This window comes from Sceloporus occidentalis, unplaced genomic scaffold (genome assembly GCF_023333645.1).
Source record: "Sceloporus occidentalis isolate IW3139 unplaced genomic scaffold, rSceOcc1.0.p SCAF_365, whole genome shotgun sequence".
In the NCBI taxonomy this organism is placed as follows: domain Eukaryota; kingdom Metazoa; phylum Chordata; class Lepidosauria; order Squamata; family Phrynosomatidae; genus Sceloporus; species Sceloporus occidentalis.
In genome coordinates this window covers 170,812-242,900 of record NW_028317345.1, presented here as the reverse complement: position 1 = coordinate 242,900, position 72,089 = coordinate 170,812, and the positions used below count along the sequence as shown (strand labels likewise).

At 45.8% G+C, this 72,089-nt stretch overlaps 3 protein-coding genes across 3 annotated transcripts; 1 reads left to right on the top strand and 2 right to left on the bottom strand.

Moving 5' to 3' along the window:
* Window positions 1-6,198: 6,198 nt before the first annotated feature.
* Window positions 6,199-13,258, top strand: LOC149273594 (legumain-like). Its single transcript, XM_089506134.1, has 13 exons — window positions 6,199-6,336; window positions 8,493-8,590; window positions 8,975-9,056; window positions 9,149-9,234; window positions 9,355-9,430; window positions 9,818-9,880; window positions 10,327-10,393; window positions 11,119-11,237; window positions 11,437-11,526; window positions 12,085-12,288; window positions 12,391-12,561; window positions 12,938-13,005; window positions 13,216-13,258. The coding sequence occupies exons 1-13, from the start codon at window positions 6,199-6,201 to the stop codon at window positions 13,256-13,258; spliced, it is 1,305 nt and encodes a 434-aa protein (XP_089362260.1).
* Window positions 13,259-17,638: 4,380 nt separating this feature from the next.
* On the bottom strand, window positions 17,639-27,129 carry LOC149273593 (ras and Rab interactor 3-like). The gene is made up of 10 exons (XM_089506133.1): window positions 26,893-27,129; window positions 26,032-26,143; window positions 24,636-24,708; window positions 23,536-23,627; window positions 23,184-23,443; window positions 21,833-22,898; window positions 20,979-21,287; window positions 19,614-19,745; window positions 18,151-18,314; window positions 17,639-17,938 (listed from the first exon to the last, which is right to left on the bottom strand). The coding sequence occupies exons 1-10, from the start codon at window positions 27,127-27,129 to the stop codon at window positions 17,639-17,641; spliced, it is 2,745 nt and encodes a 914-aa protein (XP_089362259.1).
* An 8,602-nt stretch (window positions 27,130-35,731) lies between these two features.
* On the bottom strand, window positions 35,732-65,179 carry LOC149273592 (sodium/potassium/calcium exchanger 4-like). Its single transcript, XM_089506132.1, has 16 exons — window positions 65,086-65,179; window positions 53,404-53,480; window positions 51,825-51,899; window positions 45,757-45,841; window positions 45,375-45,478; window positions 45,206-45,280; window positions 44,838-44,863; window positions 44,188-44,241; window positions 42,559-42,701; window positions 40,189-40,361; window positions 37,387-37,537; window positions 37,022-37,188; window positions 36,735-36,849; window positions 36,475-36,587; window positions 36,114-36,179; window positions 35,732-35,884 (listed from the first exon to the last, which is right to left on the bottom strand). The coding sequence occupies exons 1-16, from the start codon at window positions 65,129-65,131 to the stop codon at window positions 35,732-35,734; spliced, it is 1,623 nt and encodes a 540-aa protein (XP_089362258.1). The 5' UTR covers window positions 65,132-65,179.
* Between the last annotated feature and the right edge of the window lie 6,910 nt (window positions 65,180-72,089).

Sequence of the window (72,089 nt, the reverse complement as noted above, 5' to 3'; positions counted from 1 at the left end):
ATATACACGTGTACAGTGTCTTTCATGATAAAAATAGACTTTGATGATACTAATAATAATAATAGAAATAATCATAATAATCTCAATATAAATAACATGGTTGATGATATCAATAATAGTAAAAACATAATACTACTAGTAATAATAGTCACAATATAAATAAGTTTGATTATATAAATAATAGTAAATACAATAATAGTAATAATAATCACAATATAAATAATAAGGTTGATATTAATAATAGCAAAAACAATAATAATTCTAACAAATATTAAACAATAACAAAAGCAAGAAAACTAATAATAATGAAGATAATAACAGTAATAACACTAATGACAGTGGCAGTGTGCCAGTCGTGTGATTGACAGCTCAGGGAGTCCAGGGATGCGGAGAGGGGGAAGGGGGGCCTAGACCAACATACCCAGTATTGACAGACGGTAACCAGTGTTGCTACAGGGACCGGGTGTAAGGAGCTTCGGTTACGGTCTCTCCTCGGTTTCCAACTCCATCCCCCACCGGAGACGTGGACCCGGAACTGCTGGCAATGACAGGACCCCAAACAGGCTGTCCGCGACACTGCCTGACAGGAGCGCACTGCTACCATGGGAACCGAGCAGGCGCAGGCCAAACGACCATAGAAAGGAGAATGACAGGAAGGAGCAGACTAGCCCTTCTAGCCAAAGACTCCAACAACAGAAAACAGAGGCCTGCGTGCTGCAGAGTAACCATGGAAACGCAAGTCATGTGGCTGTCGTAGTCTGGTTCTACAGAGCAAGTGCTGTTAGGTGCAGATTCTATGGGAGGGCAGAGTGAGAACAGGACCCCCCCCCCCCGGGTACAGACATTATTTTGTGTTAAGTTTAAAAATCAAATAATAAACTGGGATCCTTTAAAATAAAAAAAATCATAATCAGATGCCACAGAAATTGTATATTCAGCCAACGTTTCGACTCAACGTAGACTCTTCATCAATACAATATAGAAAAAGCTTGAGCCACTAAGACAAGGGGCCAATTTTAGGCCAGGGTCAGTTTTTGCAACTCTCCACTGAGAAGTTTTGGGATAAGCAGAAAAATTAGGGGAGCGTCAGGTAGTTTAATTTCGGAAAATGCCCAATGGACGGTGAACATGTATCGGCCTACCCTTGTGTCCACTACTACTTAGCGGCGACCAAACTCAGGGATAAAAATGATTGGATGGACATTGAGTTTGGGTAGAAGGACTATGAAGGTTCCCACATAGCTAACAGGGGTAATAAGACCCTCACTGCTGGGATGGGGGGCTGCAACCGACTGGGAGCTAGAATCGGACAAGCAGGTTTGTCAAAGACACCCTGAAAACCAGGACTGAAAAATAGGCAAAACCAATATTCTATCTCATGCACAAAATGCTGACACTATTATTGTAGGACCACAATATTACCACGAAGGTCAATTAAACTATTATTTATTGTAACAACACAATCTACAAAATAAATATCAAACCAATTAATTTCCAATCCACTCAGCAACCAAAAATAAAACCCAAAATAATAATAATCAGGGCGGTAACACAAATATCACTATCTCTTTGTATCAGTGTTACTAATACCTCAATTTAAATAATTTAATAATGTCTAAAGAGTGAAATTTTTAATAGATGCAAATAATGTCAAACTTCAGTTACAGGTAAAAATACCTTTTTCATCATTGTCATTATCACGGGTTATAAGCTGCATTCTCACAAGCTGTCATATACAATAACGTCATATACAATAATGCCATATACTATAATGTCATATACAATAACGTCATATACTATAATGCCATATACAATAACGTCATATACAATAATGCCATATACAATAACGCCATATACAATAACGTCATATACAATAATGTCATATACTATTTCCCAGAAGAAAGGAATTCTATATTGAAGTAGACAAAATTCACCTCTATTCAGAATAATAAAACCATTATATTTACCACTACTTGTTGCTGTGGTCCAACTGGTCCTTGTAGATATAAATGTAGATATCAATCCAGGTTCAGTGGAAAAATGAAGTGGAAAGAATTATAACTTTCTTAAAGTTATATATGTGTTAGATACGTTCTAAGAAATAACTTTAAGACAATTACATGTATATCTGGAATTTGTCCTTGATCACACATATCTCTAGAAGTAAAAGATTTTTCAAATAATAGTCATAAAAGGTGTTTGTTTTTTTTCAAATTTTCACCATGTTTTATTTATTGTTTTTATAGTAAATAAGATGATATGATCAAAATAATGGTATCTGAAGAAAGCCTTAAAAAAAACAATATATAACGTGTGTGGGCACACTAAACGGGTGAGGGGAAAATTGCAGCTGAACACAAGCACCGCAAAAGTGTTAAAACAACCTCGGTCCCAAAGGGCACAAAAAGAAAAAATAAGCCCGGTCCTTAAGGGGTTATTTTATATTTGTTTTTTGTTATTATTATTATAATATTGTATATTATTAGACTGTAAGCTGGTTTGAGCCGGGCCCTCCTCACCTCTTGTTTCTGTAAGTCAAATTGTTATGTTATAAACTACTTGTTATGTCCTGTCTACCCATTGTACAGGGCTACGGAATATGGTGGTGCTATATAAAGCAATACATGATAATAAAAGTATTATTATATTTGTTTCTCTTTTAGAACAGAGAGGCCACTTTCTCCTCAAATACTCCATTGTGAGTCATGGTCACGAGACAAGAGCAATGTGATCCAGGGATAGGGCTGGTTGAGCAGGGGATTGGCTGAGAGAGCTGTCACTCATATCCTGTCCCGGCTGCATGCCTGTGTCTGGTATTGGCTGTCTGAGCTGCCTGTCACTCCGGGCTCCTCCCCTTATGTGTTTTGCTACATACCGGCCGCAGTCTGGGCAGAGTCCACGCAGATCAGATCACAGACAGGAAACCACAGCCGGCATCTGACAGGTCAGGTAATAAAGGGATCTGATTACTGGGGATCTGGTAATAAAGGGATCTGATTACTAGGGATCGGGCTAGAAACAAATCTTATAACAGGATCGGGATATGAAGAGATCTGATAGCTGAGGTTTGGTAATACAGGGATCTGATAACAGTTTATGTATATATGTATAATTGGGTATCTGATGATACCGAGATCTGATGATTACTGGAGATCTGATGATACAGAGATCTGATAAGTCAAAGTCCAGTAATATAAGGATATATATATCTATAATTGCTTATCTGATGATACCAAGATCTGAGGATCTGGTGATACAGAGATCTGGAAAGTGGAAATCCAGTAATATAAGGATGTATTGACTTGGGATCAGGTAATACAGGGATCTGACAACTGGGGACCTGGTAGTACAGGGATCTGATTAACTGGGGATCTGGTGATAACGATATATGAGAAATGGAGAGCTGGTGATACAGAGATCTGCCATCCTTGGGAACTGGTTTCGCAGAGATCTGTTGTGCATCGGAAGGTCTTGGGATCCTCTAGCGTAGGTAAGAGAACCGCAAGTCCAGGGATCAGCTGTACAGGGACCCTTTCAAGACCCATTAACATTGAACTAGCTTGGAGGTCCACGAGATAATATAATCAAGATAAAGGGGCAGGGGGGCTGCATGACACTCTGTAATCACAGCACTCCTCGAGGGTGTTGATCTGTCACAGAGATTCTACAGCCTGATTTCTCTTAGAAGATCTCTGGTGATCTTGGATCTAGTGGATCGTCTGGTTGGGCAGTCCCTGTGGTAGTTTTTGATTGGCCAGTCCAATGGATAAAGCTTCTCATCTTCTTGTCCCAGTACATTTTAGTCGTTTCCCTCTCTGCCCCCCCACCGGGTTCTTCCTGTTCTTCATACCCGTCCCTGTGGATCGCTCTGGATCCCTGTGGATCCTGGTCCTGATCTCGCTGCTAAACCGAGTGCGGCTGTTTGCCGTGAAGAGTATTGTAGAGCCCCAACTGTTTGCTTCTTTCAGGGATACATTCAACTTTACTTACTTTATTTCGCAACATTGTTATTATAACCCAACAAAGTGAATCTTCCGGATCTGCCACATAAAATCTATACGGACCACCTGACCTGCCCGTATTCCAGCTGCCGTCATACCTCAAACCTTAATCAGTCGTTGGTCTCGTCTTAGATTCAGGAGCCGTATGTCTGTCCCATGCGTGTTTAATCCCCTCACTGTATTACCCTCTACCACTTCTGCTGGGAAGCTCTTCCATTTATCTACCACCCTCAAAGTAAAACCTTCTTATAATACATCTAAGCCCCTGACCCTTTAGTTTAAGGATCTGGCCCCTTGTCCTGAGATCCTTCCCTTTTATACTTTGTTTAAACCCTTCACTTATTTTAAAGGGAAAAGGTTACAGGATCCCAGCAGAGATATTCATTGTGACCCATCCGGGATCTCTCTTCCCGTAGTGACGATTCAGCGTGACCGAGGCGGGTCAGAGGGAGGATCTTCTTACATCTTGTTTATTGCTTCTTGGCTCTGGGTGTTTTTTTTTTTTCTGGATACTGACTAAGTCATGTGATCTGACAGTCATCTATAGGGTTAATGGCTGCAGATTAACACCTGCACTGCTGGATAGCCTGCCCGCTCCAGCTGACTATGGCCTAGCGGGCTACTGCTGACCGGGCTTTAATGAATGTGCTGAGTCCCGTGAGAATGGGCCGGAGGGGCCACACTAGGCTGGCAGCAGTTTATTGATCCGGATATCGCTGTGGACTGAAACCGTAATCAGACGTTGGTCTTGTCTTAGATTCAGGAGCCGTATGTTTATCCCATGCATGTTTAATACCCTCGCTATATTACCCTCTACCACTTCTGCCGGGAGGCTGTTCTACTTATCCACCACGCTCTCAATAAAGCAAAACGTCCTTACATAACATCTGCTTTTAATTCCTTTTATTAACCTTCTAAATGCCTGTCAGTTAAACTCAGGAGACACCCATCTGTCTACTAAACGGGACTGTCTCTTTGCGAGAGAGATAGAGAGAGAGAGAGAGCCTTCTCTTGAAACTATTCGTAATGAATAAAGCTGAACAAAGACGACATTTGTTTTGCAAACGTACATTTTGGAGCATCTCGTCCCGGAGATCCTGCGGCTTTCCCGTAAAACACGTTTATTGCATCATCAATCCAAAATCTCACATTAAAGGTTTCCTTAGAAATCACAGAGCTGTTTTTTGAAACTTTCAGGCGTTTTCAGTTCCATTTCATAACAACTACAAGAAAACTACAATGACCTGAAATCCTAATATTATCACCTAATATTTACATCATAAACAGACGTCATTCTTCCTTTCTCTGTTACGTTTATTTAATGCGGGTCACTTGCTCCTCGCATTTGATCTCTACTTTGACTCCCTAACCCTTATTGTAATTTCTTTAATACCCCCAAAAAACTTGCACCGTGGGGTGGATTTACTAAGAGGGGGAAGCTTCGGTGTTTATAACCTCTCAGTACAGCGGCGTTTTCCCCCTTTTTAGTAAATAGCATGTGGGATTATACAGACTTCTCCCGTGAACTTGTACATGTTATCAGTCCGTGCCAGAGGGTCATGTGACACATTGTTAAATATTTGCCTGTACTCCCCGGCATGCTAATGAGTGGCGGATTTCTGCTGATCGGTTTCCTGGTGTCGACACGTTTTGCTGCGACTTGTAATTATAGACTAGCGATCTATCCATTTCTTTAACCCTTGTGTGCCAGGTGCCCCCCCTAATACCTGCATGTTTTAAGCACCAATAACATTTTCCCATTGAAGGTGTCGCCATCATAATCTTTATTTGTACCCTCACTTAGCATTATTATTATTACATTATATATTAAAATAAAAAAAACATTATTTGAATATATAATTAATAATAATAAAGTATTATTATTATTATTATTATTATATGATATATTCAAATAAAGTATTATTATTATTTATGATATATATATATATATCTTGTAATAAAACAAATATAATGGTATTATTATTAACGGCAATCATTTTATTTGTAATATTATTTTTATTAATGAAAATATTATATATTATTTATTAATAAATTAAGTTTATTATTATAATGTGCAAACTACTGCTTTATCCTCTGTTATATCAGTAAAAGTAGCTTTGTGATTTGGTGACGGGTACGGAATTTTAAATGTACACTAAGTGTTTTTTTCTCCGCAGGTTTCTTGGGTTGGAGGAGAATGCTTCTGCCGGTGACCGCGGTGCTCGGGGTCCTTCTGGTCGCCAGCGCTTTGCCCATCGATGACCCAGAAGACAGCGGGAAGCACTGGGTGTTACTTGTCGCCGGATCCAGAGGATGGTATAACTACAGACATCAGGTATTAACCCATATGCTGCCGCTCTAGGTCCGGCCAGCAAGACCCCCAGCACTGCAGAACTTTTCATCCACAACTCTCAGCCAGCCCGAGGACCCCCTAAGATAGATTTAGCCTTATAATCAGGTTCTAATGTCCAACGGCACCTTCCGTGATGTTATATCTGCCGAGAGGCATCTAATATCAGCGGGGCAGGTCTTAGTTAAGGAGGGGAATTCAGAATTACAAGCTGGGGCAGAATCAGAGAAGAAACATATGCAAATATCCACTTCCAGGAAACGGAACGTGGTGATGCGTACAGAACGTGGTGCTATATCAAACAATAAATAGGAATAATAATAATAGTTTCTCTTTGAACTTCCTGCAACCTATGATGTCCTCGGCGTTCCTGTCTCCCTGAAATCCCATCGGTATCCGTGGTTACGTAAATACCCGGAGACTGCATAAAAGTCAATTAAAAAAAAACAAAAAAAAAACGAAACACCAAAAATATCTCAAATATATTTAATCTCAATATGTAGTGGAGGTGGAATCAGGGGATTGATCCTAATAATAATAATAGTAATTAGTAATCCTTATTTAAATATTAATAATTATTATTCATACTAATAATACATATTTAAATAATTACTATTATTCATAGTAATAATAAATATTCAAATTATTATTCATAGTGATGCATATTTAAATAATAATATAAATTATAATAATATCTTTGATCCCAATAATTAGACAACAAAATGAGGAAGGCACCCACGCACACAAAAAAAAGTGCAAAACAAGTTATTTAAACGATAACACGCGATGCCAACGTTTCGATCTTAGTGAGGTCTTCATCAGGACAAAACGTTTGGCTTACTGGAACGGCTGCGGTCTGCTTGCGTAAGTGTGAACGTGAGCGGACGGGACCCCCGAAACCCCGGGGGGTGCGGCAGACAACGCTTTGTGTAGTCTTCAGAAACACAACCAGTGAGGAGTTAAGCAATCGGTGGCACGGCGGCCCAAACAAACATTGCAGGAGCCGGTGAGGGCACTTAAAGGTGCGCATGAAGTGCTAATGGGCCAATGTATTTAAAAGTCAAGGGTATCGCTGTTTGATGAGCCCTGCGGAGTGACCTTTACATTACATCAACACTTGATTTTTTCCAATTAAAAAGCATCTCCATGGCTCTTACTATGAAATCCCTTAAACACACAAAGGGTTTTTGCCCCAGTCACGGGGTGAAGGGGCAGATCTGGAGCCGATTCCTTCCTATATAGTATGAAAGACTCCCAGTTGGTGTTATGGTTAATATCCCTACTTGAATACAGGTGACTCAATTAAGCATATAACACATTTGATGAGTCAATATCTGTTCATTTGGAAAGTGTTTGCTGCCGGCAGATCGGCCCCATCCGGCCCCCGTCTGGTCGCCGTTTCTCCTGCTGCAAAGAATCAAACCTTAATCAGTCGTCTCCTCGTCTTAGATTCAGGTTATTAATCGATCCGGCCACTAAACCCACCCCCCCCGGGTGCCTAAAAGGCGATGCCACCCCAGCCTTTCCAGGGAAGAGTACATTGGTGTTCATCTTGAATATCGCGATGAAGCGTCATCGTCAGTCATGTGTTCGAGTGGAAAACGCTGATTTTTGGTGTTTTCTCTTTTTCTCACGTCAGGAAGTATATATTTTCTGCAGGCGTCGGCGGAATAAACCTCCTGACTGTCACATTTTATAGTGATTTTTGTTTGTTTGATAAGCAGCCGTGTGACGGTGACTGCCGGGGGTTGCCGGTGACTGAGCCGGGGGTGTAAGGAAGTGATACCGGTCCAAGAATAGGAAGTCGACCAGTGACATGCGACCAGCAACGCAATTCAACTTTCTACGGAGTCATCAACTCAGCGTCTGGGATTAGCTGGAATGGGGGGAAGTTTTACTTTACTGAGGGGGGGAACGGCCTCCCAGCAGAAGTGGTAGAGGGTAATACAGTGAGGGGGTTAAACATGCATGGGACAGACATACGGCTCCTGAATCTAAGACGAGACCAACGACTGATTAAGGTTTGAGTCTTTAGGTATCTGGAGCCTGGGTGTTCCCAGGTATGGTGTTCAGGTAGCGGGTCCGCGCGTGGATCTCCGCGTTGCATAGTTTAGTGAATCCGTCCCGTTCTCTCTCCGCAGGCCGATGTGTGTCACGCCTACCAGATCGTCAAGAGGAACGGCATTCCGGATGAACAGATCGTCGTTATGATGTATGATGACATCGCGAACGACACCGAGTAAGTATGACACGGCAAAGGAAAAGTCTCTGGCACAAGGAAGCGTGATGTTCCTAAGCAACGAATCCCGCGTCCGATTCCTGCAAATTCTCTGAAATTCTCCTTAAATTTGTCTTAGCAAATATAGAATTTTTATTTTACATTTTTGAGAATTTATATATATATGTATTTTTTAACAGGTACAGATTAGTTTCAAGATTTTCTAAGCATTTTTCGGTTGAATTTATTTATTTGCATTTAATGTAACTTAGATTCAGGAGCTGTATGCCTATCCCATGCATGTTTAACTCCCCTCACTGTATTAGCCTCTACCACCTCTGCTGGGAGCCTATTCCACTTATCTACCACCCTCTTATTGTTGGATCCTCCTGTAATATATTCTAGAAATCCAACCAAAGGAGTTATCATAAACCGCCCCAACGGGACTAACGTGTATGAAGGCGTCCTGAAGGACTACACCGGGGAGGTAGGTCGCACAGTAACTCTCCACCCCACAGCGGGTGGCAGTTTATGGAGCGCGCTTGGCCATTCTGTATTCATTGTTTCCTCGGCTCTTAGGACGTGACCCCCGAAAACTTCCTCGCTGTTCTAAAAGGAGACGCCGAAGCGGTGAAAGGAAAAGGATCGGGAAAAGTCATTAATAGGTGGGTCCCCCCCCCGAGAGGTTTTTAATTTTCTTCCCCAAAAGAGTATTATGGAGTCGCCGATGTGGCAGAGAATATTCTAGACTCCTGGGATTTGGCAACCTGCTCTGTCTCTTACAGCGGCCCCGATGACCACGTGTTCGTGTACTTCACAGACCACGGAGCCGAGGGATTGCTGGCCTTCCCCGATGACGATGTAAGTGGATTTCTAAACCCCCCCCAGGATTGAGGGTTAAACTCCAGAAATTCTATCACCCAAAGGATGAAAAAAATAACCACCACCTGCAGAAAAACAGAAGCAAAACTCTAGCGGTTTTGGCCGCGACCCTAAACGATATTTTTTTCCCTTGTTTATTAACTCCTTTTTTTTTTGTTCTCTGATTCACAAAAACGAAAGGAAAGCAGCTAGAAGATAAAACGGGGGGGTTTGGGGAGTCTTTTACCACCTTCTAGCGATTAAAGATGGCGGGTGTGAGACGCAGCTTCTGGCCCGTGCTGTTACTGCATCGTCGTCAAATAATTTAACGATCGTTATTATTGGTCGCCAAAGATTTTAAGTTTCTCCTTTCCGGTTTATTTCCAGCTTTACGCCAAAAATCTGTCTGAAACCATTCAGTATATGTACGAGAATAAAAAGTACAGAAAGGTAAGAAGTCTTTACGGGGGACCTCAGCGCCTACAAACGGGCCTTTGAAAGCTTCTCACACTCTCGCTCACACTCTCTCCCCGCACGCTGTCTGATCTGGCATGCAGGAGGTGACATCACATCTACACGGGGCTAAGATGGCTCTGGCAAGCTGTTTGGGGGCTAAGATGGTTGTGGCAAGCTGTTTGGGGGCTAAGATGGTTGTGGCAAGCTGTTTGGGGCTAAGATGGTTGTGGCAAGCTGTTTGGGGGATAAGATGGCCCTGGCAAGCTGTTTGGGGCTAAGATGGCACAGACAAGCTGTTTGGGGACAATGTTGGCTGCCCTAACATCTGCCGTAATATGCAGTGAGATAAGGTTTAAGTAGCGGGTCATAGAACGATGACATCATACGGGTTCCAGAGTTGTTTTGGGCGAAATAACAAATCTTTCTTATTCCCTTGGCAGATGGTGTTTTACATCGAGGCCTGTGAATCCGGTTCTATGATGGAGCACCTTCCCAACAGCATTGACGGTGAGCGAGGGGCAGAACATGGGGTATTATCCGAGGCACGGCTCACATCTTGCCCCGGCTACTTAAAGTCATCTCAGACAAACTGCAAAAAAAATCCTTAAGTCTTCCTCTCGGCGACATGCGCGAGCGGAATACAACTGCACTGATCCCAGCGGGGCAAGGGGGCTTCCTAAATTAACTACCCGTGCTGGGGGTAACATGCTTCCAGACTGCAGCAAATGGGGCCGTCCCCAGACACATCTGCCCAGCATTGCTTCCCGCTCTGCTGGAATATGTTAACTGTGCAGAATAATGACCTCAGAGTGTCATTGTATGATGTCATCAGATTTAGCTTTAAAGAATGCAACCTATCCCCGGGACCTTAACAAGCCTGGGAAACAGCTGTTGGGAGACTATAATTCCAATGACTCAGAGCAATGGGTGTTATAGTGCAGCCGTGGCTAATGATTTATATAATCGTAACGTATGTAACTTTTACCGACCGGAGATTGCAGAACAGAAACCCCTGCGCGGGTCTCATGTGACAGTCTACTCATTACTGCGATGAGAAAGCGCCCGTCACATGAATGTCACAACCGCGAGCGCAGAGCGCACCATGGGCTCCCGTGCCGCTCCGGTCGCTTTAACATCACAGAATATTCTTCCGGAAATTAAGGGGGGGGGGGGAAGGCAATTTTAATATTTTAGGGTAAAAGTGAGGGTGACGCATTTCTTTTTTTGTTCAGTTTACGCGACCACAGCGGCCAATCCCCACGAGTCGTCGTACGCCTGTTACTACGACAAGGAGCGGGACACGTACCTGGGGGACCTGTACAGCGTCAGCTGGATGGAAGACTCCGACGTGGTGAGTTGGACAGGGCCGTATCGGGGGCAGTAAGGGACTTTATCACCAGGCGTCCCTAGGGGTGCACCCATTAGGGCCCGACGCTCTCTTGGTGTCCTCCCCCTTCCTGCTCAATAATACTTTACCGATATTATAATATATATTGCGGCTCGGGGTTAACTTTTTGGATGTTTCATCTTTTTTTTCGCGCTGTTTACAGGAGGATCTGACCAAAGAAACTCTTCACAAGCAGTTTAAGCTGGTGAAGAAACACACAAACTCCAGCCACGTCATGCAGTACGGAAACAAGGTTCGTCCCGCAGACCCTCGCCCCGACGCCGTTCCGAACCTCGCTGCGCTTTGCAGATATTAGATCTGGCGCAGCATAGACGATAAATTAATGTTTTTTTAAAAATTTAATTTAAAAAAAGACAAAAAATCTGGTCATTCTTAAAACATCTCCGGCCAACGGGTCGGTCTGAGTGATCGTAGCACGTTTTTTTAGAAGCTCAGACAAACCTCATCCCTTTACATGTCACAGTGAGTTCTTACATTGATTTGCACCCCGGGGCATTACATGTGCCGAGTTACCCAGGGGACTCCGCTGACCCGTACACTGGTTCTCATCGTGCAGGAATTACCACCGCTGGGGGCACAAGACACGGCTGCTCTGTCCAGAGGATAAACATTAACATCCATTATTTTTTAAGGACTAATAACCAATTGGATCCCTCTGAATGTTATTGGTTATTCCCTCTGCCAATCGATTCTGAGTTCAGCTTCCGGTTACCGGATCCCTTGGAGTCGGGATCCTAGGGATCTACCTGTTGTGTTATTTGGGTCGTTATTCTGTTTCCCCCCCCCCCAGACTCTCTCCATGATGAAGGTGAAGCAGTTCCAGGGAAGCAAAAAAAACGTTTCCCCCCCGATGAAGATGGAGCCCCCCGTGGGAAATCTCGACCTGACCCCGAGCCCCGAGGTGCCCATGGCCATCCTGAAGAGAAAACTCATGGCCGCCAACAACGTTCTGGAGGCCAGGAAAATCGTGTCGGAGATCAGATCTCTCCAAGAGGTAAGTTCATGGGGCAGACGTTACTTCTCTGGGTGCGTTTGGGGTCTTTTTATTGCCCCCCCCCCGGGTAATGTAAATCGTTCTTTTATTTTCTTCATTCAGGCCAAGGAATTGATCCAAGAATCTATGAAGAAGATCGTGAACCTGGTAACGGACGCCAACGAGCTGAGCGAGGATCTCCTGAACGATCAGGTCCCACTCAAGGACCACGACTGCTACATCGGTGCCGCCGAACACTTCAAACACCGGTGCTTTAACTGGCACTCCCCGCTGGTATGACATATCGCCCGTCTCTCCTGCTGTAAAGACTCAAACCTTAATCAGTTATTAATAACAATATAATAATAATCATCATTGATACCCAGAACCTTAATTAGTCGTAGGTCGTCTTAGATTCAGGAGCCGTATGTCTATCCCATGCATGTTTAATACCCTCACTGTATTACCCTCTACCACTTCTGCTGGGAAGCTGTTCCACTTACCCACCACTCTCTCAGTAAAGTAAAAAAACTCGAGATTGTTTGATTTAGGGTTGTTTTCCGATATTTGCCAGCACAGTCACTGGTGGGATATACACGGCGATGCCGGTTTGCTTGCTGCCGCTGTTATATGTTGATAATTGAAACGACGTTTGACTCTCTCCCTGCAGTATGAATACGCCATGAGGCAGCTCTATGTTTTGGCCAATCTGTGTGAAGCTGGATACCCGTTGGAAAGGTAACCGATCATCCGATCCGCTGCGGTGGGATTTAGGAAGGCCGCCCATTATTCTGGTTTTTTCCCTTTTTTAATAGGAAAACATTTACAACATATCTGCCCCCCCCCCCCTCCCAGGTTACCTTTTGGGTTTTTTTACATTGTTTATAATATTGACGGCCCCATAATGGCCCCAACGGTCTCCTCATTACTTTTTTTTTTGACTTGCAGAATCCAAGGGTCCATGGATAAGGTCTGCCGGGGCTGGTACTGATAGGGAGACCGTCCTCCCGGACCACCGATCGAGTTCAGACCCTCACTGGCTGCTGCTAAAATCATCACAGACATAACCCTTCAAGTACACGGCCTGCAAGGGGTTAACAACAACTAGTCCTAAATTAATTTTAAGTTCTTTTACAGGGGCTGGGACCACTGAACCGGCGTAAACCAAAGTGGGGGGGGGCTATTGGGAATACACTATAGTCAGCTGGTGATTGCAGGAGGTAATAAAGACCCCCATCTGCCTCCTGTCCTCTGACCATTCAACTACCCACATTACTGACATTTAACCCTTTAAGTCCAGTGTTGGTCAGCCATGAAGTGGCCACCTCTATGGCACTCAAAGAGTTAACGCCTTATTTCTCTACGGGGCACTTACATTTTGATTATTTTTGTTTATAGTTTTTAGACAGAATGAGCTTCTTTCTTATTTTGTTTTATTAGCTTTATTATTAGTTTATTAGCTACTCTTTTTTTTTCCTTTAGAGATTTTGGAAGCTGCGATCGGAACTTTATTTTTTTTTCTATTCATGAGTTTTTCCCGTTTTTAAATTATTACAGTGATTTTTAAACCTGAGATGATTGGTTAACGGCCGTCGCCTCCGGGCATTAAATTGTTTAGTTATGAAATTTTCCGTTTAACCCTTTGTGTGTGCACACGGGCAGGCGTCAGCCCGGTAATGAGCTAAGATCAATGCCTCTCGTAGGCTGAATGTATTAACCCCTTTTGGATCTGGAATGTCCAAGGGGTTTATAATAAACTAAATGTTTTAAAAGTTGCCCAAAATGGTTTTCTCTGCTTATTTGGGATGGAATTTACCAAATCCTGTGCTGCAGCTTCTTGTTGAAAAGCACGGTAATTAAAAATGTTCGTGAACAAAAATGGATTTTTTTTTGTAAAAGGTATAAAGTCGTGCATGCCTCAGAAGTCTCTTCTTTAGATGACCAACAGCCCTTGCAAAAAAACTGTGTGTGTATACGTATGTGTGTATATATATATATATATATATATGTATATATATATATATATAAACATAGAAAGTGACGGCAGATAAGAACCAGTAGGCCCATCCAGTCTCCTCAACCTCCGAGTACTTTCCTTTAGTACCTGCCCTTATCCTATATCTAGCTTGGCCTTATGCCTATCCCATGCTTGCTTAAATGACCTTACTGTATTAACATCTACCACTTCTGCTGGAAGGCTATTCCGTGCGTTCACTACCTTTTCCGTAAAGTAATATTTTCTGATGTTACCATTAAACCTTTGCCCCTCTAGTTTATGCTTGTGTCCTCTTGTCGTGGTAGTATTTCTCCTTTTAAATAAACTCTCTTCCTTTACCTTGTTGATTCCCTTTAAGTATTTAAATGTTTCTATCGTATCCCCCGTCCCGTCTTTTTTCCAGGCTATATAGGTTAAGATCCTTTAACCTGTCCTGGTAGGGTTTATCTTGTAATCCATAAACCATTTTAGTAGCCCTTCTCTGCACTTTCTCCAACATTTCTATATCCTTCTGGAGATCCGGTCTCCAGTACTGTACACAATACTCCAAGTGAGGTCTCAGTGGTCCTCTGTACAACGGCACAAGCTCTTCCCTCTATCTACTGCTAATACCTCTCGCTATACAACCAAGCATTCTGCTCGCATTACCTGCTGCTCTACTGCATTGTCTGCCTACCTTTAAATCCTCAGAAATAATTACCCCTAAATCCCTTTCCTCACACATTGAGGTTAGGACTGTACCAAATATTCTATACTCTGCCCTTGGGTTTTATGCCCCAGGTGCATTACTTTGCATTTATCTACATCAAATGCCAACTGCCACAGCTCTGACCATTTTCCAATCCCCAGGGACGACTCCCGTTACCAATGATTCGTTAAATATATCAGTTAACGGTTTTGCTAGTACCAGTGGCCACTCTAGAAACAATATATAGGGGGGGGCACACAAGATACCACAGTCAAACTAGGGGGGCATTCATAATTTCCAAGAGTAATGTGCTATGGGATTATACTTTTGTTATTGGGCTAAAATAATACTTGATCATTCAACATGGGAAGCCTGAAGCCACAATTAAGTGCGACTAATCCTTAAAATAAATATTCTAACACAATAAATAACTTCCACTAAATGATTTCAGGGCCTTGAACATTTTGTCCCCTGAAGTCACTACAACTTCAGGAGGGCATTTCATCTCTGGATAAATATAAATTAAATAATTCCTACTGTAAGTTAAGTGCCAGGAAACAGATGACCAAACACACACACCAACACACACACACACCAGGACAGCCTCTGCCACACCGACAACCAAACACACACACCAGGACAGGCTCTGCCACACCCACATCCAAACACACACACACCAGGACAGGCTCTGCCACACAGACACCCACACACATCAGGACAGGCTCTGCCACACCCACATCCAAACACATCAGCTCCCCCCCCCCCCAACAAAACACTCCAAACAAACAAAATAAATCCAGCCAGGCTTTTTGTGCAGCAGCTCTCTCCGCTGGAAATAAGAATTCAGTCTGAATTGCACCAAGCTGGGCTTTTTAACCCCTCCTGATTAGACCAGGTGAGCTGTACCTGGTCACCTGTAAATCCTGGTCTGGATTTTAAACACTGTTGGAGCACCAGCCCACCCGGCTCTTCTGGATCCTCCACCCCAGGGACCCCTTACACAATTTATACGTCACATTCCTATAGTGTAGTTTTTTTTTTTTATTGTGCTTCTCTTTCCCTGGGGCTTTAATTTTACATGTAAGGGCAAACAAAATTAGCCAAAGTAGGGCTTATATACCGCCCATCCACTACCGTACCGGCCTGTCACAATACTATATATATATATATATATATATACACACATATATACACACACACACAATATATTAATAAATGGATATAACTTTAAAACTGAATAATCACAGAATCAGCAGGTAAAAAGGGTTTCAGCAATCATGCCGACGACCGACCTGCAGCCACTCACCAGAATCCCCACGGGTCGGTCCTCCGCTGCATCGAGCCGGCGCGCCCGATGACGTCACCAGCCCGGGAACATTCAAAACTTGGTATATTTCGTCTGAGCGTTTCTGATTTCTTCTGAGCTACTAATCGTTGTGACCCGACTTTGATGCTTTTCTGGATACCCTTACCCTGGCTTGTTTAATGGACTCCGATTATTTTCTGATACCCCGATCCCGGCTTGTTTAAACGGACTTTGATGTTTCTCTAGTACATACCAGACTCTGCCTTACTTACCTTACAAAGGGTCTCCAAGCCCAATGTAATCGGTGGAGATAGGAGTGGCAGCATGTGGGTTCCTCAGGGGCGGGGACAGCTGTCAAGCCATAATGGTTTATACAGGCACCGCCCACTTCCTATCCCAAGGGATAATTTCTGATTTCTAAATAAGACACTTTATTGTAAATCATCCATTATTAGTGTAAAAGAAATAAAAAATCCACAACATATAATCCACAGTAAATTCTATAATGAACCTTAAAACTCTTATTTTCCCTGAAATATTCCAGTTTTGCTGTGGGGTTAAAATCTATTGGATGCTATGATGTAATCCCTGGGGCCCCTTTCTAAATAACGGTCGCCACAAACAAGGATGTTTCCTTTTATACAAAAGTTTTTATTTTTCCGTGACAAAAAGTCGTATATAAATATATACAATTAAGTTACAGTCCAAGTAGATACAAAGGAGTAACCGTGGAAACCCGGGCTGGCTGAGGGTGATTTTTCCTTAACAGCAGCTGACGTGCCAGGGGTTGCTTCTTACTGAGCACGATGGGAGTTGGAGTCCACTACAGCTTTATGACGAGAGGAGCTTAACTTTGGTATTACGCCCATTTTAGGCGCCCCCCGGAGGGTCTCAGCGAAATACTTTGTGACATTTCTACTTTTTGTTAAACCTCCAGCGGGATTGCCGATGGGTGATCTGCTTGATGACATCATAGCGCCTCTGCTATGTCACATATGATGTAAAAGTTGTGACTCCGCGTTTGTCGCAGGCTTTCTGCAAGGGCTTTCTCGGGGCGAAGGTGACGTTTTCCAGCATTTTTACCCGAATTTCAAGGCTAATCCGACACCCGACTGCCACGGAAGCCGAAGCAAAATAGATCAGAGCGGTGGCAGTGTAGAGGATTTATTTCCCCCAATATTTTCCTCCTTTTGTAAAAGGAAATTAGATTTACAAACGTCACACATATATATATAAAAATAAAATAAAAAGTACCCCGCGAGTTAAAGCACAGCCAGCTTGCTTTCGTCTTCCCCCCGGAATTCCGGCACTTCATCCGGATCGTGCGCAGCTGGTGTGGGAACGGGGGGGGGGTTGTTACAGAGGTGGGTCCCGCGCGGGGTTAAAGCAGTTCCAGGTCGCTGACCACGTGGTCGCCGGCGCCGGTCTCTTTGTAAATGAAGTGAAAGTCCAGTTTCTGTTCGTGTTTCAGCAGGTGGGATTTGACCCGGTGCGGGAAGGCGTTGTCGGCGAGCCGCGGGCAGCGATCGTTCACCATGACGAAGAGTCCGTAACCCCGCGGCTCCGACACCTCGAACTTTTCGGCGCACTGCTGCAGAACGGCGGCGACGCTCGTGTCCGACCTGATGCTCAGCGTGGCGCTTCTGGAGTCCAGCCGCTCGTACGAGACCGAGATGAAGTCCTGGAAGAAGATATTAAAGTTATTTAAAGCCGTTAAGTGCGACTCGCGCCCCGACAGCATCAGGGGTTACATTTTAGAAGCGGTTCTGTTTCCATAGCAACTACTTCATCAGAACTGCAGATCGGGTCGTTTCATTGGTTGCCATCAGGGCCAGAGCTTCCCTCCGCCGTGACCTCGCGGGGAATAAGATCGGATACTTCGGTTTATCCCACCTGTATGGAGGAGCGGGAGACGCGCGCTTTATTCAGAGTCCGCCGTCTCTCCCAGCGGTGGATCGAGTCCTGAACCTCCACGCTCAGCTGCCGCGTCACCGTGATCTTATCGTAATTCTTTATGTGCTCCAGAGCGCCGTACGTCGTGGTCAGGTAATAGGAGCCTGGAGGCAAAACACAGCGTCAGGGACCCCGTAATATCATTTTACTGTATACAAGACCCTGTATACAGGATTATATCACTAGATACAGGACGCTGGGGGGGGGGGGTTATATTACTGTATACATAGCGCTGGGGGGTTATATTACTGTATACAGCGCTGGGGGTTATATTACTGTATACAGGACGCGGGGGGGGGTTAAATCACTATATACAGCGCTGGGGGGGTTATATTACTGTATACAGCGCTGGGGGGGTTATATTACTGTATACAGCGCTGGGGGGGTTATATTACTGTATACAGCGCTGGGGGGGTTATATTACTGTATACAGCGCTGGGGGGTTATATTACTGTATACAGCGCTGGGGGTTATATTACTGTATACAGCGCTGGGGGGTTATATTACTGTATACAGCGCTGGGGGGTTATATTACTGTATACAGCGCTGGGGGGTTATATTACTGTATACAGCGCTGGGGGGTTATATTACTGTATACAGCGCTGGGGGGTTATATTACTGTATACAGCGCTGGGGGGTTATATTACTGTATACAGTGCTGGGGGTTATATTACTGTATACAGCACTAGGGGGTTATATTACTGTATACAGCGCTGGGGGGTTATATTACTGTATACAGCGCTGGGGGGTTATATTACTGTATACAGCGCTGGGGGTTATATTACTGTATACAGCGCTGGGGGGTTATATTACTGTATACAGCGCTGGGGGGGTTATATTACTGTATACAGCGCTGGGGGGGTTATATTACTGTATACAGCACTGGGGGTTATGCTCAGGGAAATATTTTCCCCATGAGACTCCGTCACTTGTAGTAACCCAGTATGGTCACTAGAGGGCTCTTGTGCGCCGCTCGTGGCTGCTTCTCACCATTAACGTAACGGGTTCAGAGTGCGTTCAGCACCAACATCCTTAATAACTACAGAGCAAAATATCCGCTTATAACGGACTAATTTGTTTTCCAAAAAATAAAAATTTTGCTGGTGAAAGCAAGGTCTTTCTGAGGGGGTGGTAGATAAGTGGAGCAGCCTCCCAGCAGAAGTGGTAGAGGGTAATACAGTGAGGGTATTAAACCTGCATGGGATAGACATACGGCTCCTGAATCTAAGACGAGACCAACGACTGATTAAGGTTTGAGTCTTTACAGCAGGAGAAACGGAACGCGCAGCAAGGACCCCTCGTAGCGTTAGAGTTAAATCCATGCAGTAGAACGAGGGAGTGCAGCCGTTGAGCCGACGCACACACGTGGGGGGGCACTGCATGCGCGATTACGCGCTCGTTACCTTCTCCAAGCTGCAGGGACGGGTCCATCAGCTCCATCATGTACTCGACATCGAGCAGCAGGAACTCCAACTCACAGCGAGCGAGGACATACATCAGGACCGGGAGGAAGTCATCGGCCCCGTGAGGCCGGCCTGCGAGGAACAAATATTTATGAGGATGCAAAGAAGTTCATTCACCAAAAGCAGGGGGGCTGCAGCTTCCTCCCCATATAATAAATCGCTAAACCCAGTGATATGACTCAAAAAAGCAACATATTTTGCGGAGGAGGAAATCCCCCACTTTGCTTTCCAAATTCTCCGCTACGTCGGAAACCTGTTTGTTTGTTTGTTTTTTTTACATCATCTGCCTCCAAGAAGCTGTGGTAACAGTACGTCTTTTTTTATTTTCTCAAGAAACTTCTACAGAGTTACTCCATCCGGCTATAAACGGAACGCTTAGCGGATTCTATCATCAGATTTGGAAATATTCCAATAAAACCAAACCACAGCGGGGAGCAAAAAAACAAACAAACAAAAAAAAAAGACTCTTCTTCGGCTGCCTGTCAGTTGCCCCATTTAAAACAAAACCTTTTAAGAAAAAGGTGAAATTACACCAATGATAAAATATCTATTATATTATATATATATATATATATATTTTTTATTTATTTTTATTTATTTATTTTTTTTTACAAAAAGTCCAAACAATTCCATCATTACAGAAAAAAAAAAAAAAATTTATATATATATATATATATATATATAGACTGTTCAAAGGTTTGGGGTCACTAAGAAATGTTTTTGTTTTTGAAAGAAAAGCAGATTTTCCCCATTAAAATAACATGAAATGGATCAGAAATCCAGTGCAGACGGGGTTAATGCTGTAAATGACTGTTGTAGCTGGAAACGGCTGATTTTTAATGGAATTTCTTCATAGGCGTACAGAGACCCTTTATCACTCCCATCACTCCTGTGTCCCAATGGCCCTTTATCACTCCCATCACTCCTGTGTCCCAATGGCCCTTTATCACTCCCATCACTCCTGTGTCCCAATGGCCCTTTATCACTCCTGTGTCCCAATGGCCCTTTATCACTCCTGTGTTCCAATGGCCCTTTATCACTCCCATCACTCCTGTGTCCCAATGGCACGCTGTGTTTGCTGATCCAAGTTAAGTTTAAAAGGATAATTGATGGTTAGAAAAACCGTTTTGTAATTATGTTACAGCCAGAAATGTCCTTATTTCCCGTGACAACCGCTCAGTGACCCCAAACATTTTAAATAGTAGTTAACATACACACGAAGGTTCTCTCGCCCCCTGATTCCTGCACCGGTTATAACATATAATAATAATAATAATAAAAAATAATAGCCCCCACGGACGGTACCTGGACCCCCGCTGGACATGGAATCGTAGATCAGTTTACAAGCCTTCAGCAGGTAGGTAATTTTTTTCTCCGGGGAGTAAGTCTTGTGCATCGTCTCAAATTTCTGAATGATTTTCTCCATCACGCCGCTCTCCGGGACGCTAGTGGTGACCCCCAGGTCCGTGGAGGTCGTGTCCTGGATAACCAGCTGGTTTTCCTTGAGTAGCCTCAACGAGCCGTCTTTAGCGTGGATCTCACGGAGGTACGACTCAATCGGGGACTTCAGAGGCTTCAGGACACATTTACAGAGAGCAGCTTCAACAATGGCATCTGACCCGGGGCAAGAAAAACGAAAAAAAAAAAGGATGAACAATGATCTAAAAAATGATGCCTTACAGGTAGTAATTCTAGATGGTGGTAGATAGCTGGAACTGCCTCCCAGCAGAAGTGGTAGAGGGGATTTAAACATGGAAAGGAGTGACTTGAAAAGGAACAAATTAACATTTCCTAAGAAAGTAAAATAATTCCAATAATTACTAAATCCATAATTTCTCTTTTATCATTATATCCCTTACTGCTGAAAAAAAAGAAAAAAAAAAAGTACATCTTCTTGCTCAAAGTAGAATTTTTTTTATTTTTCCGTTTAGTGTTTGAGAATTTTGCCTTCTCTACTGGGAAGTAATTCAATGGACGCACCACTCTTTAGGGGGATACAGTTTCCCCAACAACACAAAAAAAAACAAAACCCAAAATGAATAAAGGTGCCAAGCAGTATTTGGAGACCAACCAGATCTCCATCGCTCTCTTTTACGGTTCAACAACCACAAAACACAAAAAAAAAAACTCAAAAACACAAAGCAAAAGACCCCACTTGCCTATTTTTTCGTCGCTGTAGAGACTGCAGTCCACCATGGCCGTCAGCTCCGCGCTCTGCACCAGGTAACTCTTGAGCTGGGTCATCATCAGCCGGATCTCCTGTAACATCTCGGTGCTGGAGCTCTGCTTCGCCATCATCTCCAAGGTGTAGCTTTTATAATTCTGGACCAGATCCCCGAAGTAGGAGTCCTGGTCCTGGGCCAGCTCCGTGATCCTCTTCTGCAGCTTCCTGTCGGCGGACATGAAGGCCGTGAGAACGTTGGTGATGGCCACGATGGACAGCCTGTTTTTTGCCTTGTCCAACATAAAAGAATGGCTCTTCTTGATGGAGGGCCTGCTGAGCCTCTCCGCCTCATCCTCCATGCTGCTGGTGGAGTAAGAGTCCTGGTCCGCGTTCGGCCCCGGAGAAACCGACCCGCTCACCGGGGAATGCAGAGGTGTATCAGAGCCCTTTAATTCCTGAGAAGATCCAACTGGATTGCGGTCGAGTTTCTTCCCCAAAGAGTCTTCCTTGGTGGCGCCAGCGTCCTCCGTAGCGCTGGTTACCGGTGGATGTTCTGGAGACGGCCGGCCGCCTTCCGCCACCGGATTTCCATCGACAGAAGTTACGGCAGATGACCTGCAAGAAAATTTCTTTATCCTTGGTGGTGGAACGGGAGGAACCTTCTGGGACTTGGATGACAGTTGACTCGGTCGAGTCGGTGAAGCATCCAACTTCTCTGAAGTCTCCTCTTCATGAGGCTCTTGTGAACTTTTGGATTCTTCTTTCACGTTGGGTTCCGCACCTTGTACGTTGGGTGAACTCTGGATCTCCTTTCGTTCTACTGGGTCACTTGCGTTTCCATCGGAGACTTTTCCCGATTGTCTTCTCCTGGGAACAACCGGTGGGAATGAGCTTTTGGCGCGAGCGTTGGGCGTCTCAACCTCATTTGCTCCACCATCTTTTTTATCCTCTGAGCTGTTGATTTTCATCTTCTCATGAAGAGGAGGAACACAGTTCACCTCAGCCGTCCTTATTAAGTCCTTATGCTGACTCCGGGTCCTTATGACCTGCGGACCGGACGTCTGTGAAGCAGAAGAAGGACTCGACGGGACACAAACGTCCTCCGAGGGAGGTGGGTTATGCGGAGCGGGAGTCGCTTCAGAAGAGGAACCTTGAAGATCGTCGGTAGGAGGGCATGACGTTAAAAGAAGATCAGAAGTCGTCGAAACCGATATTAAAAGAGGGTTAGGAGTTTTATAATTAGCTGGTGGAGAAGAGGGAGGGATGGAGGGGAGAGGAGGGCTCTGCGCACCAGGAGGAGGAGGAGGTGGTGGAGGTCTTCTGTAGACAATTTTTGGAGTTTTAACCACAGTGTTTGCGAGGCAGTTTTCAGGAGGAAGTTTCTCAGGGTTTCCTGAGTTGCCAAATTCTTCTATGAATATCGGGTTCACAAACCACAGCCGCTCGTCGCTTTCGGCAGAGACCTCGATCTCGCACGTATATTTGCCCGGGTCCGGGGCAGTTGGCCGGTCGGGGTTTGCACCGCAAGCGTTTCCATGCAAAGCAAGTTTCCCAGAGCGAGAAACGTTCGCGTTCCGTTTCTCCTTGAGGGACGCGGCCCAAAAACCTGCAAAAACACCCCAAAAAATAAATAAATAAATGGGATTGCTTGTTCTAAGAACGCCGGCCCCAGACTCTGGATATTCCAGATCTATTTACCTGTCCCGAGGTTGGAGATTTCTTCGAGGTCCCTCATGCCCCGAGCTCGGCCAATCAGGTGCGGCAGCTTTAAGGGGGCAGGTAGAAGATCTCTGAGGAGAGATCACCGAGGTTAACGCTATCAAAAAACAGCAACATCCGACACCGCAGAGTCACCAAGTTCCACACAAACCTTCCCCCAGGTTATACGAAGCGTCAGCCTTGGGGCCGAGGGCTACAGGAAGCTGCTGAAGGACTGTCCGGGGGGGGGGGCCCCATTTATAAAAATGCACTGTATCCCCTTATATACCGAGATAGAGATATATAAGATATAAGATATATATTAATATAAAAAATAATAGCATGTTTAATCATTATGAGTCTTATTAATTATTCATATTTTATTATATTATTATTATTAGACTTGTTACATGGTATCGTTCATGAGGCAGGTATGTAAAGTTGCATTTTTTTTTCCTTTAACAAATGACATCAATGTTTTAAGTAAAAATACATGAATACGGGGGGGGGGGGGGGGTAAAATTAACTGTTAAAACCCAAACATGAAATAGTTGCAGACACCTCCGCTGGGAGGTTGTTCTCTGGATCCACTACTTTCTGGCGATGGGTTAGGGTATCAGTGAAAGTGTTTAATGCCCCCGTCTGAGAAGAGATGTGGGATTCAGTTACCTGGAAGCCAGAAATCCCAGCCGCGCGGGGGAGTAAAATAAAGAGATTTTTGGCGGAGAATAACGGAATTTCCGCACAATAATCTCTACAACAGAAATCTGGCATCTCTTACAAATAGTCATTCGTTATAAAGTTTCCGGGCTGGGGAGATCGCCTCAGAGGTAACATCGAGTTTGGCCTCCACGAGAACTCATCAGTCTTCTTCAGAAAGTAAAACATCTCCAGAGACACTATGCGCTCTTTTCATGCGTAGAAGAGACATCCGAGGACAGCTGAACATAAGCGTTAAGGATGCTCGCCTACTGTTTAACTACAATTCCCATTATCTCTGGAAGGGAGATGTGACCCAATACCTGCCGGTGAGCTAACAGCCGGACCTCTGACACAATGATCAGCGTACGGACGCCCAAGCGTTAATGAAAACCACTGACCTGCTGATGCAGTAAAACCCGATTAGTTTGAAGATTTCCTCAAAAACCAGCGCAGAGCCCTGCAGACACATCACTGGGGGAGAGAGGAGCGAGAGAATGATGAGCGAGAGAATGAGCGAGAGTGATGAGCGAGAGAATGAGCGAGAGTGATGAGCGAGAGAATGAGCGAGAGTGATGAGCGAGAGAATGAGAGAGAGTGATGAGCGAGAGAATGAGAGAGAGTGATGAGCGAGAGAATGAGCGAGAGAAAGAGAGAGAGATGAGCGAGTGAAAGAGAGAGAGATGAGCGAGTGAAAGAGAGAGAGATGAGCGAGTGAAAGAGAGAGAGATGAGCGAGTGAAAGAGAGAGAGATGAGCGAGTGAAAGAGAGAGATGAGCGAGTGAATGAGAGAGAGATGAGCGAGCGAGCAAAAGAAAGTGAGAAAAAAAAAAAATAGGTGACTAAGCATATATTAGAATTACAATGTGTCAAAAGCAATTCTGGGTGCAAAGTGGAGCAATCACCATAGCAACCAACGGAATGTTCCTGCTGACTTTTAGCAATTTGCACCTAATGATGGATGACTTTACCAAATAATAATTCAGATACAAGAGAGAACAGCTAGACCTCAAATATATGTGAGTGTAAAATTATGGTATTTCATGTGTAATATATATATATATATATATATATATATATATATATATATATATATATATATATATATATATATATATATATATAAAAATATACACACAAATACACACACCCCCCGGCCATTCTATTACGGGGTAATTTATGGTTGTTCTTTATAATTTGTTGCCAAATGTATCACAGGAAGTGGCTTTAAATGTAAATGCTAATATAAAGGCCATTCCCATGGAATCCGCGCCCCGGTTTCTCCCGGCGCTCTCCGCTCTCACATGCCCCGGTTCCTGTTTTTTGTGATTTTTTGTAGATTAGTAGGTGAAGTGACGCGTTCCTTTTCCTGCGCATCACGTGTTTTACGCCCTGTGACATGTGAAGCAACATCGTTCTAAAAAGGACTGAAGCTGGATTTCTTCTTCTGCTAATTTTCAGCCTTGCTTTGGGGCAAAAATATGTATAGGAGGCCGTAGCGCTGGGGAAGTTATTGGCACCATATAAATAAATAAATAAATACTAATAACAAAAATGCTGATAATTATTTCCCCATTACTGGTATTCCAGCCTCACAACCCCCCCCCTAGTGGATATTTGTGGAACTACAAAATAGGCTGCTGTTACCAAAATAAAACTGAATTTTCTATTAAACCAAAAAAAAAAAGAAAAAAAAAAAAAAAAAAAAAAAAAGTGTCCAACCGCATAAATTTAGTTAAATAAACACAAAATAATTTTTTTTTTTTTTTTTTTATTTTTTTTTTAAAAACAACCTACTTGATTTCTCCTCCTTGATGTTAAAACGCAGAACAGCGGGCTTCTCGTGAACCGTGAAACGTGCGAGAAGAACCATGCACTTCTGGACCACGTCTCGCGTCACCATAAATACCTTATTAACAAAAAAAGCCCATTAAAAACAGATGGCGATCGATTATTTTTTATTTATTCTTGCAGAAAACAGGAAATGTGTTGCTTCCGCATCAACAGAGAGGTCTGTCTGGGTAACCACTACCTTTCCAAATAAGCTTTAGAGAAGTTATTCAAAGGACTGGCGAAATGCAAGATATATTTAGCAAAAAACAAACTGAATAGACATAAATTTAGTGAAGTTCCTCGCTATTAGAAAGCATTGCGAATCTGGGAAAGGGCGTGAGCAAAAAATTGGGAAAAATAAGAAAAAAAAATTTAAAAAACCCCCAAAAATATTATTTTTTCCATTCCAAAAGGTATTACAAAATCCATCAATATTCCATTGTCTCAGTTCCATGTTTTCTGCAGCATTTCATAGTTTATAATGAACGTCACGGGTCAGAAACAGGACAGAATAGAAAAATAAATCATGAAAAATAAATTTATAATTATTATTAATATTTTTATTTCTCCTACTAAAGGTTCAGCAGTTTTAATACATTTTAAGAAATAAATTAAACCGACCAGGATTAAGACTTATTATTACCCTGCTGATTCCTGCACCAGTTATAGATTTGCAAAGATGACCAGCCAATCAGAGGAAGGAGGTCAGGTGCATTCTGGCAATATTATGCTATAGATATGAAATAAAAGACAGGCGGTTTGTTCAGATTTCATGTTTGAGGGGGAACCCAGTTTAGTGAATACGGGCCCTTTTCAGGAACGTACCCCGTCGGCTTCTCCCTTCAGTATGTCGGCCGCCTGCTCCTGACTCATACACAGCTGCATCCAGACGGGGCAGGTTTTTATGAGCCTGTCTAAGAGGCCGATGCTGGAGAGCGCCGGGCAAATCCTCCGACCAGCAGAAGCCGGCGGTCGCTTCTCCGCGTCGGCGGCATCCGCAGGAGGACTGGAAGAGAGAACGATGGGGGACGGCGGTGAACGAGGAGCGGCCGGGAAAAACATCGCAGACCATGGAGGAGAGAGAGGAGAGGAGAGAAGGATGGAGGGGGAGAAGACAGCGAGAGGACAGGACGGGCGATCAAGAGAAAGAAGACCAAAAAAAACTGAGGCAGTGCGAGAAAAACTGTAAGAAACGCAGACTTATCAAAAACAGGAGCCATTCTAGGGTAAAATGCTGAAATATCACTAAACGAGAGGACATCAAACCCCAGCCCAACAGTATACCATCCCATGCGTGATCAAATCCCCTCACTGTATCAGCCTCTACCACCTCTGCTGGGAGGCTGTTCCACTTATCTAATACCCTCTCAGTAAAGTAAAACCTCCTTCCATTGCATCTCAGCTTCTCGGTTTTAGATTACGGCCTCCTGGGAAGGATACAAAGAATTCCTTTATCGGGGCACAGACCCGGCTCGGAGCGCTGGCGATGACATCACGTTGTGCATTGAGCAGGAAGTGCTCAGGATTTCCCGTGAATTTCTGTTATTTCTGTGTAAGGGTCTCTGCGTGCCGAGCGGACATGGCCCTTATCTGCATCCCGTCCGCGGCTTCCTCCGCCAGCGCGCACCTTTCCTGAAAACATCCGCGGCTCGGAGCCCAAAACGGCAAAAACACATCCAGAAATATAAAAAAAAAAATGAAAGTGCTGGAGTTTCAGGAAGCTACCTGCGCCCAACACCCACGTGAACACGGGCGAACACGCCAAAACATGCCATTTAACCCTTCGGAAGACTCGCCCGCCACAATTATATATATATATATAAAAAACATAAATAATATATATATCATTTCCGGATAAGAAACCAGATACAGTAACGCCTCGTCACACAAGGAGAGGAGAACAACAACAGGATACTAATATAGTGTAATATATATATATATATATATTACACACACTAACTATACATACACTACCGTGTGAAGGGCCATTGGAACCCAGGAGTGATGGGAGTGATAAAGGGCCATTGGAACACAGGAGTGATGGGAGTGATAAAGGGCCATTGGAACACAGGAGTGATGGGAGTGATAAAGGGCCATTGGAACACAGGAGTGATGGGTGTGATAAAGGGCCATTGGAACCCAGGAGTGATGGGAGTGATAAAGGGCCATCTATGAAGAGATTTCATAAAAAATCAGCCACAATAGTCATTTACAGCATTAACCCCGTCTGCGCTGAATTTCTCATTCATTTCATGTTATTTTAATGGACAAAATAAGCTTTTCTTTCAAAAACAAGAACATTTCTATGTGACCCCAAGCTGTAATGGCAGTGTATATGTCTGTGTGTGCGTGCGTGTATGTATGTATGTATGTATGTATGTATGTATGTATGTATATAATATCTGCCCCACCGGGGCACGGAGCGCGGCCGTCAGATTCCTCCCCTGAACTCCGGCGAGTGGCAGCCGGGGGGCAAAACCCCCATCAGTAATATTGTAACAATGTTCTTCCCAAAACAAAGTTCTGCTTATTTTGTGATGTCAGCGATGTCCCCTGGGAAGGGCAGGCGTGATGTCAGCGATGTCCCCTGGGAAGGGCAGGCGTGATGTCACCGATGTGTGGCACGATGCGTACCCCCGCAAGGGGTCGTCCCAGATGCTCCTGCGCTGATCCATTGGTGTTGCAGACAAGACGTGGACGGCTGAGGCTTCGAGGACGACGTCGGTTACCAGAAACTCGCTACAGGAAACGCAAAACCTCAGAGACCTCGAGAACATCCCGGCTACGGAAACAGCGGCCCTGGGAGCTCAACGTGTTAGAGATGCCCGCGGCTCGGCCCCCGGGGGCCAGAAATCATTGCCGGGGGTCGCTGCTTTACACTTTACATAACGGTCACTACGCAGTCAGACATAAACCGTCCCCGGGAGCGCTCTAATCCACCGACCCTCAACCGCCCCCGGGAGCGCTCTAATCCACCGACCGTCAACCGCCCCCGGGAGCGCTCTAATCCACCGACCCTCAACCGCCCCCGGGAGCGCTCTAATCCACCGACCCTCAACCGCCCCGGGAGCGCTCTAATCCACCGACCCTCAACCGCCCCCGGGAGCGCTCTAATCCACCGACCGTCAACCGCCCCCGGGAGCGCTCTAATCCACCGACCCTCAACCGCCCCCGGGAGCGCTCTAATCCACCGACCCTCAACCGCCCCCGGGAGCGCTCTAATCCATTGACCCTCAACCGCCCCCGGGAGCGCTCTAATCCACCGACCCTCAACCGCCCCCGGGAGCGCTCTAATCCACCGACCCTCAACCGCCCCCGGGAGCGCTCTAATCCACCGACCTATACTACAGAAAACATGTGCAAACAAGACGCCAGAATCTAACACTAGAGCGTCAGAGGCTGAGATGTAGAGGTAGTTTTACTTTTCCGAGATGTTGCTAAATAAGTGGTAGAGGTGGTAGAGGGTAATACAGCGAGGGTATTAAACACGCACGGGATAGACATACGGCTCCTGAATCTAAGACGAGACCAACGACTGATTAAGGTTTGAGTCGTTACAGCAGGAGAAACGGGCGACCAGACGGGGGCAGATTTTTTTTGTAAACCACAGATATTCTCTGCAGCCGCCGGCTCCATAAATTTACAGCAAATATTCTAGAAGCCGCGGCTACTTGGCATTAGCCGCATGATCAAAAATAATGGAGAACGCAGCCAGCTAATGAGAGCATCTGGAGCCGGACCGAGCAGATGTGTCCCCAAAAGGCTGTCATGCTGACCTCACACGTATTTATGATATGACATCATTACTTTAAAATGGCCCGGACCGCGCATTCAACCAAAGCAGAAGCTCAGGACAACCAGACAGGCTACGCCTTTCAACCAAGGAACCCAGAACCCGCCGGCAGATCGGCCCCATCCGGTCGCCCGTTTCTCCTGCTGTAAAGACTCAAACCTTAATCAGTCGTTGGTCTCGTCTTAGATTCAGGAGCCGTATGTCTATCCCATGCATGTTTAATCCCCTCGCTGTATTACCCTCTACCACTTCTGCTGGGAGCCTGCTCCACCTATACACCACCCATTTCCTTGCAAACTTAACAGCAGCTTTCAACCAAATTCCAGTATTAGTCGAAAAGCTCCCGGAGTAAATGTAATAAATTATCAGCCGCCTGCCCCAAACGCAGAAATAAAATTAAGACCAATAAGAATTTGGGGTTCTGTAGATTGTGAGGAATGGGGAGTTGTTGATTAGACTGTCAGCTCTTTTTACTAAAACAGGTTTAGGGCTGATAACTCAGGGCGGGCGCGGCAGGGATGGGGAATTTCGGTGTGTACACTGTCAGCGGCGCAGCGCATTCCAGGCTTCTCGGAGGCGAGGGAATAAACCCGTCCCGCCGGGTCTCCTGCACACCAGGGGAGGCTGGCAAACATTAAAGGGTTAAGAGTGCAGCTATTTGGCGGGGAGTGGGGAGGAACTGGTTAATCGGGTGGCAGGAGTGTAATCACCCTGAGGTTTTCTGCCATGCATGGAGGCAGCTGCCGGGTACAGCGAGGTCACGGCCTCTGCAGGAGCCTTCTGGAAGCCATGATGAGTTCATGTGTTCTAGAAGCATAATCTAGAACAGGGCCATCCAACCTGCGGCCCTCCAGGTGCTGCAGGACTACATCTCCCACAATGCTCTTTCAGCTAAGGGGCTGGCTGAGGATTATGGGAGTTGTAGTCCTGCAACAGCTGGAGCGCCGCAGGTTGGACGCCCCTGATCTAGAACCTCAACTTCAACAAGAAGAAAGCCCGGTACTGAAATCACTAACCGGCAGAAACCCAGAACCCCCGGCAGATCGGCCCCATCCGGCCCCCGTCTAGTCGCCCGTTTCTCCTGCTGTAACGACTCAAACCTTAATCAGTCGTTGGTCTCGTCTTAGATTCAGGAGCCGTATGTCTATCCCATGCATGTTTAATAACCTCACTGTATTACCCTCTACCACCTCTGCTGGGAGGCTGTTCCACTTATCTACCACCCTTTCGGCAAAGCCACTGCCACAGAAACCAGCCCAACGTTCCTAGTAATTGCTCCACCAGTAATGGTTTTTCACCAGATATGGCGCTGCTGGGAAGAGGGCTGGCGACATTCAGCCCCGGAGCGGGTATATTCATATTAACCAATTCATTGCCACAGGCCAAACCCTTAATAACAGGAGCCAGGCCTTCCAAATCCAGGAGGCAGACAGAGGGTGGAACTCTGTGGCTCCAAGTAGGTGTTTCTTGGAATGACACAACACAATCTTCCAGCAGATCGGCCCCATTCGGCCCCCGCCTAGTCGCTCGCTTTGTCTTAGATTAAACATCTACCACTTCTGACGGGAGGCTGCTCCACTTATCTACCACCCTCTTAGTAAAGTAAAATTTATTATTCTCCAGCATCCAAGCTGGGTGAGCTAATCCTGTCCAGCATGTAACGGGTTAAAATGTTGAGCTATACGGAGGCTTTGTTCCGGATCCTCTGCTGTTTTGATTGGCCGCGGGGTAAAACCCATCTTCCATTTAAAAAAAAAGCAGCTCTCTGAAACAAACGGCCCCTTCAGAACCAAAATCTAAAGAAATCAGTAAAAAAAGAGAATTTACAGACTTTTTCCAAAACAGACTTTGCTATGAGAAATTAACCCTTTAACTGCAGATAGGTGTACAAAGGGTTAAAGCAAATTATTATTTTTTTAAAAAAACCCAGAGAAATACCCAAAAGGATTCATTGGCCGGTACGGGGAGGAAAAAAAAAGCTCCTGGTCACGATGATGTCACAAATACATTCATTTTATTATTTCTATAGCGCCATCATAGTCCGCGGCGCCGTACAACGTTTCTGCAACCGCAATATTTACAAATTTTTTTATTTTTTTTTTTAGAATTATTTCCAAAGAATTATTCTCGGCTGCTTCTGGCGTAAAAAGCATTCATTTTAAAACGTTTATAGAAATTGTTAAATTAATATTATTTAAAGGTTTTTCTGTTTACGGTTTTCCTGGCTTCTGACGCCGAATCAAAACAAAAAAACAAAGCTAACTTTATGACATCACAGACAATAATATTTTTGGACTTGTTTACAGTTTGCTAACATAACATTAAACATAATTTATAGAATAACGTAAAATATCATTTTATGCATTTTGCACCAGATTCATTCAGTTCCTTTTTGGCGGATGAATGAGACTTTTAACTCAGCGATTGGCGAGTTTTGTGTTAAAAACCCTTGAATTTTCTTGTTTTTTGGGGGAGTTTTTTAACGTTTTGTAAGTTTTAGATTCAGCGTCCGGAGTCTTTTCAGGGATATTTGGCTAAAGTTTACAATGTAACGACCTGGCTTTAACCCTGTGAGATCCGGGAAACTCTGAGCTTTTATGTCAGTGAAGGGTGCTGCGAAATGCCAGATACCCCTGCCCTCTGGGGGGGTAATAGTGATAGGTAGGGGATCCTGAACTAAGCACAGCCCCCCCACCCCCCACCATGGGGGTCTCTCTGCCCCCCTTGAGGTAGAAACCCCTAAGCCCTGGATAATGCAAAGGAGACTGGGGTTAACCCCTTGTGTGCAAGGAGAGTAACACCCTGCATGGAATAACCCTTTGCATGCCAGGCAGGGTTTATTGCCCCTGCTTTGCTCGCATTAACCCTTTCCAGCTACTAGAGCTCCAGAAGTTTGCTCTCACCTTGGCTCCCGGGCTGCAGCCTCCATCCCTGCGCGGTCATTCATGCTTTGGGGAGTGCCAGGGGGTACCGGGGGCCCTTTCCTGCTCCACGGGGCCCCCCGAACATGCTGTCAGGGGCAGGGGCTGTTGCTGCCGGGGCAGCTGTGTGAGGAGTGAGTCCGACTTCCTGTGCTGAGTGCGCTCCTGACTCACAGAGGGTCAGGAAGAGGCAGGACCAGGGGGCAGGTTATATGCACTCAGCATCTGTAGAGGGGGCATTAACCCCTCCACAGCCACGGCCGGGCAGGCAGCACTGGCAGCAGGAAAGGCTCGGTGCCCTGGGGCACACGGGGGGGAGGGGGCGAACTCACCATCCTGCACTTAATGGGTTAACCCGTTGAAACAAAGTTACATTGAATGCACCGAGCACACCGGCAGCCTGACAGGGGCAGATTGTCAGCTTCGGGGACCAGGTTATCAGGGTGAAGGGGATTTACAAAGTGCCTGGACGTATTCTCATGGAAAAGGGGCAGATTATCAGAGCAAAGGGGCAGATTATCAGAGCGAAGGGGCAGATTATTAGAGTAAAGGGTAGATTATCAGAGCGAAGGGGCAGATTATCAGAGTAAAGGGTAGATTATCAGAGCGAAGGGGCAGATTATCAGAGTAAAGGGGCAGAATAGCCTGCAGTCCCTCCTGGGGCACCAACATGATCTACGGCGCTGTACACCCTGGTGAGTCATAGCCAGACCTTCAAAAATATTTTAGAGGGTGCGGTTAGAGGTATGGCTGGGGGTTTTATGTGCCTTTGTGCCCCATCGCTGGGTATTTGTGTAACTGAGTGGGGCATTTAGAAGAATACTGGGGTTTTATTTACCCTGCTGTTTCTATACACATTATCGGGGCTTTTAGGGCTGTAGAACCCTGCGATCCCCTCATACCCAGCAAACATTCTGACCTCCTAGAAAAGAGGGGCATCGGGGGGGGAGAGAGGGGGCATCGGGGGGGGGGGGTACTTTATATTAGATCGTCTGCGCAGAAAATCATCGATCCCCCGAACGGCCCTTATCAGCCCCTCGCATTCCGAATCAGAGTTCTTTATTTCTTAACGTTCTGGGTAAAAAAGTCTGAAACAGCATTTTTTTTCCCCAATCATCGCATTTGTTTTAATAGAAGGAATCTATCATTTTATGAATCTCCGGGTAAATTCCTTAGGGTTTTGGGTCAAAAGTCAGGGAGTTTGCAGAATCCGCAGAGTTTGGACCCGAGCAGAAGGCGCGATGAATCTCAATCCCAGCTTTTAAACCGTATAAAATTATAATTTTATTATTATAGCGCCATCAAATGCCGTAGCGCTGTACAGCATAACACTCCATACACACGGTTATCAGCACGGATTCTGAGCCGGTTCCGTTACCGACCCGCTTATTAATCACTTATTGCTTTAAAATAAAAATCTTTCCGCTGGCTTCGCAGATCGCCCCGATGTTCAGAGGGTCGCCCCCGGGAGAAACGAGGGGACGCCGTGACATAACACCCTAACCCCCGATGACATCACATCACATCCCGTCCTGTGGGCACCCTATGGAACGTCGGAACCGGGACTTCACAATAAAAGGAATTTGCCCCCCCCCCAAATAAAATTCTTTACATTGAGCACCAGAGCAATCCGAGTTCAAATATAAAACCCGTGGAAGGAGCTCAGGCGGGTTCAGGTCACGGGTCCCCCGTCCATCCGTTTCCGAGTCGTGTCCCGAAACAGAGGAGTCAGTAATAATAACGTATTTTCTGCGCGGCTCCGATGCATTTCACGGCATGCAAGGCGGCGCAGGCATGCGACTGCGACGGGGGTAGGAAAACGGCCCTTCCCATCTCGCCGGATAAAACGCTGACGCGGACTTCAGTACCCTCGCCCTGCATGCGCGGCGGGCGGACGGGGAGGAGGGAAACGAGTCGGAAGTCATTTCAGAAAAATAAACCAATAAAACGCACCGAGCTTCGTGTAAAATAGTCTTAAACGTACATAGAAAAGATAAAAAGGGTTTCGGGGAGCGGACCGGCCGTGCAAACACCGGCTCGCCCTGAAAAGATCCGTTTTCTTTTTTTAAATAAACGTATCCCGCTGCAACCGGCCGTGCTTTTGCATTTAGGAGAATTTTATATGATTTTGCCCATTTTCAGGAAAAGTTAATAACTTCGTTATTGGACGTCGTGCATAAAAACATCCAAAATGATTCATTCTTTGTCATTCCGACTTCAGTATCTGTTACAGAAAATGGAACAGAAGTCTCTTTTTATTTATTAAATCCCCGAAGAAATGAATCCTGGATTATGTATTAAAAATGTGCTTTTTTTTTTTTTAATGTTTTAGCTCGGAGTGTCCGGTGTCGCCGGCAGATCGCTGACAAAGAAGACGCTCAACGTTTTCCCTTTAAAATAAAGTCGGTTTTAAATAAATTCCGACACGTCGATAAACCCGGCTCAGGAGCTTCATCCCGATTGGCCTGTCGGCTTTGGACTTCGGACTCAAAATACCGTGATGCGCCCCAAAAAATGAGAAGCATATTAGAAATAAAGAGCCCCCCCCCCAGCCGATTCCCACGCCATCGCTCAGGGGCACGGCGGTCTCGTGGACAGTGATACAGCGCGACGTGGACTCCGGGCCGGTTTATGCTGTTTTTGCGTTCAAGTTTATTCCGTTGCCATAAACCCCAAAAAACACGTTTATTCAGACAAGCTACAGATCTTTGCAACGATAGATAATAAGACGGGGGGTCCGGAAGCTGCAGCTCGGCCGTCCCACCACGGATCGAAGGATCAGCAGATACCCTCTGTCAGCAGGGTAAAGGGGGGGGGGGGCGGCTGTTACGTTCTTCAGGTTTTGGAGTTTCCATCGGTGTCGTCGTTTAGTAGACCGGGAGCTTCCAAGGAGCTGCAGAGGCCGGGGGGGGGTCTCAGACGTGACCGGGGGTCTCCGGTGGTCCCGGCGTCAGATGTCGTCGCGGCACATTGGCAGGTTGACAAAAGTGAAAACATTGTATTCAATCAATACGGAAAAACAGAGGAAGACGGCGTAGAGGACGAGGACGTAGAGGCCGAAGCGCCGGTCCAGCTTCCACTTATTCACTTGGATTCCGCCAACCTGCAACGGCACAAGACGGAGGAGTCGATGGGGGGGGGCTCCGGGGGGTCTCACGCACGAACCGGACCTCAAAACACAGAAATGACTACAATCCCCAGAATCCCCGTCTACAACGACAGCAATATACATTTGGGGAGAGAGAGCGCAGCTTCGTCCAACGCAGGATCGCGGAGGGCGCGACGACCCGCTTAGGGCGACAAGGACTTAAGAGAGACGTTTTAATACTTACAGTGAGGGCCACGGACGCCAGGAGCAGGATCACGGAATACACCAACCCTTTGCTGTTTATCTTCACCTGCAAAAATACAGCAAAGATTTAATTCATTAAAGAGGAGCGAATCTGTGGTTAAAAAGAGAATAAATGGCGATCGTAAGTGGTTTTTACTTTAGTGAGAGGGGGTAGATGAGTGGAACATCCTCCCAGCAGAGGTGGTAGAGGGTAATACAGCGAGGGGATTAAACATGCATGGGATAGACATACGGCTCCTGAATCTAAGACGAGATTCAGTAACTTGCACGGAATATTCGGCTACAGGTTCTAACTTCCCCCAACGCGTTTCGCAGCATGTATAAAAAGAAGCAGAACTCACGGTGGAGCCGTAGTTTATAACCATCGTCTGTAATCCCCACGGAAGGCCAAGCCCGACGAGGATATCAAAGACGTTGCTTCCTATGGAGTTGGAGACAGCCATATCCCCCAGGCCTGGAGGGGAGGACAAGGGTTAGCCGGGTCCACCTCGACGGACCAAGTTGCTTTGCGAGTTGTGTCGGCGACGCAGCCAGGTGAGGTTCTCGCCCCGATCCGGCGCTCACCCGCAACGCAGATAACAACGGCGACTTGTAACCGTACCTTGCCTCGCGACTATTAAACTGGCCATGCAGTCCGGAACGCTGGTCCCCGCGGCCAGGAAGGTGATGCCCATGATGACGTCAGGGATTCCCAGCGTGTATCCGATAACCGTCACCTATTATATATAATATTATATATTATTATTATTAAAGTAACCGGACTCTGAGCGCACGACTGCATTCTGGCCAATTATTTAGCAATATTATTTATTGTTTTATGTAGCGCCATCATATTCCGCAGCGCTGTACAATAACATCATTTTTTTGCAATGCGTTCGGAATCCTCACCATCCAGACCATGATATAAGAGAAGACGGCGATCCACAGCGTGGCCAGGAGGAAGGTGAGCATGAAGAAGTTCTCCCAGCGAGGTCGGGTGCAGTTTGGGACGGTGAAATACAGAGTGCAGATCAACGGCCAGGAGAAAGCCCACTTAAACCGGTTCACGCAGCCGCCTGTGAAAAGCGAGACCACAGAGTGTAAGCTCTTGGGACTAGAGGGCCACCTTTGGGCTCTGTGAACAACAAGGCTCTCGTGATGTCTTAAGATTTGTTTGCTGAGGTTGAGAGATTTGCTCCGGATATTTGATGAACGGGATTCCCCCCCCCCCCCCCGGCTCGGTGTTTTATTTCTGGAATTTAGCGTCTTCTTACTGGGGATGGAGAAAGGGACCAGGTAGTTGGCCGGGTTCTCTTCTTGGAAGTCGTCTTTGTCCACGTGCATGACGCCGTTCTCCAGGAGCTCCTGCTTCCCGTCCAAAGTCAGCGAGCTCACACCGTTGGCGGAATGGAGGAGACGCTGCCTCTGCGGGGAATAAAACACACAACTGGGGTGCGATACAGACAGACGGACCCCGGCGCAGGGTGCGATACAGACAGACAGACGGACCCCGGCGCGGGGTGCGATACAGACAGACAGACAGACCCCGGCACGGGGAGCGATACAGACAGACCGAGACACCGGGACCGGCGCGGGGAGCGATACAGACAGACAGACAGACCCCGGCGCGGGGTGCGATACAGACAGACAGACAGACCCCGGCACAGGGTGCGATACAGACAGACAGACAGACCCCGGCGCGGGGGAGCGATACAGACAGACAGACAGACCCCGGCGCGGGGAGTGATACAGACAGACAGACCCCGGCACAGGGTGCGATACAGACAGACAGACAGACCCCGGCACAGGGTGCGATACAGACAGACAGACAGACCCCGGCGCGGGGAGCGATACAGACAGACAGACAGACCCCGGCGCGGGGAGCGATACAGACAGACAGACCCCGGCGCGGGGAGCGATACAGACGGACAGACCCCAGTGTGGGGTGCGATACAGACAGACAGACCCCGGCACAGGGTGCGATACAGACAGACAGACAGACCCCGGCGCGGGGAGTGATACAGACAGACAGACCCCGGCACAGGGTGCGATACAGACAGACAGACAGACCCCGGCACAGGGTGCGATACAGACAGACAGACAGACCCCGGCGCGGGGAGCGATACAGACAGACAGACCCCGGCGCGGGGAGCGATACAGACGGACAGACCCCAGTGTGGGGTGCGATACAGACAGACAGACACCGGCGTGGGGTGCGATACAGACAGACAGACAGACACCGGCGTGGGGTGCGATACAGACAGACAGACCCCGGCACAGGGTGCGATACAGACAGACAGACAGACCCCGGCGCGGGGAGCGATACAGTCAGACAGAGACCCCGGGACCGGCGTGGGGTGTGATACAGACAGACGGACAGACCCCAGTGTGGGGTGCGATACAGACAGACTGAGACCCCGGGACCGGCGTGGGGTGCGATACAGACAGACAGACAGACAGACCCCGGCGCGGGGTGCGATACAGTCAGACAGAGACCCCGGGACCGGCGTGGGGTGTGATACAGACAGACAGACACCGGCGTGGGGTGCGATACAGACAGACTGAGACCCCGGCGCGGGGAGCGATACAGACAGACTGAGACCCCGGGACCGGCGCGGGGTGCCATACAGTCAGACTGACAGACACCGGCGTGGGGTGCGATACAGACAGACAGACACCGGCGTGGGGTGCGATACAGTCAGAGACCCCGGGTTTAGTACATTAAAGGCGTTGAAATGTTTCATGGGCCCGTTTCATGTCCAGTTCCTGTGGGAGTGAAAGTGTTAATGCCAGCTGCCATCATTATCTCCCCTGCGGGTTGCTAAATTCAATCAGGTGAATCCCCCCGGGTGGGACGGGGTGTCAGCCCGGCTCAGGGGAAATCCACCCGCCGTGTAATGCATGCGCTGAGCTGCTTTCCTGCTATAAATAACCACAAAACGCACAAAAGGTTAAAGCCATTAGGTAAATCTCATGTTCTTCGCTCTGCGTCGCCGGTGAAAAGATTTAGAATAATCGGGGTTTATGCAATCAGCCGCTGCGGCTCTCGGCTTACAAATAATAAAAAAATGCCTAAAAACTTCTCTGCAGCCTTACTTTCCAGTGCATCGAAACAATTCATGATTCATAACGTTTTACTTGTGCACAGGTGTATCCAGCAAGTGCTTTGCTATTTAGGGTCCCAAACACTACACATCAAAAATTACAAAACCCTGCAGATGATCCAATGAGCTTCACTTGCAAAAGGGCCCTGTATAATGTATAGATAAATCAGTGACCGGCCCCCTGTATAATGTATAGATAAATCAGTGACCGGCCCCCTGTATAATGTATAGATAAATCAGTGAGCCGGCCCCCTGTATAATGTATACATAAATCAGTGAGCCGGCCCCTGTATAATGTATAGATAAATCAGCGAGCCGGCCCCCTGTATAATGTATAGATAAATCAGTGACCGGCCCCCTGTATAATGTATAGATAAATCAGTGAGCCGGCCCCTGTATAATGTATACATAAATCAGTGAGCCGGCCCCTGTATAATGTATAGATAAATCAGTGACCGGCCCCCTGTATAATGTATACATAAATCAGTGACCGGCCCCCTGTGTAATGTATAGATAAATCAGTGACCGGCCCCCTGTGTAATGTATAGATAAATCAGCGAGCCGGCTCCCTGTATAATGTATAGATAAATCAGTGACCGGCTCCCTGTATAATGTATAGATAAATCAGTGACCGGCCCCCTGTATAATGTATAGATAAATCAGTGAGCCGGCCCCTGTATAATGTATACATAAATCAGTGAGCCGGCCCCTGTATAATGTATAGATAAATCAGTGACCGGCCCCCTGTATAATGTATACATAAATCAGTGACCGGCCCCCTGTATAATGTATAGATAAATCAGTGACCGGCCCCCTGTGTAATGTATAGATAAATCAGCGAGCCGGCTCCCTGTATAATGTATAGATAAATCAGTGACCGGCCCCCTGTATAATGTATAGATAAATCAGTGACCGGCCCCCTGTATAATGTATGGAATGCACATAGCGCAGAGACACGCGCTCACTACCCACCTCGTTGATGATGAGCCGGCTGGCCATGCGCAGGCGCGTGCGCGGCGGGAACTTGTTGGTTATCATGATGCGCAGGCCAGCGTCCGGGAAGCGGTATTTGGGAGGACTGTAACAAATAATCTCATCGACCATCACCACCGAACTCCTCCGCGGGCGCTGCGGGGTCACCTTCACTGCTCAACAGAACCACAAAGGGTTAAAAGAAACATATTCACGAGAAAAAGGTAATTCACGACAACGCGGCGGCCCCGGCGGATAACGAACCGCCGACAGGGCTACGCTTTAACTTTTATGATGTTTTATGACATCATAGCCCAACGATGAATCTGATTGGATGAGTGATATTTATCGGGAGAGACGCGATCTGAATAAAGCAGGGTAAACGAATTACATTATTTGGAGAAATTTCTGCTTTTCAATAGGAATTACGCAGGATTTGGGTTAGTCGTGCAATAAACAGCGAGCAGAGAGACCCCGGCGGGCATGCGCGAGGCGCACGGGACACAGAGGAGGTTAAGCAGACAGGAGGCAGAGTAAAGTAACAGAAAAACAGTGAATTTGCCTGAAAAGAGAATCGTTAATATTCGCCATGAAACACGCAATCCCCGGGCGTAAGCGTCATCGATATGATGTCACCGCGTTACGCAGTCTTTTTTTATTGTCTAATCTGTATGATGTCACTGTGTTTCAGGCAAGGAGGATACACAGCATTTTTATTATTTATATGATGTCATCGTGTCACCGGCAGGACGGACACGCCGTCTTTTTTATGATTGATATGATGTCACCGCATTACGGCTGGGCGTTGGGATTTGAGGTCATATCCTTTTAATGCAGACTGTGGAGGCTGCGCCGGCGTCTCTTCTTTAATTTCATGTCATATTTATTTATTTTTTTATTTTTTTTTACCGTTTTTTAAGTATTTTTCTGCATGGGTCAAACCGCAGCACACGGGCGCTGTCACGGTTACTACACGCCAATTACATACTAAGAACAAAAAAGAGAGAGAGAGACAAAAAAGAAACAAAAGCGGATCGCGGGTTATAGATCAGAGAAGCAGAATTTCAGCCAAATTCCTTAGAAAAGGGGAAAGTTAACCCTTTCATCTATGAACAGCTGCATACCTACTTCATACCCCCCCCCCAAATCCTAACCCCCCACCCCCCCGGGCAGAGGCGTATCCCACCCGCACGCCATAACGTTACTGATCAGATAAATAGTAACATTGGAATACATTTCTATAAAGACGACGTATTCCGCGGCGGTGTACAAACGGTTACATCGTTACTGAAATTAATAATAAGTCTGGTTATTCGTTTAATTCATGGAAATTAGTCACGCATTTTAGCCGAAAAACTAAAATTAATGTCTCCTTCAAGCTGTCCATTGAAGCCACCTTTACGGCAGAGACCTGGGGGGTTTTCCAGCCCAATATCCGGTTGCCATAGCAGCGGCCGGGGCATTTCGCTTCGGGCCGCTAGCGATAGAAACGAGCGCGGGAAGCGGCGGCTCAGGCAGTCGGGTTTCGAGTTTATTTAACGTTAATATCGTCTGAGCAGCCAAAGAATTCCCACCGCAGGCAAAAAACTGCTTACGCGGCGTATTCTCTCCCCCCCCGGCAGGGACTGGAGACTCGACTACGGGTGGCTCGGAGGAATTCGGGGAGAATAAACAGAGTATGGAGCGGTTCTGGTAACGCCGGCCTATTGGGGGTCTTCCGATCGGAGAAACCGCTCATTAAAGCCATAATCAGTGTCGGAGACCGACAGCGGACCCCGCGCCTGCGCAAAGCCCGGTTGTTACAAAAAATATATATTTTGTTTGCCACCAATTTGGTTCCAGGGACAGCAGCGCCCGTTTTATAGAAATATTCACACAAATTTCAAATAATAAATTGAAAATCAGAATTAAATCCTGCAAAAAACAATAATAATAATAATAATAATAATAATAATAAAAAAAAATATTTAAAATAATTATAATAAATAGTAATAAATAAAATAAAATATATAAAATAATAAAAAAATAAGATAATAGTAATAAATAAAATAAAATATATAAAATAATAAAAAATAAGATAATAGTAATAAAAAAAAATAAATACAATTTCAGGATTGGGAAACCTTCACGGAAACCGAGAATCGGTCATTTTGTAAGAAACCGTGTAAGTATTTTTAGAATCCGTCGGCAGCGATCCCTGGAGGGATAAAAGTGCCTCCCCCGCCACGGAAAGCGATGCAGGAGAGCCGGCAAAGGATCCTGATTATGTCTGAGAGTATTAACCGCGCACGCTGAGCTCAAATTGTAGAAGACGCCATTAAATGGTTAAAATAATCATAATTCGGTCCCGTCCTGTCTGCTTAGCCTTACCTTTCCACAACAGGGGCACGGAGGGGTCATCACAGACAAAGTCACAATACACATTACCGTCCGCCAGCTCGCTGCCCACCGCCGAGCCGTTCCCGGCAGTCATCCGTTTGATGGTGAAGAGCTGCTGCATTTTCAGGTTATATCTGGCGGGTGGCAGACAGAAAACATCAGACTCCTCTCACCCCCAGCCAGCCAGCCAGCCGGCCCCCTAAATCCACCACCAGACCCCGTAACATATAGAAGCCCCGGCTATTCCCCCAAAAGACCAGCTGACGTGTACATCATTTATTGGGAGGGGGTCACATGTATCACAAGAAAGGGTTAAAAGCGCTGAAAGGATAGAAATAAAAAATATTCAGGTTTTCATTAATAAGACCCAAAAATTTACGGGATGTCGTTACCTTTAGGAGTTTGCAACGGAAGCGGAAAACGCTGTTAACCCTTAGTGGGGCGAACGCAAACCAAGCCGCTTCTCAGTGCAGAACAGAATTTTAAGCCTCGAAGAGTTAAGTCTCTGATGTTCATTAAATGACACAATTCACAATTACATTTTTTTATCTTTTTTTTTTAAACATGTGAGTTAACGTCTCAGCCGCCGATAAGATCCCCCGGAGCAATCTTGATTGTTTATGCGAGTCTACATGTTACTGTACGAGCGCTGGTTCGCTAAACGGCGCGTTACTCTCCCGCGGGGCGGACGCAGGAATAGTCATTTTGTGGCTAGCGTTATTATGCGTTCCCCAGCAGGGGGCGACAGCGAGTAAGAAATCCCAGCTGTATACTCAGTGCTTTAGTCGGACGACCAGATACTCTTGCTGGCTTTTGCTCTTGCAGGGTCTTCTGCCAACATCTAAAAGCAAGAACGCAGTCCGCCTCGTCCCCGGGGGGCCAAATACTTAACCCTCCCCACCCTTACCCACCTGCCCCAGGTAACGCAAGTCAAGGGGCAGAAAGGAGCTTAATGCTCATACCTCTGGCACTGAAAGGGTTAACGCGCAAGTAGGAAATCATACAAAATCATCAACACGCGGATTATGTATTAAAAGTTCCAAAAGGGGTCTTATCACCGTAGCAACCAATGGAACGGCACGATCATCAGTAACATTCCACTGGTTGCTATGGTGATAAGACCCCCTTGAAGCGGTCACTTTTTGTTTTACGCCGTGCCCTACCTAACGAACGTGGATTTACGCCCTTATTTTCCTTTATTTTATTCATTATTGGCTAAAAAAAACATTTATTTACAAACAAAAATAAATAAATAAATAAATAAATAAATAAAAAAAAATCGAAATATTTCAAAATAATATATTTAACTCATTAAAAACCACGAGGCCCTTAATCTGGTTCTCGGGATCAAACAAAGCCATTCTAATCTTTAGGGATAAGCATGTGACCTCACACGCAAGCCCCTGATTGGTCGACCCAAGGATTATCTTTTCAGGAGACGCAGTGACGCTCCTTCTCCCATTGGCCGGGCCATTAACCATGTGTGTGCCGCACGCCACAGCAACAGCGGGGGCAGAAACGTCGTCTTTAGAAAGGCCGGTGTGGCTGTGACTGTAATTATTTGCGTCCCGCAGCAAATCTGAACAGTAAAGGGAGAAAAAAAACATTCTAAACACTTACTTCATGATAAGAATATAAATGGAATACATGATGATGAGTATGAGGCTCTCCCACCTGGAAAACAGGGGGAAAATGGAAATTAATAACCAAAAAAAGGGAGAATTTGGGGTCCCCCCCCCACATGGATCAGGAACTATCATCAATACACAGCATTAGAGCGTAAGCCTGCGAGCCGAGCCCTCTTTCCCTAATGTATCGGTTCGTCTCAGTCGATCGGTTCTAGTTTCGTCCGACCTTTTGAATGTAGGGACTGTAAGAAGCGCCGCGGAGATTGTTGGCGCTATAGAAATAAATAATAATAATAATAATAATAATTCTAGTCGCCCCCCCTGGGCGCCCCGTTAAGGAATCCGTCAGTAATACATAAAATCGAATAAAAACGAATAATTCCAGAGCGGAATGAACAGAATTTGCTAATTTTAATTAAGAATCTGCGATGGAAACGGAAAATGCCGACGTCTGTTAACCCTTCGTGGGAGCAACACAAATCACGCTGTTCCTCCATTCGGAATGGAAAGGGTTAAGCGCCCATTACCGCTACCATTCCGCTCAATGCCGATACATCACGTGCTGTGGGACTGAAGCGGTTAACCACTACCATAACTCCCAGCCGTACGCGGGGGGGGGGGGGAGGGATACGCGGTACTCACCATTCTATGATCTCATCGTATATAAACTGGAAGAGAAGAAAGGACAGAGAGCATTTGGACCGCGGCGTCACAAGCGTCGTTCTCATTTTTTTAGGGAACGCTTTATTGTCATGTGACGCAGAAGCAGCCAGCGATTGGCAGCCGAGATACAGACCATAAAAAACTTCTTACAAGATTCTACTTTCATTAAACATCAGAAAGAATAATCACAAATCTTCGTGTCCCGTTTCTAAAGGCTGCAGCTGTAAAAGCAGAGCTGTCCAACCGGCCCTCCGTAAGAGCAACTCGGGCCCTCCCCCCCACTGTCCCTAAAGGGTTAAACAGTGGCAGCCATTGGATGAAGCAGGCCGGGTGTGGGCGGTACTTACAATAATCAGGGCCAAGATGGAGAGCGTGTAGTAGACGGAATCCCTGAACAGCGACCACCAGGTGAGCCGGACGACCTGCGCAGAAACACGCGGCGGAGCTATAAACACCTGCCTTCCGCGGAGTCGCCCCATCGGGGCATTAAAGGGTTAATGTCTGAGCGCGGCTTACCTGCCCGGCGAAGACCCCGCACACCCCGATTATACAGAGAATATTGAAGACCGCCGAGCCGACGATGGTTCCCACGCCGACATCGTCATGGGTGATGAACACGCCTGGAGACGCAAAAGCACCGTTACTGGACACGGAGGGGCGATGCGAGAATACGCTGCTCTACAGAAGGGGTAGTAGATACGTGGAATAGACTTTCAGCTGGAGAAGTCAAGGCAAACCTTATATAAATATCTGAACGAACCGTGTGGTTATAGATTGTAAGCTCCGGTGAACAGCCATTTCTGGACGTTTAACAAACACCCGTCGTGTCTGTTTGGGTTTATAAAAGAGGCCGTTCCACTTATCTACTACCCCCTAAAGTAAAAATGCCCATACTCACCAATGACCGAGGCAAATAACTCCGGGGTGGAGCTGCCGGCCGCCATGAATGTGGCCCCCGCCACGTCTTCGCTCAGATGCAGCCTCTGTAAGACACAAACGCTTTACAAAGTCTCTGGGCTGCGCATGATCTCGGACCGGCGAGTGCAGCCTGGTAACCCCAGCTTAACAGCCCTCACCGCGCACAAGATTATCGGGGGGGGGGCAGGGGGGCCGTGTGGGTAAAAGCCCCCGGAGGAGACAGTTTGCGTAACATACGTTAGTGAATTATTCATGCAGAGGCGGCTTCTGTTATTTTGGGATAATTCCGGATAAAACGGTTAATATTCAGAATTGGCTCCGATCGCACAAAACAGATTTCAGAATTATTAATTATTCAGCTTCAGGGCCAGGAGAGCGGCCGCAAAACCAGGCTGGAAACAGAGTATTAGAACCATTTTTTAGTAGATCAGCGAGAGGGTCCGAGGCCATCAGCACAGCGGTTAACCCTTCGCTAGCCGGCGGAGCCGCTAAGACAATGCGGGGTTTTTATATTAAATCAATCGACACTAAAGAAAGACGAGAAATAACCAGAGATTCCGCACGGAACGGAACGAGCGGCCAACACAGCGACTCATTCTTACACAGCGACTCATTCTTACACAGCGACTCATTCTTACGCCGGGAACATTCCGTGATGACGGCCCCCATAATATAATGTTTTCAGCCATTTGTATGAGTTCTCACTCTGTTATCTGACCCCCAATCTACTAACCCCCCCCCCCTCGACTTCTTATACTGCCTGTGGGGGACAATAGAATGGCTCAGTCTTAATCACCAGCCAGACTCTCTGGCTAATGAAAATCTATGGAGGAACGGACTTCATTACCACTGCAATAAAGCATCAGCTGTATACAACACTACCGTATACAGCGCTGGGGGGGTTATATTACTGTATACAGCGCTGGGGGTTATATTACTGTATACCGCGCTGGGGGTTATATTACTGTATACAGCGCTGGGGGTTATATTACTGTATACAGCGCTGGGGGGGTTATATTACTGTATACAGCGCTGGGGGGGTATATTACTGTATACAGCGCTGGGGGGTTATATTACTGTATACAGCGCTGGGGGGGTATATTACTGTATACGGCTCTGGGGAGGTTATATTACTGTATACAGCGCCGGGGGGTTATATTACTGTATACAGCACTGGGGTTATATTACTGTATACAGCGCCGGGGGGTTATATTACTGTATACAGCACTGGGGGTTATATTACTGTATACAGCGCTGGGGTTATATTACTGTATACAGCGCCGGGGGGTTATATTACTGTATACAGCACTGGGGGTTATATTACTGTATACAGTGCTGGGGGTTATATTACTGTATACAGCGCTGGGGGGTTATATTACTGTATACAGCGCTGGGTGGTTATATTACTGCATACAGCGCTGGGGGTATATTACCGTATACAGCGCTGGGGGGTTATATTACTGTATACAGCGCTGGGGGGTTTATATTACTGTATACCGCGCGGGGGGGTTATTACTGTATACAGCGCTGGGGGTTATATTACTGTATACAGCGCTGGGGGGTTATATTACTGTATACAGCGCCGGGGGGTTATATTACTGTATACAGCGCCGGGGGGTTATATTACTGTATACAGCACTGGGGGTTATATTACTGTATACAGTGCTGGGGGTTATATTATTGTATACAGCGCTGGGGGTTATATTACTGTATACAGCGCTGGGGGGTTATATTACTGTATACAGCGCTGGGGGGTTATATTACTGTATACAGTGCCTGGGGGGGTATATTACTGTATACAGCACTGGGGGATATATTACTGTATACAGCGCTGGGGGGGTTATATTACTGTATACAGCGCTGGGGGTTATATTACTGTATACAGCGCTGGGGGGGTTATATTACTGTATACAGCGCTGGGGGGGTTATATTACTGTATACAGCGCTGGGGGTTGTATTACTGCATACAGTGCTGGGGGTTATATTACTGTATACAGCGCTGGGGGTTATATTACTGTATACAGCGCTGGGGTTATTACTGTATACAGCACGGGGGGTTATATTACTGTATACAGCGCTGGGGGTTATATTACTGTATACAGCGCTGGGGGGTTATATTACTGTATACAGCGCTAGGGGGTTATATTACTGTATACAGCGCTGGGGGTTATATTACTGTATACAGCGCTGGGGGGTTATATTACTGTATACAGCGCTGGGGGGTTATATTACTGTATACAGCGCTGGGGGGGTATATTATTGTATACAGCGCTGGGGGGTTATATTACTGTATACAGTGCCCGGGGGGGGTATATTATTGTATACAGCGCTCAGGCTGCTGTAGAACGTCTTGGAATCCGGCAGCTTATTACAGCCAACATTTGAAAGTCTCCAGCGAAGCCCCCACTTCTCTGCGGCAGACTCATCCTCTTCCAAGTTGGTCCAAATAATTAAAATTCCCCCGTCACTCCCCGTCTCCAGGGCCACCCTTTCCTAACGCTGATCTTCACAGTAAGTCACTTTTTCCTCCCCTCTGTTCCCTGTTACTCCGACAAACCAATTATTTCACGATGTCATCGGCTGTCATCGCCTGAGCCCGCGAGACAAAAATAAAGCACCCCCCCCCCAGATAAAGCCGGCAAACCCAGAACACAACCGAGAACCAACAAATACATCAAAAAACAAACAAACATAAAATAACTTTACATCCCTCGCACTATTACACATTTAACCCTTTGTGTTTCACGGGGGGGGGGGGGAATGCGTTGCCCCCCGGAGGCTGCCTACATACCGAGCCCGGGGGATGGGCTTTGTAGAAAATAATAATAATAAATAATAATAATATTAGTTTAATAACTTTATAATATAAATGTTACTATCAGGTCGTTACAATCTGTTTGGATGATTGCGGCAGGAGGGAGCAGAGGCTGCCGGCTCAGAGATCTATCACGCGAAACCCAAAGGTGTATTACAAATGTGCACGTATGACACACGCAGTCTGCAGGCGTGATATATATATATATATATATATCCTGCTGTAGAGACTCAAACCTTAATCAGTCGTTGGTCTCGTCTTAGATTCAGGAGCCGTATGTCTATCCCATGCATGTTTAATACCCTCACTGTATTACCCTCTACCACTTCTGCTGGGAAGATGCTCCACTCATCTACCACCCTCTCAGTAAAGTAAAAGATTCTGACGTCTTGCTCACACAGGTGGCATCTGTCTGGGGCATCACATCTCAAGCCGTAGCACTATATCGATCTAAAGACATCGGTCGGGTAGGAAGCATTCGGCCCGATTCTGTTTCTTACAAATGCAAAGTAAGTTAAGAAATGTTACTAAATGTGTCTTTTTCCTGCTATTACAAATATATCTTTACAGTAACAATGGAGCCAATATTTTATCATAGAAAAATGTGCTTTTTCTCCCCAATAACGAAGATTTAGGAGGCTCGCAGCAAACTAATCCTGAGCCGTTCCAGAATCATCTCTCGCAGTCAAAATTGTAACTTTCCCTTTAAAGCGTGATGTCATCACATACAACGTGCAGAATATTCAATTATTTATATTAAAATCTTTTTTTTTCCATTTTTTTTTTTTTTTTTCAACAAAGCAGGGTTTTTCCACCCATTTGTACCAAACTTGTAATTATTCTTACTCGTTATTTAACTCCAAATTCTCTGATGGGGTATATTTGACATTTGATTACTTCTGGGTGTATTGCGTGTTGGAATTCCCCAGCGTGATCGCGGTGTATTAACGCACGGGGTTGTCGCTGTTTGATGGATTTAGGGCACTCTGAATAATGCATTTCACAGAGCTCTGCGTCCCAGAAAGGCTTTTCTTTTATTACCAGTTTTTTTTTTTTTTTTTTTTTTACCATTTCTGGGCTAAAAATTGTCAGAAATCGCTCGTTAAGGCTCCGTCTGACAAGCAGAGTTTTAAAGCCCTCTAGAAACGTCTCCCCTGCTATATGCGGAAGCGCCATGAGACCTAACAAGATGACACCCGCTGCGCTTGTTTAAGGTTCTATATCGTTATGCAGTAAACGCGGCTCTGGGACGGACACAGAATTATGTTAAAAAACCCAATAAACATCCGGCTGCAGGAATCCGACTGCGTGATCCGTTCCGTAAGACTGTCGCCACGTCATTTGGAGTGTTAGCTCCTGGGACACACAGTCATTTCTACTTTAACAAATAAGGCGCTTGTTCTCCAATTCAAACATGTCTGTGATCGGTTATGAGGACAGTTTGATGGGACGGATCTCGAGGGCCGGACGTGTCTGGAGCGGGACCCGCGGAGGAGTGCAGGCCAGCAGGAACCCCTCTTCTCAGTAGGCTTCTCCTATGGACGCTCTCATCGCCTCTTGGCTTCTTTCCGCCATGACTTGTGCCCAACTCTGGGAGCCAAGCCTTGGTGTTCAACTTGACTTTGCTCGCCCCACCACCTACCCCCCACCATCATTTTGGAGTCCTTCAATGTATTCCGACACCCTCTACAAACAAAATTCAATCCAACATCTATTATTATAAATAATTAACGACCAACGGGGTCTCTGATGGAAGCTGTTTCTGGGTAACATTGTTCTGTTATTGTGTTAAATACATAAAAACTTGGGTAACTAAAAGTCACTCAACATGGTTCACAAGCCCCCCATAGATGGCAATATACATGGATCCTGCAGGACTTGTTGGCAAAATATAGTCGCTTGCCGTAGAAAATGTCTAAACTATTAGGTATTTACGTAACGCTGACGTCTCGAACTCCGATTCCCACGATCACAAGGAGGTTTTATAAAGTTTAAAAAAAACGATTGCTCAATTTAACGTGAGGGAGCAGGCTCAGTACATGGTCCACGTATTACAAGAGAGACCCAAGCAAGAACCAGGGGGTGCTCAGCCTATTGCCCATAAGGAGACCATTGCTGGGCTGCAGGTACCTGACCCAGTTGGAGATACAAGAGGAGCTCCATCAACCAGCCCCTCAATATCGGAGACACAAGGTGGCCTCCCTGGACCAGCATCTCAGAATTGGAGACACAAGGTGACCTCTCTGGACCAGCCTTTCAGTATTGGAGACACGAGGTGACCTCTCTGGACCAGCCTTTCACTATTGGAGACACAAGGTGACCTCTCTGGACCAGCCTTTCAGTATTGGAGACAAGAGGTGACCTCTCTGGACCAGCCTTTCAGTATTGGAGACACGAGGTGACCTCTCTGGACCAGCCTTTCAGTATTGGAGACACGAGGTGACCTCTCTGGACCAGCCTTTCAGTATTGGAGACACGAGGTGACCTCTCTGGACCAGCCTTTCAGTATTGGAGACACGAGGTGACCTCTCTGGACCAGCCTTTCAGTATTGGAGACACGAGGTGACCTCTCTGGACCAGCCCCTCAGTATTGGAGACACGAGGTGGCCTCCCTGGACCAGCATCTCAGAATTGGAGACACGAGGTGACCTCTCTGGACCAGCCCCTCAGTATCGGAGACACGAGGTGACCTCTCTGGACCAGCCCCTCAGTATCGGAGACACGAGGTGACCTCTCTGGACCAGCCCCTCAGTATCGGAGACACGAGGTGACCTCTCTGGACCAGAACTGGAGACACAAGGTGACCTCTCTGGACCAGCCCCTCAGTATTGGAGACACGAGGTGACCTCTCTGGACCAGCCCCTCAGTATCGGAGACACAAGGTGACCTCCCTGGACAAGTACTTTGGTCACGTTACGATAGACAAAGAGGTCTCCAATTCTCTTTCCAAAGTCCACCCCCCCCCCCCCGGGCTGGTTCTCCACCAGGGTCTTCCTCGGTAACATCATAAAAAGAACAATTCCTTATAACATGGCAGCCATTGATGAAGTCTACATTACACTTTGACTTGGTTTTACATGTTGGAAAAACCAAGGAGCAGCACAATACACACAATCTCTAAATGCATGCCAACGTTATATCACATTATGTATAACTCGTTACGCCCCTTTAAACCCCCCCCACAGGGAACGACCTAATAAACCCCCCCATTTATTGAAATAACGTCTACATACCTCACAAATTTTCTCTAACGACGGCACAAAGAAATCATCGCACACGATAGCCAAGGCATAGAACATATAGAGGGCCTGCGAGAGAAACACAAGAGAATAACCACACAGCCTTTAACTCGCTGACTATTCATTTTTATACTTTCAAGACGAAGAATATAATTTCATTTAAAAACACAATGAATGGATAAAAAAAAAGTTCTATTAAGTCTCATGAGAACGCCGGCGATACGATCCGGGACGATGTGCTTCCAGAAACGTCTTCACTGTAAAAATACGTTTAAGTAAAAAAAAAAAAAATGAGCTGGATATGAAAAAAAACGACGTTTGATCATCGGGAGTTTAGCATCGATCTTCTCAACAGGGAAGCAAATGTAGCCCTTCGGGAACGAGCGGGAGCAGGAACTGGGTCAACTTTGATCTTCTGCGAAGGCCGGGTCCGTCTTCGTCATCCGTTCCAACGATACCCCGCGCTCTAATAATACGCCGGAGCCAAGGAGCGGAGCCATTGATCTTGTAGCATCGAAACCAGATGATTAAATGCCCACCTCGACCTAATTGCTCAGCCCCCCCCCCCCCAGTCTACCCTCAACACTCAGTCTCCTTTTCGCGGAACGTTGGCCTTAGGTTGCGTCCCCGTTGACGAAAGCCGCGGCCGAAGCTCTAGAAGCGGAGTAATTAAAAATAAATTACAAGGAAGCATCTCGCGGAGGGGGTCGCCCCGGGGCCGTCTCCAAACCGCACCATGCACGGCAATAAGATTGGAAATTAGGTTTCCGGCGGCAGAATTAATATATCTGGCATAACTCCGCCGCGGAAATCCATCTTCATTCAGCAAATCAGTCGCTTTTAGGCTTGGTTGTACTTTTCTTTAATATTGCATCGGCTCCTGCGAGGATATTATCTGAAATGATTGACTTCTAGTCTGGAGACCTCGGCAGAACCACCTGATCCATCAGGAAGACGGATATATCCTTAAACCGTAGCTCCTTGAGGGCCCCCTAGGGCCACGGACACACCAGGGTTTTCATATCAATGTTCATACTGCTCGGTGATTATTAAAAGGAGGCGTCTCAGAGGATGGAGGTTCTCCAAGACGGTGTAGGACAATGACGGCCATATTGGATGACCCCAAGCTGCAAAGGTGTGGCGCTGGTATGTGGCCAACTATCTCGTCCACCACCAACTTCATATAGAATACAAGGGGTGGCCATGTAGGGAAGTCCCGATCACAGATGGGGAGACGTCTCCATTGGAAAATGTTCATGGACCACGTAGGACAACGAGACAATCCCACCAGATTGGCCAAGATGGAAGCCAAACGTTGTTTCAAATTTCAGGTGCAATTCTGTTATCAGATACCAGAAATATTTACCCCCGTCCTAGGTTTTAAGGGTTTCTCCAGCATATGCGTGATAAATGGACCCATGGATCGGCCGTTGGTCAGAGTTTGAAGTCCAGCATTAAATGAAAGCAAAAAAAGCATCTGTTTTGTTAACATTTTTTCTGCCCCCCCCAAATAATTTATTTTTAGATATTATGTTAAACATAATATGTATAAAAAGGATCGTTTCATACTTACACAGAAGATATGAAGCAATATTGCACCTTTTCTCCTCTCTTTAATGTTAAACAGATCTTCTGGAAATTCATTAATTGCTGTCGAGAGAGAAAAACAGAACGTTAGATGTGACCGAGTTTGGTGAATATCATAGGAAATAAAATACATGCGCAGGATAGGGGGCCATTCCGCCCGTTCCTGGTGGAGAGTATGATCGGTCTCAAATCCATGAGATTTAGGGGTTTTGCGGATGAAATAGACAAATTGTACCGAACCATCATAATGAGCACTTTCTGTGTAAAGGTTCATTTTTGGTCTTGCCGGTTAGTACACTTTGTGAAGACAGTATACGTTCCTACCGTTTCTGTGAGATGCTGAGGGTTAAAACCGTTCTTTACATTAATTGATGGAGAAACCAGTAGAGCACCCCATCAACCTAAAAGACAATCCCAACCTGGGACCTTCTCTTGAACTCAACTGCAAGGGCCAATCAGAGCCTTTCCAGGAGATCCCCCATTGAACCAACGAGCTGGAGCCGGTGTCTTGGGCTAAACACATGAAATCGCCAACCAAGCTATGTTCGTTAGCCAACATATACAGGGGGCTTTCTAGTAGGACTACTAGGTCAAGGCTGTAACCAACATGGGACAGTCTCTTGACACACTCTACTCAAGGGCCCATTAGGAGACTGGTCGCTTGAACAAGCCGGGGCCAACTTCTTGGAATAAACGTATGAAATCCGCAGCCAATGAGCGTTCATTGGCCAACGAATAGAGGGGGCTTTCTAGTAGGACGACTAGGTCAAGGCTGTAACCAACATGGGACATTCTCTTGACGCACTCTTCTGCAAGGGCCAACCAGGACTTTGAACTAATGAGCCGGGGCAAACGCCTTGAAATACCCATATGACATTGCCAACCAGGGTAGGTTTGTTGGCCCAGTGTACCGGGGGGGGGGGGGGTTCTAGTAGGACAACTACTAAACAACCTCCTCCAACGCTACACAACGTGAAAGAACTTGGCCAGCCAGAGGTTTACCTGGGACAATATGCTGACGTCAGCAAGTTAGTTTATTCCAGTTCTTACCAGGAACGGGTGGAATTTTCAAAATGTCGGCAAGCACACGAGTTCATTAATACATGAACTTTCAGGGTAAATCTGAACTATTTTGGGATTTCCCGCAGATATATTGCGTTATTTATAAGTTGGGATTCCGGAGCGAAGTTCTAGAAGTGGTCGGTTACTAAAAGCAATTGTCGTACAGACAGAGCACCTGGAATTATAAAGTGTTCCTGCACACGGCTAGTTAATGCCCTAGATTCAGTAACCACGGCAACCAACGTGAGGATGGAAGAATTTCTTCCATTGGCCGTTTGGTGTGGGAGGGGGCGTGGCCGACACTGCGGCAGACATATATATTTATATATATATATATATATCGTTTCAATGTCGTGTTTATCGCTGTGACGTTCCTATTTACACGGAGCGTCCAGGGAATCAGTAAAAAAAAATATTTATATTTACAAACAGAAAACAAACAAACAAACAACCTTCTAACGCAGTAACGCCGCAGGAAAACGACGCGCAGCGATTAACGATCCGCGCTCCTAATTAGCAGGAGAGAGATGACCGGCTGTGAATAGTAAACGCCCGGCGGGAATCGGGCTTCATCTCCAGCGAGACACAATGTGTGGGCTCCTGCGAAGGCTGCGATGACACTCGGGGGCCGAGCGGGCTGGTTGGGATACTTTGTATCTGTCAGCCTCATTAACGTACGGATTCACCGCCGGCCGACAATCACACAAAGCGAGACTTCCCTTCCAATGCTTAACGTCTTAATCCCCCCGAGACGCCGGCAGATGGGGGCTATTTAAATGACAAGTCTCTGCCGGTACACCGTTACAGGACAGGGGGGCCACTCTATAGATATGAGGGCCACTATCAGGACAGGGGGGGACCGAGCAGGATAGGAAAAAGTGGACCACAGTTACAGAACAGCGTCATTATATAAATATGGGGTTACGATACATATACGGTTAAACTATAGATATGGGGGCCGCTTTATAGATATGGGGTTACTATACATATGGGGGCCGTTCTATCAGTACAAGAGGGAAAAGCGCAGAATAGGAAATCGTGAACCATCATTACAGAACAGGTGGCCATTCTATAGATATGGGGTCACCATGAGGGTCTTTCTATAGATATGGGGTCACTATGAGGGTCTTTCTATAGAAATGGGGTCACTATGAGGGTCTTTCTATAGAAATGGGGGTCACTATGAGGGTCATTGTATAGCTATGGGGGTCACTATGAGGGTCATTGTATAGTTATGGGGGTCACTATGAGGGTCATTGTATAGCTATGGGGGTCACTATGAGGGTCATTGTATAGTTATGGTGTCCGTGTTAGAAATAAATCTATGCCCAGCAGGTTCTCTTTGTTGGGTTAGAAAGCGTTAACGAGGTGCCATCCTCACCGCGCGGGGTTAAAAGCACAGAACAGATGTCCCTTCACCCTGCCTGGCCAGATCTGTTAATTATTAATCTCGCTAGTCCTTCTTAAGGATTATTTCGTCTGCGGCCACCTTCCCCATAGGAGGATCGAAACCGCGGGAAGATCCACTCAAACCAAACGAGAGGCCGTTTATTCACCAAACGATACATCGAAGCCGATCTTTAGAGCGTCCAGGTCACAGAAAGCCACGTGCCTATCCAATTCCCCCACTGTATTAGCTCCTACCACCTCTGCTGGGAGGCTGTTCCACGTACATCTGTCCCTCTTGAATTGAAAAAGGAAAAAAATAGAGAAAGATAAAGTTATCTGGGCATTTACGTAAATTCAGGATGACGCTTTCTGTTAACAAGTCCTATGATCTTTAACTGCAATTTATATACTAATTTAAACAAAAAGTATTTCCTTTTGATAACAGAACTGAGAATTTTTGGTATTTTCCCCCAATTTTTTTGAAGGCGAGGCGAGACTTTCACCTTTTTTTTTTTTTTTTAATCAAACGGCCCCTTTAATTATAAAGGTCAATTTCTAACAAAGCTTCGCTGTCCCTTTAAGTAATTAAAAGGTACATTTACTCTAAAGATGAAAGGGTCCCTTTAATTAGAGGACATCGGATCCACCCAAGCTGCTCGGGAAATCGAATTTGTAGGAGAAGAAAAAAATCTTATTAAGAAAAAGGGAAATTGTCCAAGATGAACACAGTGAATCGTAAAACATCTAGAAATTCCGTCCATTTCCAAGAAACCACGAGAGCCAAGAGAATATTTTTTAATTTCATCCAAACACAAGATGTTCCTAATTGAAAGCGTTCATCAACGTCTACGAAACCCAAAACCAGCTTTCAGCCCCCCAAAAGCCCAAAGTTACCTGAAAATTCAAAGTCTGAGGCCCACTCATTGGCGGGCGAAACGGTGGAGGAACGTTACTTCATCGAGCGGATAAATCCCATCTTTTTGGGGCTGCTCGGCTTGGAAGCCCCTCGGAGGAGGACCGCCGTTCAACCAACGCACGGACAATGTCTCCTAAGGGGTATAATCTACTACGGCCTCGATTACGGTCCGTAAACTGGGTTATAGCAAAGTGATTTATTCTGGATATCACGTCTTGGGATGTCCTCTAGCCCCACGCACAGATCCCCCCCCGACCTCAGCCCCCCCGAACACCTTCGGGATGAACCGGAATGGAGATTGAGAGCCGGGCGTCTCGCCCAACATCAGCGCCTGACCTCACAAACGCTCCACTGGATGAACGGGCGAAAATCCCACAGAAACTCCCCAAAATCTTGTGGAAATCCTTCCCAGGAGAGCGGAAGCCGTTATATCTGCAAAGGGGGGGATGACTTCATATTAATGTCTCTGTATTTAGAATGTGATGTCATCAAAGCCGCTGTTGGCGTAATGGCCAGGTGTCCCAATACATTTGGCCATATAGCGTATCTGCCAAGCAGTTGCCTACAAGGAAGCAGTCCGCGTTCTCTCCGTGTTAATCGCTGGACGTTAAGACGTCTTCAAAAAACCTCAAAGCAACGCTTTTAGCCAAAGAAGAGTCATTAATCTTGAGAAGAGATTCTCCTCTAGCAGGGGTGTCCAACCTGCGGCCCTCCAGCTGCTGCCGGACTACATCTCCCATCCTCCTCAGCCAGCCTCTTAGCCGAAAGAGCATTATGGGAGATGTAGTCCTGCAGCAGCTGGAGGGCCCCAGGTTGGGCGCCCCTGTCCTACAGGGTATAACGTGTAGGAATAACTCATCCTCGTTCCGTCTCTGCAGTTCTGGAATGTTTCCGGGACGGATTTTCCAGAAGATGAAGGTTCATGTGAACAACGGCTTAGGGACCTGGACATCTCCTTATCATCAATAAACCCCTTTTATTCTTTTTTTAGGGCTTCTTATGACAAAAAACTGCCCGTGCCACTACTGACATCTCTGAAAAAAAGTGATTTTCATAACAATGACCCTAAAACACACATTGTATCAATGAAAAAACCCCCACACATTGTATCAATGAAAAAACACATTGTATCAATGAAAAAACACATTGTATCAATGAAAAAAAACCCACACATTGTATCAATGGAAGATCCTCAAGATCGAGTCTTTAATTTTCTTTATTTAGAGAAAAACTATATATATATATATTTTTTTTAATATTCCTTTGTTATTCTCTGCAGCCCAAACGCATTTATTTAACTTAACTGGTTTGGGGGGAAATATACCGATTTAACGGTAAAATCATCCCTTTTGAGACAATGTAATTAACTCAGGTTTTTATAGCACCGAGTTCACCTGAGAAGCTGACGGGAGATAAAAGTAATTCCCCCCCGCGACTGGATTTATAAAAAATAAAAAAAAAGAAAAGACATTGAAAATGTTTTATCCAGGTTTATGAATCATGAAGGCAAAGTCGCTGAAATGTGATTATATTCCGGATTTGGCTTTCGTTTCCCCATCAAATGAAAAATTCATAAAGGTTTATCCCGGGGCCGGACTTTTTATGCTTAGAAATGGTTTTTTTTTCCCCCCTATTTTTTTATAATAAAAAATAAAATAAAAACAGAAACATTGGAAGAGCTGAAAACCGGCAGGATGAGGTGAAGCTGCCGGAGGAGGCAGAAATTCCCGGGGAATTTAACCCCTTAATGACAAAGCCCGTACATGTACGGGCTCAAAATGCATTGTTTTCAATGGGTTTTGGGACTGCCCATTGTCCTTAAGGGGTTAATCTGCAGATAAGTGAAATTCTGTGCAAAGTGAATTCACTCGCAACACCGATTCATTTTCAACACCCGGCCGCAGAATTTGCCACTCAGTCAGTAAGTGCCGAGCCGGTCCGACCGCTCCCATTCCTTGCGCAGAGATCACGCGGGGGTCTTCCCCGGACCCCAACCGACCTTCTTTAGTAATGAACGGCTATAATCAGTGTCCCAAGAATCTATTATCAAGCGACGGAAGAAAAAAAAAGGCCCTCCATGTGCCGATTTCCAGCCAAATTCTAAGAATCAGCAACAACTTAACAATATGGATGGGATATTTTAATGGGGAGGAATAATCACGGTGATGTCATGCACACCCATTGACTATTTTCACCTCTAAACACTATGCGTGGGTTTATTTGGCGTATAGCATGCGTTATATTCAGGATCTATTTAATTATCCGTCACTTTTATATCATTAGATTTCGTAACAATTTATCTGCTGTATTTATTTCACCCCCACCCGGTATTTACTAAATTCTCCCCAGCCCTCTTTCTTCTATACTGCATCCCCCTTTCTTCTCCCGCTCGATTTATAACGAGGAGGAACGTGCCGTCTGAACGAGTTACACGCTGCCAATAATCACCGCGACGCGTTAACCGAGGGATTTATTTTATTTGCTTTTAAATATACTTTTATTAACGAGTAGAAGAGATCCGTGGAGCCAATTACGCTACAGTAGATTAACTGTGAAAGAAGCGCCCCCCCCACCCCTCCAGAGCTCAGTGCAGACCCCCGGGGGTGATATCGTCACAAAGGAAGAGAAAATTGTTACGCAATATCCACGCGTCTAGAGTAACGATGCCAAATGTGAACCAAAGGACACTTCTAGAACACGAGAAGCCAGTTGGCTACTAAGGAAAAGAGTATTTTTTCTTTCACTTTACTGAGAGGGTGGTAGATAAGTGGAACAGCCTCCCAGCAGAAGTGGTAGAGGGTAATACAGTGAGGGTATTAAACATGCATGGGATAGACATACGGCTCCTGAATCTAAGACGAGACCAATGACTGATTAAGGCTTGAGTTGTTACAGCAGGAGAAACGGGCGACTAGACGGGGGGCGACACAATTACCCCCAATCCCACGGGGAAAGGCCTTCCAGAAACGGCCTCGGACATCCAACAACGTTCTGCCCAACGTGAAATAATAAAAAAACGGTTTTTGCTTCACCAAAACCACCCATTTCTCAGCAAATAAGAGATCATGACATCACACTTAAATAAAAAGCCTAAATAACAAGAACGGGAATATTAACAGGTCCTGGGAAAAACAACCCAGAACAGGTTGGGATGGACAAAAACATTTGGCTGGATCCAAAAAATATCATTATATCATAATAATAATAATAATAATAATAGTAAAAGTAATAGTAATAATAATAAATAATAAATAATAGTAATAATAATAGTAATAGTAAAAATAATAATAATAATAATAATAGTAATAATAGTAATAATAATAGTAATAATAGTAATAATAATACTAGTAATAGTAATAATAATACTAGTAATAGTAATAATGGCAGAGGGCAGCCAGTGGTGCGTTCTGGATTTAGCGGATAATTCCCAACAAACAAAACGGGGCAAAAAATACACCTGGAAATAATCCTCAAATAAACAATAAAATGAATAGTGTGTTTCACAGATTTTATGCGAGTCTTTTTATTTGTGAATTTTTATTTAAGTCCTACTCTGGAAAATGAACCCATTGTATTTAGGGAGTCCCCCCCCCCCCCCCGAGATCCCTTCATACCCATCACAGAGCGGCTCGGCGGACCCCCGAGCCGGAGCGCGAGGCTTTAATCCGCCAGCAATACCCGCAGAATCTCCGCGTAATCTCTTAATTGCACGGGGCTTTTATCTGCCACACGAGTCCTGCTAACATGCACCATCTCTACGCGACACGAGGCGCTCCGCATTCAAAAAGAACAACTAAAAAAAGACAGGGGAACGTTATGACAACACAAAAAAAGCCTCTACCGCTTCTACTGGGAGGCTGTTCCACTCATCTACCACCCTCTCAGTAAAGTAAAACTTCCTTCCATTCACAATACTACTATATATACACACTATACACACACACACACAATACTACTATATATACACACTATACACACACACACACAATACTACTATATATACACACTATACACACAATACTATACACACAAACACACAATACTATATATACACACTATACACACAAACACACAATACTACTATACATACACACAAACACACAATACTACTATACATACACACAATACTACTATACATACACACTATACACACAAACACACAATACTACTATATACACACACACTATACACACAAACACACAATACTACTATACATACACACAAACACACAATACTACTATATACACAAACACACAATACTACTATATACACAAACACAATACTATACACACAAACACAATACTACTATATATACACACTATACACACAAACACACAATACTACTATATATACACACTATACACACAAACACACAATACTACTATACATACACACTATACACACAAACACACAATACTACTATACATACACACTATACACACAAACACACAATACTACTATATATACACACTATACACACAAACACACAATACTACTATATATACACACTATACACACAAACACACAATACTACTATATATACACACTATACACACAAACACACAATACTACTATACATACACACTATACACACAAACACACAATACTACTATACATACACACTATACACACAAACACACAATACTACTATACATACACACTATACACACAAACACACAATACTACTATACATACACACAAACACACAATACTACTATACATACACACTATACACACACAAACACAATACTATACACACAAACACACAATACTATGCACACAAACACACAATACTATGCACACAAACACACAATACTACTATATACACAAACACACAATACTATATACACACACACACAAACCCACAATACTACTATATACACACTATACACACACACAAACACACAATACTATATACACAAACACACAAACACACAATACTATGCACACAAACACACAATACTATATACACACACACACACAATACTATATACACACACACAATACTATACACACAAACACACAATAATACTATATACACACAATACTACTATATACACACAAACACACAATACTATATACACACACAAACCCACAATACTACTATATACACACTATACACACAATACTATATACACACACACACACAATACTATATACACACACACAATAGTACTATATACACAATACTATACACACAAACACACAATACTACTATATACACAAACACACAATACTACTATATACACACTATACACACACACACAATACTATATATACACACTATACACACAAACACACAATACTACTATACATACACACAAACACACAATACTACTATACATACACACAATACTACTATACATACACACTATACACACAAACACACAATACTACTATATACACACACACTATACACACAAACACACAATACTACTATACATACACACAAACACACAATACTACTATATACACAAACACACAATACTACTATATACACAAACACAATACTATACACACAAACACAATACTACTATATATACACACTATACACACAAACACACAATACTACTATATATACACACTATACACACAAACACACAATACTACTATACATACACACTATACACACAAACACACAATACTACTATACATACACACTATACACACAAACACACAATACTACTATATATACACACTATACACACAAACACACAATACTACTATATATACACACTATACACACAAACACACAATACTACTATATATACACACTATACACACAAACACACAATACTACTATACATACACACTATACACACAAACACACAATACTACTATACATACACACTATACACACAAACACACAATACTACTATACATACACACAAACACACAATACTACTATACATACACACTATACACACACAAACACAATACTATACACACAAACACACAATACTATGCACACAAACACACAATACTATGCACACAAACACACAATACTACTATATACACAAACACACAATACTATATACACACACACACAAACCCACAATACTACTATATACACACTATACACACACACAAACACACAATACTATATACACAAACACACAAACACACAATACTATGCACACAAACACACAATACTATATACACACACACACACAATACTATATACACACACACAATACTATACACACAAACACACAATAATACTATATACACACAATACTACTATATACACACAAACACACAATACTATATACACACACAAACCCACAATACTACTATATACACACTATACACACAATACTATATACACACACACACACAATACTATATACACACACACAATAGTACTATATACACAATACTATACACACAAACACACAATACTACTATATACACAAACACACAATACTACTATATACACACTATACACACACACACAATACTATATATACACACACACACAATACTACTATATACACAAACACACAATACTACTATATACACAAACACACAATACTACTATATACACACACACTATACACACACAAACCCACAAACTACTATATACACACACACACACAAACACACAATACTATATACACACACACAATACTACTATATACACAAACACACAATACTATATACACACACACACACACACTATATACACACACACACACACAAACACACAATACTATACACACACACACTATCACACTACTACACACACACACTCATTATACTGTACACACACAATATACTATACTTACATTCACACACACTATACACACTCACACACGATCACACTATTACACACACACACTCATTATACTGTACACACACAATATACTATACTTACATTCACACACACTATACACACACACTATCACACTACTACACACACACACACACTCATACTGTACACACACAATATACTATACTTACATTCACACACACTATACACACTCACATGCGGATTTTCAAAAGAATTAACATTTTCAGCTCTGGAACAGATCAACGCACTCCCTGCGATTCTTCCTTCGTATGGAAGCCGCAGTAATCGGGGAGGAAATACTTCCTCCGATACTTTATTACACGAGTCGGGGCGATACTGGGAGCTGCTGACAGAGGGACTGGAAACCAGTAAAAAAAAAAAAATCATTCAACTCAAACGGGGACAGCGAGAAACTCCAGCACCTTTCACATGATAAACTTTTCTACATTATCCCGATTCCTGATTCCTTTACATTATATTCCTCTCAAAGATCAATTCTATTGTGAATAAAATCTAATTTAGAAACTCAGATCGGCCCCATCCGGCCCCCGTCTAGTCGCCCGTCTCTCCTGCCGTAAAGACTCAAATCTTAATCAGTCGTTGGTGTCGTCTTAGATTCAGGAGCCGTATGTCTATCCCGCGCATGTTTAATCCCCTCGGTGTATTACCCTCTACCAGTTGCAGAAGGAGCCGTGTGACATCACCTGGTGTCGTGTGTGACATCACCTGGTGTCGTGTGTGACATCACCTGGTGTCGTTAGCAGAAGATACGGTTCTGGGACATAAAAAGAATGTATTTTATACACAAGGAGCTTTGTCTGGAACATGTGAAACGGGGTGAAAGGTCAGACGGACTAAAGAAGACCCCCCTCCGGCATCATACCCCCCCACCCCACCCACACACTATTCAATAGGAGCCTAATGTATAGCCCCCGATGATGCATATGTTATACAGTCAGCTGAGACATATCACATGTATGATGTTATTCTATGTAACGGAATTCACTGACCCTCCAACTGCTTACTAAAAAAGCATTTTTATTTTTTATTTATTTTTTCACCCCCGGGCACAACTGAAAGGCGAAGGATTCTGTCTGGCTCGGACAGACGCAACTAAACGTCAAGGAAATCATAAAAATATTTTTTTTCCAGTTTCCATGGCAGCAGCCTATGAGTGCCTGCTTTTGTGTCACATGACAATTAAGCCTTCCCGTCAGAAAAGGTTAAGACAAAGTTGTACGCAATTAAAAAAAATAATATATGTTTTAATGCGTAGCTGGGCTTCTGACCAAGCAAGACACGCCAAAGCAAATTAAGCAGCAAAGGCTGGCAACCCAAGCCACGCGGCCACTACCACGCAACGCAACCGGATGCAGAAATATATAACCGACATGAATCTAAAAGTTTCCAATTCTTTCGTTACTCGCGGGCCAGCTGCACGGTATATAAAGGGTTAAACATTCAATGCCAAGGACACAAAAGGCCACGGACTGCGACGGCTCCCTCACCCGGCTCCGAGCAGTTCTTCGCTGGGGTCTCGTTGTCCGACGCCATCAGCCTCCTGTTCCTCCACCGGTCGGGGAGAATCCTCGGCGTCACCGATGACGTCACATCGCCGGAAACATCTGGAAAACAGAAACGCGTGTCAAGCCGCGACCGTCAGCTTATAACCCCCCCCCCCCACATACACACACGGTCTTATACAGCCCGGAAACCGAAGGGTTAATCGTACGTCGTCGCTGAACACGTCAGAGATACAAATAAAAAGAGCGATCGTTAAGGAGCCGATACGCTGAAATAAACTTAACGAGCATGCGGCTCTCTATTATTATATATATATATTATATAGCGCCAGCAGATGCCGTGGTGTCGTTGCAATAACTAACATTTGCCAAGACAGACTGGGACAAGAGGAGAAGCAGATCTCGCTCCCAACAGCTTACAATCTATTTGAGGGGGCATTTAATGGGCTTATTTACCCCGTTTAGTTTATAAAGCTGTTTCTATACACATTATCGGGGCTTTTAGGGCCGTAGAACCCTGCGATCCCCTCATACCCAGCAAACATTCTGACCTCCTAGAAAAGAGGGGCATCGGGGGGACAGAGGGGGGGCATTGGGATTTAAGGCAAAAAGGAGGGACTGGCCAAGCTAAACAGGGACATTTGGGAGGTATGTAATATCGCTCAGGTCAGATATGCCCTCCATTCTTTTTATCATTAAAAACGAGTATCTCGGCACTTGGTTTGGAGGCGCTGTATGTCGGGGCTCGCCGCCCATGGGTGCCGTCACGTGGTGGGTGAGGCTTTGAAATTAATTTGTCGTTTATGGGGAATGTTCTGCTCTTAAATTTCCTGACATTCTGGGTCATCGCTATGGACCTGAGACCCCCCCCCCACCCCATGATTATATCCGTCCTACACTACCCAGAAAAAACATCGAGCCCGAATGGAGAAGCCAGGAACCGTCCGCAAAGAAACGAGAGCATGGAGCCCGACGGACCTTCTTCAACCTAAATGACTATGTTACTCTGTTACCCTTACTGCGTTACTCCACCGCGGCCCCTCCGTTACTCCACCGCGGCCCCTCCGTTACTCCACCACGGCCCCTCCGTTACTCTGTTACTCTGTCATACTTCAGGATTATGAACATGTGATTCAGACACGACGTCTGTTCCTGACTCCTCGCTAACAGAGCAGCTCCGTGGCGTCCAAATGGATTCCCCGAGTCTATTTTTGAATTAAAGCCGGAGGTTAATCCTGCGCGGCGCGGGGTGGCGGGAGAGGCCGTGACTCGCGTGGAGCTCTTACATCCCGATCTGCATTATATAACCAGGAAGGTCAAACGTCATCTCGTCCCGCGGTGGCTTCTCAATGCGGAGATTCAGCGGAACTATGACCTGACCCTGTATAATGTATAGTTAAATCAGCGAGCTGGCCCCTGTATAACGTATAGGTAAATCAGCGAGCCGGCCCCTGTATAACGTATAGGTAAATCAGTGAGCCGGCCCCTGTATAATGTATAGATAAATCAGCGAGCCGGCCCCTGTACAATGTATAGATAAATCAGTGAGCCGGCCCCTGTACAGTGTGTATAGTTAATCAGCGGGATGCCCTGTATAATGTATAGGTAAATCAGCGAGCCGGGCCCCTGTATAATGTATAGTTAATCAGCGGGATGCCCTGTATGATGTATAGATGACGGAGATTCCTTGAAAGTCGTCTCACTGATTTAATCATCCATTATATGGGGTTCTTCCTCGCACTGCGGGGAGCGTGTGGTGGGTTTGTTACACAGCGAGTGGGAAAGCTAAAAAGGCTAATTGTTTAATAATTACACACCGCTCGTTTCTATGAAAACTGTGATTATTCAATCAGATTCCAGCCTCCCGGGGATCTCTATCATCTCCCATGGATTGCAAGCTCTTTGGAACAGGTTTTATGACGCAGAACTAAAATCTCAGGACAGGAATGTTACAACGTAATAATCTGCCTGTAAACCCTTATTCTGTACAAGAAGCGAGGCTTTCAGGATCTCCCTGGATCAGCACTGGTGGCACATTCTGCATTTTATGTGATTTGTCGCTCCGGCAGCTCATCGGGAGGCCAAGAGTTACATTTAAACGGATAGCCGCGAGGATGAGCTGCCGGGGGTGCAGTGTGGGGCTCATAGGGTGCAGTAATACACCAGGTGACCCCACTGCCCGGTACCCTGTGACCAAGAGGGGGGCTGCCTCTCCCCGGTGCAAGAGCAATTAGTGAGAGTGAAGGGGTTAAACATGGAGTTCCTTGCCCCAGTTCCAGGCATTTAAGGGTTACCTGCCCCCCCCCCCCGGGTATTTAAGGGTTACCTGCCCCGGGCACTCACCTGCTCCCTGCAGCCCTCCGAGGCTCCACACCACGAAGAGGAGAGCGCAGATGAAGGCTCCCTGGTGCAGCAGCCTCTCCCGCCTCTTCCTCACTCGGTAGCAGGTCCAGGCGCCGGTGCCCCCCATGTCCCCGGGAGCGAGCGGGGTCCCTAGGACAGGATCCAGGGGGAGGAGGAGGAGGAGGAGGAGGAGGAGGAGGAAGGCAGGCGGCGGCGGCAGCCCGGGGTCCCGCACAGCATCGCAGCCTCCGAGAGTCAGAGAGTCCGGAGCTCGGACCGGCGAGAGACAGAGCCTGACAGACAGAGAGAGAGAGAGAGAGAGAGAGAGAGACTGCCCACCCCGAGAGAGAGAGAGACTGCCCCCTGCACCCAGCCCGAGAGAGACTGAGACTGCCCACCCCGAGAGAGAGAGAGAGAGACACTGCCCACCCCGAGAGAGAGAGAGAGAGAGACTGCCCCCTGCACCCAGCCCGAGAGAGAGACAGAGAGAGTCCCCTGCACCCAGCCCGAGAGAGAGAGAGACTGCCCCCTGCACCCAGCCCGAGAGAGACTGAGACTGCACCCAGGCACAGAAACTGCCCCTCCTGCACCACCCACCACCAGTCCTGCCAATCAGCGCACTGACTGCCTGCACCCCAAATCTACCTGCGCCCGGGCATCGGAACACGTCTGTAATACCCCAGGCGGGGGGGCTGTTATGTAAGGTATGTACTGCTCCATGTGGGGATATTATAGATATCTGTGGGCACCCTGGGACTCCCACAGTCAGGCCACCCTGGGGGGGGGGGGGGGATTCCATTTTAACCCCTTCATGGACGGGAGAGAAGGGTTTGCTGGGTTGGTCTTGAAGGGGTTAACGCGTCCTCCGCTTCTTTCCTCTCCGCCAGAGCGACTCGGATCCAGGAGGCAGCCGCGGGGTTAATAAGCCGCAGGTGGCAGGGGGGGCAACAGGCTCTGCTCTCTGACACTGGGGTTAAATTACAGTTTATTCTGGGTGATGAGACGTATACATGCCATATAACCTGAATCTTTCCGAGAAGTCCCAAATATATCTATTTAATGGCGTGGGGGGGGGGATTATGGATGGAGGGGAACCTTTTAACCATTACTGTCTCCTTAAATACTATTTTCATATAAATTGCCCGTAATTTGGGTTCGTAAATCGAAGAAATCATCAGCGTGATTCCTCCCCACCCCCGCCTGAGGGACGGCATCGGCGATGTATTCAGGAAACTGATATCGCGTCCTGCGGGCGACAATCCGTTAAACGGCTTCAAAGATACACCGATAGCGGCGGCGGCGGAAAACAACCAACTGCCTCCACTACTCCGTTCAACTCATTCATTCTATTGAATGGAGTTAGAGTGTGAGTGTCGCCTGCATCCTGTTCTGTAATTGAGTGTGACTTAAAAAACAAACTTTCAAACATATCGCAGTTCCAGTTTTTATGAATGTCTCAGTCAGACTCTCTGACTAATGAAAGCCTATGGAGGAACGGACTTCATTAGCATCGACATAAAGCATCAGCTCAGCTGGGAAAGTCGCAGTGACGACAGGGAGGAGAAATTATACTGCTTAATGAGTAAAGAGCAGAGGGACTGAGCATTTCATTCTCACTGAGAGGGTGGTAGATAAGTGGAACAGCCTCCCAGCAGAGGTGGTAGAGGGTAATACAGTGAGGGTATTAAACATGCACGTGCTAGACATACGGCTCCTGAATCTAAGAGGAGACCAACAACTGATTAAGGTTTGAGTATTGAGGGGCAGACTAGACGGGGGCCGGATGGGGCCGATCTACCGGCGGGTTCTGGGCATGTTTGCTGTGATAATATTATATAACGGGGTAATAAGAATGAGCGGAGAGCGGCAGGACGGAGGTCAGCGGACGTCCCGGGGCAGACAATTGGCTGTCTGTTGGACCTTCCGCCCCCCCTTTGGGGTATTTCACGGCGTTAATCGTCTTGTGAAGATCACAAGGAACATATTTAAAAATCCCCGACGTGGCTGCTGACCTCTCAGGGGCAGGAGGGGGTCTGGGGGGGGACCCACCAACTCCCAGAGACGGAATATTGTGTACAGAACACTACTCCTTTAGTGACACGGGAGAGAAGGGGTCACAGGTCTTGCGGGCTGGGCTTATTTGGGGTATTTAAACCACAGCGTGAAGAATTCCATCTCCGGAACTGGATCCTTACTGGGCTCCCGTCCACGTGTTTACATCGAGTCCGTTCCGGATATTTCTGGGTCGCTAAAAGAAAAAGAAAAAAAAAAGAGACTTTTGGGATTTATAAAAAAAAAAATCCGCAAAATGAATAAAACTGACATTAAACCCGGGAATCCGAGGAAGAAGAAGAAGAAGAAGAAGAAGAAGAAGAAGAAGATGATGATGATGATGATGTCCGGCTGGATTTGGGGAAAAAAAGTTATTTTCATTCAATAAAAGGAAAAAAAAGAATCCTTTTTTTTGTGTTTTTTATATTTTTAGCTGAAATGTAATCACAGAAGCTGCCGGCAGATCGGCCCCATCCGGCCCCCGTCTAGTCGCCCGTTTCTCCTGCTGTAAAGACTGAAACCTTAATCAGTCGTTGGTCTCGTCTTAGATTCAGGAGCCGTATGTCTATCCCATGCATGTTTAACCCCCTCACTGTATTACCCTCTACCATCTCTGCTGGGAGGCTGCTCCACCAATCTACCACCCTCTCAGTAAAGTAAAACTTCCTCACATTTACATCTAAAAGGAAATCATCTGGTATCTCTGATATATGAGCCGGGATCCCATACGCCGACTCCGTGATCTCCGCTGATAAAGAAGCCACCTTCCCCGTGAGTCGGATCCGCATATGGAATACTCCAGAAGGAGTGGGTGGCCAGGTGAGGGTGGGTTTGGTAGCAGATTGCGCTTCGTTGGCCGGGAACCAGCTCTCTGAATGATAAACTGCCGAGCCGTCTGTTTAGGGGGGGGATCGCGCGGGGGGGGGGTCTAAAAGTTGGAATATTCATGATTACCGAGCGAAGCTCACAACGCGTTCCCATGGCAACGATATAAATGAACTAAAACGGGAAATAAATATATACAAATACAGCGAGACCAACAGACGCGGGGCCACGGACCCCACATGAGCCGGGGGTACAAGGGTCCGTGTTTTGGGGTAACGGCTGCGAGTCTTTTAACGTTTACCCCGTGCCTAAAATTAAATCGCCCCCCCCTCTTCAATTTAACCAACGAGAGTCTCAGACGGCCCAAATCCCTGCCCCCCCCTCCTCTCCATGCACCCCCTTCTTTCTCCCCTGTGCTTCCCTCCTCCCCTGATGTCCTTCTTTGCCCTTTAATGCCCCCTCTCTCCCCCCCTGATGCCCCTCTCTCCCCCCCTGATGCCCCTTCTCTCCCCCCTGATGCCTCTCTCTCTCCCCCCTGATGCCTCTCTCTCTCCCCCCTGATGCCCCTCTCTCCCCCCCCGATGCCCCTCTTTTCTAGGAGGTCGGAATGTTTGCTGGGTATGAGGGGATCGCAGGGTTCTACGGCCCTAAAAGCCCCGATAATGTGTATAGAAAACAGCAGGAAAGGGCTTTATAAACTAAACGGGGTAAATAAACCCCCCAAATGATTTTTTCAGGTTTTTGATTGAAAATGACGTTAATAAACCATTTTTATGCATTCCGTACTCGCTGGGAACCCCCGATGGAGCCGGGCCCCCCGCAGATTGGGGTTTTTCGGTGGCTTTTCAGTTGGTATTAACCCTTTAAGACTCATCTTCAGGGGGTCAAAAAAGATGTGGCCCTCCTGGGGGCCTTTTGGCCGGGGAGGACCCATTTTTTCTTTGAGGACCCAGAAGATGAAGGTCTCTTTAGTCCTCCGTTGACGTGACATCCGTTTTCAACGATGCAAAGAACCTCGGGCTTGAAAACCCAAAGTCATGAAGTTCTCAGTAATGCCCCCAAAATCCGCCCCCTAAAACTAAAGTGCCCTCCGGCCGCCTCGGAGTGATGGGAGGCACTGAATATGTTCTGCTGCTTCGTTAGAGGTGAGAGTCTCTGGAGACCGCAGAGATTACGCGAGACATCTGTGGCCATATGGCATCACATGAGCCCGTCTCACCGTTTAGTAGCCATTCCCCGTGAAAGTGCCCCCCCCATAGATAAACCTATTAGAGGGGCATATGGGGGCTTTCGCTGACGCAGCATGATGTGGATGCGGCTTTAACCCCCGATACGCCTCGGAGAGGAGCAGAAACTCCCACAACCTACAAGCAGCATCTGCCTTTCTTTGGCTCACCTGTATTCAAGCAGGGATTCTAAAAAGTATAGACCCCCCCCCCCACGAAACCTTTAAAGATGTGGTTGTGCAAAAAAAAGGCTATTTTAGGTGGGGGTGGTTTCTCAGACAACAGAAAAATGGCTGTAAAAAGGACAAATTTTGGTGTAAGCTTAAAAAAGAAAAACCCAGACCCTGCCGGCAGATCGGCCCCCATCCGGCCCCCGTCTAGCCGCCCGTTTCTCCTGCTGTAAAGAATCAAACCTTAATCAGTCGTCGGTCTCGTCTTAGATTCAGGAGCCGTATGTCTATCCCATGCGTGTTTAATCCCCTCGCTGTATTACCCTCTACCACTTCTGCTGGGAGGCTGCTCCACTTATCTACCACCCTCTCG

Bases quoted from the DNA above. Each gene is read 5' to 3' on its own strand.
- LOC149273594 (XM_089506134.1), top strand. From the start codon at position 6,199: ATGCTTCTGCCGGTGACCGCGGTGCTCGGGGTCCTTCTGGTCGCCAGC. The intron at 8,591-8,974 runs GTAAGTATGACA...AATATATTCTAG, and splicing joins GACATCGCGAACGACACCGA to AAATCCAACCAAAGGAGTTA. The intron at 11,238-11,436 runs GTGAGTTGGACA...CGCTGTTTACAG, and splicing joins GGATGGAAGACTCCGACGTG to GAGGATCTGACCAAAGAAAC.
- LOC149273593 (XM_089506133.1), bottom strand. From the start codon at position 27,129: ATGTTTTTCCCGGCCGCTCCTCGTTCACCGCCGTCCCCCATCGTTCTC. The intron at 21,288-21,832 runs GCAAGTGGGGTC...GCCCCGGGTCAG, and splicing joins CTACAGCGACGAAAAAATAG to ATGCCATTGTTGAAGCTGCT. The intron at 18,315-19,613 runs GTAACGAGCGCG...TTTTGCCTCCAG, and splicing joins GTCCCTGCAGCTTGGAGAAG to GCTCCTATTACCTGACCACG.
- LOC149273592 (XM_089506132.1), bottom strand. From the start codon at position 65,131: ATGGCGTCGGACAACGAGACCCCAGCGAAGAACTGCTCGGAGCCGG. The intron at 44,242-44,837 runs GTGAGTACCGCG...CCTGTTTTCCAG, and splicing joins TACGATGAGATCATAGAATG to GTGGGAGAGCCTCATACTCA. The intron at 37,538-40,188 runs GTGGGTAGTGAG...TATTCCCCGCAG, and splicing joins GCCGGCTCATCATCAACGAG to AGGCAGCGTCTCCTCCATTC.